At 43.1% G+C, this 69,061-nt stretch overlaps 6 protein-coding genes across 12 annotated transcripts; 1 reads left to right on the top strand and 5 right to left on the bottom strand.

Moving 5' to 3' along the window:
• Nucleotides 1-9,488: 9,488 nt before the first annotated feature.
• Nucleotides 9,489-19,163, bottom strand: LOC308108321 (uncharacterized protein). Its single transcript, XM_080461152.1, has 8 exons — nucleotides 18,923-19,163; nucleotides 16,799-17,771; nucleotides 16,215-16,304; nucleotides 14,106-14,493; nucleotides 13,789-13,855; nucleotides 10,823-11,750; nucleotides 10,579-10,668; nucleotides 9,489-9,949 (listed from the first exon to the last, which is right to left on the bottom strand). The coding sequence occupies exons 2-8, from the start codon at nucleotides 17,726-17,728 to the stop codon at nucleotides 9,623-9,625; spliced, it is 2,820 nt and encodes a 939-aa protein (XP_080317278.1). The 5' UTR covers nucleotides 17,729-17,771; nucleotides 18,923-19,163; the 3' UTR covers nucleotides 9,489-9,622.
• Nucleotides 19,164-25,688: 6,525 nt separating this feature from the next.
• tusc2a (tumor suppressor 2, mitochondrial calcium regulator a) lies at nucleotides 25,689-30,137 on the bottom strand. Its single transcript, XM_080461098.1, has 4 exons — nucleotides 30,027-30,137; nucleotides 28,605-28,845; nucleotides 26,526-26,646; nucleotides 25,689-26,443 (listed from the first exon to the last, which is right to left on the bottom strand). Exons 2-4 carry the CDS (start codon nucleotides 28,751-28,753, stop codon nucleotides 26,378-26,380), a joined length of 336 nt encoding a protein of 111 aa, XP_080317224.1. The 5' UTR covers nucleotides 28,754-28,845; nucleotides 30,027-30,137; the 3' UTR covers nucleotides 25,689-26,377.
• A 459-nt stretch (nucleotides 30,138-30,596) lies between these two features.
• LOC308108269 (ras association domain-containing protein 1-like) lies at nucleotides 30,597-42,687 on the bottom strand. Of its 5 annotated transcripts, none has more exons than XM_080461093.1 (7): nucleotides 42,213-42,687; nucleotides 40,926-41,278; nucleotides 40,036-40,160; nucleotides 32,384-32,488; nucleotides 32,009-32,291; nucleotides 31,800-31,915; nucleotides 30,597-31,705 (listed from the first exon to the last, which is right to left on the bottom strand). In XM_080461093.1, exons 2-7 carry the CDS (start codon nucleotides 41,242-41,244, stop codon nucleotides 31,559-31,561), a joined length of 1,095 nt encoding a protein of 364 aa, XP_080317219.1. In that variant the 5' UTR covers nucleotides 41,245-41,278; nucleotides 42,213-42,687; the 3' UTR covers nucleotides 30,597-31,558. The 5 variants fall into 5 exon arrangements, with proteins under 5 accessions (XP_080317219.1, XP_080317222.1, XP_080317220.1 ...); XM_080461096.1 differs by having other exon boundaries at nucleotides 40,934-41,278; nucleotides 42,217-42,512; XM_080461094.1 differs by having other exon boundaries at nucleotides 42,217-42,502.
• A 5,055-nt stretch (nucleotides 42,688-47,742) lies between these two features.
• nprl2 (NPR2 like, GATOR1 complex subunit) lies at nucleotides 47,743-53,725 on the bottom strand. Its single transcript, XM_080462494.1, has 11 exons — nucleotides 53,355-53,725; nucleotides 52,226-52,317; nucleotides 51,935-52,103; nucleotides 51,729-51,837; nucleotides 51,452-51,588; nucleotides 50,418-50,515; nucleotides 50,162-50,198; nucleotides 49,414-49,507; nucleotides 49,199-49,316; nucleotides 48,969-49,111; nucleotides 47,743-48,261 (listed from the first exon to the last, which is right to left on the bottom strand). The coding sequence occupies exons 1-11, from the start codon at nucleotides 53,433-53,435 to the stop codon at nucleotides 48,194-48,196; spliced, it is 1,146 nt and encodes a 381-aa protein (XP_080318620.1). The 5' UTR covers nucleotides 53,436-53,725; the 3' UTR covers nucleotides 47,743-48,193.
• Nucleotides 53,726-53,946: 221 nt separating this feature from the next.
• On the top strand, nucleotides 53,947-62,299 carry hemk1 (HemK methyltransferase family member 1). Of its 2 annotated transcripts, none has more exons than XM_080461867.1 (11): nucleotides 53,947-54,221; nucleotides 56,356-56,529; nucleotides 56,614-56,705; nucleotides 56,784-56,877; nucleotides 57,537-57,677; nucleotides 59,196-59,260; nucleotides 59,361-59,410; nucleotides 59,487-59,592; nucleotides 60,872-60,967; nucleotides 61,240-61,350; nucleotides 61,491-62,299. In XM_080461867.1, exons 1-11 carry the CDS (start codon nucleotides 54,156-54,158, stop codon nucleotides 61,552-61,554), a joined length of 1,059 nt encoding a protein of 352 aa, XP_080317993.1. In that variant the 5' UTR covers nucleotides 53,947-54,155; the 3' UTR covers nucleotides 61,555-62,299. The 2 variants fall into 2 exon arrangements, with proteins under 2 accessions (XP_080317993.1, XP_080317992.1); XM_080461866.1 differs by having other exon boundaries at nucleotides 54,018-54,221; nucleotides 61,240-61,359; nucleotides 61,491-61,647.
• On the bottom strand, nucleotides 62,196-64,596 carry cisha (cytokine inducible SH2-containing protein a). 2 transcript variants are annotated; one of them, XM_080461869.1, is made up of 4 exons: nucleotides 64,264-64,579; nucleotides 63,870-64,093; nucleotides 63,294-63,457; nucleotides 62,196-63,173 (listed from the first exon to the last, which is right to left on the bottom strand). In XM_080461869.1, exons 2-4 carry the CDS (start codon nucleotides 63,887-63,889, stop codon nucleotides 62,647-62,649), a joined length of 711 nt encoding a protein of 236 aa, XP_080317995.1. In that variant the 5' UTR covers nucleotides 63,890-64,093; nucleotides 64,264-64,579; the 3' UTR covers nucleotides 62,196-62,646. The 2 variants fall into 2 exon arrangements, with proteins under 2 accessions (XP_080317995.1, XP_080317994.1); XM_080461868.1 differs by having other exon boundaries at nucleotides 63,870-64,596.
• Nucleotides 64,597-69,061: the final 4,465 nt, after the last annotated feature.

The following is a 69,061-nucleotide window of genomic DNA, read 5'->3' as shown; positions in this document are numbered from 1 at the left end:
AGGAATACTCACTTATTAGGGCAACACCTTTTTTGAAAGTAACCAGACGGAGTGAAAGATCATATAAAGAGCGTATACACCGCAGCCAAGGGTCAATATTCAGAGATAGCTGAATGAATATATGTGATTCAAAACTATTATCTCTCTCGCCTCGATTCAAACAAACCCTGATTCCATTGCTTTGTTCGTGTGGTTTGTGTGAAAGATGTCATCCAAACATCGGCTCGCACTGAATAAAGGGAGAAATTCTGTTTGGAAATCAGCTCTTGGCCCGTTTCCATGCAAACCTCCGAGGTGGTTCAATTTTGGTCTCAAATGATGCGATATAAACACAGGCCTGGAGAACGCAGGTGGGCGATCCCGTTTCAACTCCTGATGACTGTGTGTTCACAATTATATGTTGGATGCGATAAATAACACGCGTTCGCTGCCGTTGGAGGTTTTAGCAGAATAGCACGCCGGTGACAGTGTCGGGCGGTCGAGTGATCGTCACAGTGGGCTGTTGAGTCACGGGTCTGAGCTCTGCTGCCTGGATTCACATCGCCAGGTCGCATCTTTAAGCAACACACCTTAACGTACTTGCCCGTAACGTTGTTGAGTGGTGTGTCTTCTTTAAGCTTCCTGATGGTATGCCAACATGGTTTCTGGTCTGTACCCTGCTGATGGATGGACGGACGACAGATGCAGTCCTTGCATTAGTCAGATTCGTGGCAAGAAATGTGCCCGATTCAAATCCAAAGACTCCTGCCAGCATCGCTGTCTTGCAGCCTAGTTTTCCCACAGACATAATATGCGATAACAACAACAAATGTTATGAATGCATAATAATAATAGCAGCTAAAGTAGATTTGGTGATTCATTTGGCCGGTGTCGGAGTTGTATATAGAGCTTATATAAATGCTTTATATGTTCTTATAGACAGTTTTCCTGTTTAGTTTGAGCCCTATATGTTGAGCCACGTGATTCAAAAGCTACAGGATTCAGTGGACTGGTTTGTAACAAAGGGCCTGTGACACTGGCAAGGTCATAATCTGGACCAATGTTTAAATGGTAAGACATAGTATGGATTTTCTTTTTAGGATTAGCCACATTGATGAGGCTCTGAAGATTACAAACTGCACCTCCCTTCGTCATGATAACTGGGCTTCATAAACTTTGATCAGAGAGGGCCGGGATTCATGGATTATCAATTCAGAAGACAGATTCATTCGTGCTTTACACAGACTTTAAACCATCATTAGACTCTTCACAAAGCAACCCACAAACATAATGGAGGTCGTTGTCAGTAAACAAAAGGAGGAACGAATGCACCCTCTCAAATGATTTAGAACGATGTCATTAATTGAATGGTCTAGTAAAGAAACACGCCGCGGCTGCTTTGGTACCTCGGCTGTTATCACTGGCAGGTTTATACAGGAAGCCTCGTGTCACACATACACAACAGTGCAGTGATCATTCTTCTCTAATTCGGTATCGCGTCAGCTCACTGGGAACCTCAGCAACTTTCCCCCAATACGACCCCACGATATGCGGCAGAGTGGAGTCAGTGCCGCGAGGTGCAGAGGAAGCATAACAAACACTTAGTCTTGTTATAATTTGATGTTAAATGTCTGCAGTGTGTTTGGGTTTCACCTGGCTGCGAGACAAATCCCCCCTCAGAAACAATAAGTTGAAGTTAGAAGTAGGTCACAGTGATAACGGAGCGTGCCTGTGATATGAATTAATTATATTTGCAATGCTTGCTGAGTAAACTTTACTCTTCTTTACTCTTTGTAGTTATTATCATTGTGACATAGAAGCGACTCAAGATGGAAGAAAGCATCCCTGCAGCTTCCTTTTCTTTTCTTTTTTTTTTTTAAATGAAGCATGCTTTATGTAATGTAGATCTCCATTTGTCTATCCAAGCTGACATCAAGGACGTCCCCCGATCTCTCTGGTTAAAGCAAGGAGCTTGGCAATGTCACTTTCATAACTCATGACCCGCAGTGACAGATACACATGTCAGCACTTCTACAAACAGATCTGCATTTAATAACATCAACAACATCCATCTTCTTTTCCCATCAGCCTCCTTCATGTCCTATCCTCCCACCATTTAAGACCCCCCCCCCATCAAAAATAAAAAAAAGAGCAGCTGCGACATGTCAAATGGATTCTTTTCCCTTTTCTGTGTCACATTTCTTTGTATCCTTCATCGTCTCCTCCCGTACGTAGAATGACCCAGCGCCTATTCTCCAGCCACAGCTGATTAATTAAGGCCGTGGAGATGCAGATAGAGGGGGACGGGTCAGATCCTTGAAACTTTGCGGCGCGCCGTAGTGCTGGTGTCGCTGAACGGCGGAGGCAAGATCGCCGGCGGGCACGACTCGGATGGGGACCTTTCAAATCCAATCGCATCGCGTTGGTCCCCGTCCCAGCCCGGCTATGCTATCAGAGCAGATAACGTGCTCCAGTAAAGGTTACGACTCACCATGACATTTCTGTGGAGACCCAACAACAATCCCTGATTCCTGCGCTCTAATCTTGAATTCATGTGCATGTTTGTGTGGGCACTTCCCCGCTGCGAGAGTGTGCGCACGGGCTCCACACTCTGTAGTTTATAATAAAAAGGTTACGGAATAAAGGGGAAACCGTTGGTAAATCAAAACAGAAAGAGCAGACAGCCAATTAAGATAGAGGAAAAAAAATCAAATCCCACGAATCACATATAATCTCACTTTATATCGCCCGGGTGTGGAGATCATGGAGGGAGCAGAACCGTCTACAGACCGCTCAGTTGACCTTATTCTGTAGCATATATACAACAGAGAGGTGAAATCCTTATGAAAACAAACATCAGATGAGTTTTTCCTGCTTCCTATAAGGTAGTTTTCCCTGAACATGCATGAGATGTGAACTTTTCCAACAGGAAAGAACATAATAGGAAAACAAGTATATTACTAACTCAAAAGAAGTGAGATTATGGTTTACAATATGTTTACTGGACAATAACAATCAAACGTGTAACTTAAAATCCATCGAGAAACTATACCACTTAGGGTTAATCATGTCTTTTAAAATTTTGAGACATTTAATAACCAAACACACGTTTCTGGAGTGGAAAAAAACAAACATTCCCAAATGTCTCTACAAATCACAACCTCCCAGTGAAGAGGAGGCTTGAGGATGAGGAGGAAACAAACCAGGAGCTACTGTACCGCTGTTTGTGTTGTTCACTCATGACACAGCACAATTATTTTTCCTGTCAGTTTTCCGTGTTTAGGAAGAAAAGAGAGAACCTGAATAAGTACCGACAGGGAAAGGAAGAGTGAGGACAACAAAGACAGCAGCAAAAAAATAGTCAGCACTTTTTCACGTTTTTTTTTTTTCCAAAATAAAACTTTAAAGCCGTTTTAGATGAAAGTGCAAGAGTTCATTCATTAATTCTGAAAATCCAAGGTTTTTGTTTTTGTTTAAATGAAATTGAAGACTGTCGGCAAGTGGCTCAATGAATAGAGCCTTTATTTAGGGTGGCAGGTAATGCTGACATTAACCACTTATCAGCACGCCATTGTTTTGATTAAGATGCTCCAAGTGGCAGAAATCAGATATATCTTGTTTGTTCTAAAGGTCAGCGGTTGCATATCAGGAGGGAAGCAAAATGCAGCCTGAGCTGTCGTGGGTTAAGAGGTTTGCACAGAAGAAGTCACACCAGACATAAGCTGCTCATGTTTGCTCAACAATCTATCTAAAAGTCGAAAATCTAAAAGCAGATTTTCATCCGAGAGTATATGGCACAGCAAAGTCCCTCAACTTTAACTGAATAATTCACTGTAAAAACAAACTCAGAATGCACATTTGGAAAGTGATTAGTGGGAAAACGTCAAGAGTTGGAACGTGTCGCTCCTAAATATCAATAAATAGGTTGTAGCCCTTTAACCCGTTTGTTTATTTGATTGAATTTAAGCCATTTAACTGAGCTTAATGCAAATACAATACATGCTACAAAACAACTGAGAGCTAAAAGTATTCTCTTTAAGGGGGAAACAAAAAGAGCCCGTCACTTCAGGCCCTCAAACTTTGCTCAAAATAAATGACAGATCATTGGAGGTATTCTACATCAGATTGAATCTCATATCCAATCAGTAATTTCCCTGCTGAGCTGACCAGTGTGACACTTCTTTGTACCACAGCAGCCTCCACTCTCATAACAAAAGCATTTCTCTTCTAAGATCCACTTCATTACTCAGACTAATATGGAGCAAAATGTTTATTCAAATGAGCCAAGATCAAATCCTACAAAATGAATGAGAAATGGCTGAAATGGATTATATGCTTGCAGGAGAGAAAAAAAAAAAATCGCATTTGAATTAATTACAAACCGAAAGGGCATCATGGTTGAAAAAATGCTTGTTCTCCCTCTATTTCCTCGGTTATTTTCCTATTATCTTACATTTATTTAGTGTCGCCACTCTTCACTGGCCAGCATTATCAGTATGGGGCCATAAAAACAGAGAATAATTACATTTTATCAGGATCAACAAGACAGCGACAAGCATTGTGGGCAGCCTATTGGCTGTTGTTTTGAGGAGAAGGCACATTGTGAGATTTTGATTGGCCTCCACCAGAGGAAAGACTTTCCATTAGCGATTGATTGGGTGGTGTAATTTTCCACCTGAGTGCCTCCCAAACACGTGCGGTCATTGTGCGACTTTGGCAGGAACCACCTTTGTATGGTAAAGTGTGTGATTGTGACTTTCCTCCGGCTCTTAAGTGATATTCTCTGAGCCCTGATGGGGTCTTGTGGGGCGCCGGCCGGGGTTGAGAGCAGAGATATCTGTCGCACGATAAGTCACATGTGACAGTCTGTCAGGTCACCTCTCATCAGGAGGCATACAGCGAAGAAAGCAAATCCTTAACGGCAATAACACACAAACACACACACACACACGCACACACACACACACACACACAAAACACGCCGACCCAAAACAGGCGGCCATCGGCCGGTGCTGTTTATCCTTTGTGGGTTTGGTTTTCTCCCCTTATTCAACTAATTCATGTGCAAATGCTTTGCTCACCATCTTCTCCCCTGCAACCAGCCGTGAGACACGCCTCTGCAGGATGGCTGCTACTGATTCTCCCAGCCGACAAGCAGCCTCTAAGTGAAGACGTATCAGAGCTCCATCTCCTCGAAATAGGACACCGTGACCTCCCCACCACTCAGCCTTTTTTTTTTTTTAAGGCGCCTTTTCATTTCAAGTCTCCGAATCACTGCTCTGATTTCATTTACTTACACAGAGATGCAGTCAGGGGTGATTCAAAGGCCACTTTTCTATTAGTTTTTTTTTTACAGCCCCACTTGCCAAATGTGTACATGACAAAATGCACTGCATATTGATTTGGTATGATATGTATATATGATATTAACCTGAAAGTGTTTCTAATAGGTTCAAGGTAGAAGTATAGACTCAGAACACATTAACATGTCACACGTGTGATAAGCATTACACAGTTGGTCATAAGTAATTCCTGCAAGACAACATACTTTCTTTATGGTTTGATATAAAAACATTGGACTTCCAACACTGCATTGATATCAGTGTGGCTGGGTAAATATGTCTATATTGCTGACTATCATCAATTTCAAAATGTAAAGCCTTGTTGACCCATCCATCCAACCCAACCTCCTCCTTCTGAACACACGAGCAACTGGGGGGCTTCAGCTCATCTCTGTATGTGTTGGACATCCCCACTCCGTTTCTATCAGTATATGATGTTACAAAGTTCAGCTGCTTATTTTTTCAGAAAGTACAATATATTCTTACTTCATTTTAGTGTTCAAATTCCAATAGGTTGCTTTATGGTCCCAGATTACACTGTTTTTGGGTGTGTTTTTTTTTTTTAGCAATATCACAGTTTGTCAGAGGTCCAGCAACATTTTATTTAAAGTGTATTACCCCAAAGCAAGCCTTGATCCTAAGTTACAGCCAGTCTAAAAGTCCCTCCTGTGATAACCCTAACCCTAACTGAGAACAGGCTGTTTCTGTGTCTGTACCTTTAAATGCTAATGAGCCCTGTCTGTCCACGCCTACTTCATGTCTGTTTTTCAGCGTTTGGAAGGAGAAAAAAATGGCACCAGCTCGAAACCCCTCCAACTTTGCTAGGGTCAAAGTGAGTATCCACCACCAGAGGGTGTGGTTATTTCCCCAGGTGATGTCATGAAGGGAACCTTTCAGATTTTCCTGCGTGAGCATGCATTCACAAAAAATACTGTTAGGAAATGTTCATAAAGTGAATTTTGCATAATATGAGACCTTTAAAGACCTAAAACAACAGTATTTCTTTCCTACTAATGCTGACAGGATTTTGCATCATGAGTACTCGTTATAACATTTTGTTCTGTTTAAGACTGATTGACCTTCAAAAACTACCAGAAAGCAGAGAAAAGTAACTACCAAGATGTGCCAATATAATAATCATGACAGACGTGCCCAATATCTCCTTAACAAGACCATCAAATCACAGACAAGCTCCACCTTTGTGTCACCCATTTATGACATGAGATTCTCCGTATACAACAAAAAACACTGTATGATTGAAAAGGCTTACTTAGGATATTGAAAGTTATCTAAGAAAAAGTGTCAGAAGCATTCACTCATTGCACATTATTTAACTGATCAACAACCAAAGAAGCTAAATTAATCCAGTAAATCTTGGAGGGTTAATACAAAATAGAATTCTTCGGGTTTCTCAACATTTTAAGTGGAGGGAATAAATCAGACAATCATGGCCTCTGTGGTAACAAGCTCCAACGCTGAGGGTGAAAATCTGTTTCTAACATTACTGGTTTTAACTACAAGTACTTTCCTCACACTTAATCACATTTATCTTGTTCGGCTTGGTCTGGTGAGGCATACATCAGGATAGAGTTCAATACACGGTCATAGAGACTTTCACTGAAGTGATCCACAAAGGTGTAAATGTGTGCAGATTATTCAAAATGCTGACCTGTTCCTTTACATGAAGACACTTAGAAAGTGTCAAAACACACACACACACACACACACACACACACACACATGAATCATGTAAATAGCCGCGCATCAGATCTATAAGCAACCTGATCAGAGAGTGGAGACCTCTGAAGGACACAGAGACAGAGCGTGACAAAACAGTTATTAAACCGAGAGCGAGGCGAGACGATCTGCAGACTGAGCAGCAGGGGAAGAGGAGACGTGACCATGGAGGGGTGACAGAGCGAGACGCCAAAATGAAGAAATGTGGATGAGAGGATAGAGAAATAGAGGGCTTGCCAGACCTGACAGAGGGTGGAGGAAGAGGAGACGACCACTCCAGGCAGATAAACTGATCAGAAGGACTTCTGTTGCGTCTGAAATGAAATGAAACTGTGCTTCAGTGCTTAAAGTTGAACAAGAGTAGAATATCTCTTGGAATATGGTTTATGTAATGTAAACAAACCTCCTCAAAACTAAAACTGGAGTATTAGGCAATTTCTTCTGACTGCAGAAAATAGTCAAGCGGTGCTGAATGTCAATCATTATGAAAGCCCTGATGTGTTTTTGTCCTGCATTCACAATGTGAACGCAATTTCAAGATATATATATATATATAAATCTTTAAATTGAGCTATTTGGAAAAACACTCGTGTCCGGACAAACGGACACACAAAGACCAAATCTGTTTTTCAAAAAGCACAGGCTGCAGAGATGTCACTGAGCGTCTATCTCCTCCTCATTTCCTCGCCATCAGTGGGTTGTGATAAAGCCGGAAGCGGCAAACTGGAGGGCCTGGTGGGAGTCTGTTCCTCCTCTGGCCTCGCCGAGCCTCCGGGGGGGGAAAGACGAGGGAAATTACTATCAATGACGGCAGTTTGGAGCAGCGGTGGCAATCAGATAAGACAGAGCTGTACATGCCACTTGTAAATCAATCAAGGTCACCTTACATTCCCTCTGGTTTCACTTTAATACAGCCTGGATGCTGCTCACGCGGTGCTGCGGTTTAAACTTATCTGAATCTGACACACTCAGGAAAATATGACTTTACTTCTGCAGGTATTTGACTCTTTCCGCGATTACCAGCATTCAGAGCTCTGACCTTGAGGGCCAATGCCTCTCTGCTAGTTAACTGTCATGCAGCACCACCTGCTGGTCACAAACATATAGGCCAATTTAAAGAAAACATTTTTAACTGAGCATGAAAAAAATGGAAAAGAAAAGAAAAAGAACTCCCAAAGTCCTTTCAGGTCTCTCACATCTCTGTGTTATGTAACTGTGCTATATATTTTGTAAAGGAACACATTGATTGACTTTATTATTCCCTTTTTATTGCAATATAATCACATACAATTCCATAGAAATGCCATAAACCTTGTTCTTGTTGATTAGAAACTCTGTCAACAATCCTCCACACAAACAAAACAGATTTACATCCACATTCACACAATTACCAGATTTGTGTCATTGTTTTGTTATTTATCAACCTCTGTTTTTTTTTTAAAAGGAACATCTAACATCTTTCGCTTAACAATTGTATGAGTTGTCAAAGAAAAAAAGGAATTTTGTTTAAAGAAAATTCTTCTACATAAATCCGACACTCACAGGTCAATGTAGACCCTGATAACCTGACGACCATTTCAATCGGCTGTGTTGAAGTAGGAAAACATCTTAAACATGCAGGGCATCTGAAATCCAAACCCTGGAGCGAGGAACACTTTCTGTTGGAGCCACGACAGGCCTTCAAATCATGTTGAATGAACGCGCTAAGGTCAGGTTAAAGGTGGCACACACACGCACACACGCACACACACACACGTAACGCAGAGTCACAATTAATCATAAATACTGACTATGATAATATTATAATAATAAAGACTGTTATGGGAGAATATAGCAACGCACACGCAGGACGAACATAGAAACTCCACACAGAAAGGCTCCTAGAAGAAGACGACCTCCAGGCAGCCCGAGTATTGTTATATGTAGTATGTGTATAGTATATGTAGTAACCTGCAATTCAACTTTAGAAAAAGAAAAAGAAAACATGAAACAATGCACATAAAACTAGTGGGACTTTTCAGGAAGTCATATTTAAGGTACTTTTTGTCCACAATGGAACATGTTGGAAAAAAAATAAAGGGATTTCGCTTTGTAACAGTAGTCGCAAATAACTTTACATATAGTGGGACAGCAGCTTTTTTTAACAGCTTGTAGATACTCTTTTGCAGAAGTTCAGTGTGAATTTTGTTTGTTTTAAACAGTTTTTTTGTCAAGGAATTGAGAAATATGTTGCTCCTCGACGTATTCTATCGCGTGTAAAAGGAGGCCAAGTGTTAATCTACACTGACTTCAAAGGATTAAAATATTCCAAACTACCACTCTGGATGGATGTATTTCAATGTAACGTCCCTTAAAGGGTCGGGATTTCTGCAGCTTACTGTGTAACTGATTTTGCAATAAAACAGCACATTTGTCATTTATTTCAGCATAAGACTGTCAAATAGAAATGTCTCCATGTGTTGTGAATTGATGACAGACTTTTAAAGATTAGTAGTAAAGACTATTTCAGCCCTTCAAGTCGTTAAACCTTACAGCCACGCTTGAAACCTGCTTTGATGGAAGCCTTAAGTGTGAGTCGGCTCGGAGCAGCTCGTTCCGCCCCACCCAGGGAAACACTTGCACTGAAACTCAGACTTCATGAGCTGCACTTCCTGCGTCTGCATCCGTCCCAGAACCACGTAGTTCCTCCTCCCTCCCGGTCGCCTCTCAGACACCACCTTCCACTGGGCGGGGCGGAGGTGGAGGTAGGCCCCGGAGCTCAGGTCCCTCCTCTGGCACCGTCCCCGAGAGGAACACAAGGTCTGACTGCAGAGGACGGCGGCTGACGTCACGTTGACCAGGTAGGGACCCAGAGTGTCGTCGATGTACGACTTCACCGCTTCACACGTGGCCTGAGGACGGAGGAAGCAAACGCGGGTGCTTTACTGGAGATCGCTGAATTAAAAAAAAACAACTGAAGCATAACATGAAAAAGAGGATTTCCGCAAATGCTCCTCTGCAATTTTTGCATGTCGTTATCGTTGCAGTTCCTCCGTTCACTTGTCTGACTCACTGCAAACCACAAACTCATTACTGAGTGAATTACTGGGTCTTAAAAACCCAAACCATACACTTACTTTAAATGAACACCAATGATGCAGTTTTAGGGGGGAAAAAAAAACCTAGATGCACACAAACTTCTTTATTCTATTTCTAACACGCTGATAAAACACACTGAGGCTTTCTGCTGACATATGCAGGATTCTATTCAATAGTAGCTGAGATAGAGAAGACATAATTCATTGTGTTATGAGTGAATTTATTTACTCTATAGATTCCGAGATATGGGTAAGTAATGCAGAAACTGTTTATAATTGTGTATATATTGTATGTACTAGTGTAAAAAATAAAGATTTACCTGTCATCTTCACACAACCTAACTAGCCGGACAGATTGCTGATGCTGGATGCACTGGTGTCGATGGACAGACGGATGGTGTGTGTTTGTGTGTGATTTATCTAAAAAAAGCCTGAAGTTGTACCTTGGATTTTGAAAAGCTGCCGTCGCCCCACAGCACCACACCTGCTGACCCTAAGGCTGCGCTCTCTCCGATGGTGTCGACCAGGTGCTCCTGCAGGACACAAGCACTCAACCGTTCAGCCAAATCCACCGCCGAGAAGACAGAACATGAAGATTCACTAATTTACAAAAGGCCGCTTAGATAGAGTAACTAAACAAAAGTATCACGATGACTGAATGTTCCAGGACAGAAATCCTCGACTTGCCTGAGAGAGGAAATCTAAGGTGTAGGTGTAGACGATGCGGCTGTAAGGGTACACGAGCGGCGCCGAGGGGGCGACCTGGGCCGCGGCTCTCATGGCCTCCAGGATGCGGTAGTGAGTGTAAAGCAGCACCTCTCTGTGGAGGCCTCGCTGCCCCAGGCTGAGGTAGATGGTGGGGTAGAGAGCAGACGAGACGTTCCACAGCCACAGCAGCTCGTCGTTCCTCTTCATCTCCGCGGCCGGACACTCTCCCGTGTAGTTGGTGCCATCGTAGTTGTTGCAGGGTGGGAATCCATAGAAACCCCAGAGACCGTCGGGCCTCTCCTCCCGGCCCAGCTTCACAGTCTCCTCCATGAATTTCCTGGCAGCTTCCTCAAAGTCCTGTCGAGCTGCAGCTTCCACCTGCGCGGGGCTCCAGTCCGGATGCTTGGACCTCACAAGCGATCGTGACGCCTCCCGGTAAACCTGCTTACTGTCCCAGTTTCTCTCCCACACAGGCCACCAGCTCTCCCAGTCCACCACCACCAGGCCCTGGAAGTTCCTGTCTGGGATATAGGTGCGGACGTCTCCTCGGGCCGCCCGGAGGTGCTCATCCAGACTGCTGTTCTGAGGCACCCCGCCGTTCACCACCTCCCCCTGGCTGGTGTAACTCGGATACAGGCCGAGCTTCTCGGAATAAAAGATGGTAATGTTGTCACCCATGAAGGTCTGGTTCTGGTTCTGGACGATGCTGAACGTCCCCAGGTCGAGGTCCACGTCAAAGAGAGAGAGGCACCTGGCTGTGGGAGCGTTCCACATGGTGAGGAAAGGGACCTGGGAAAAGGATGAGGACTGGCGTCCGGAGACGAGGCCGACCGGGACGAAGAGCAGCAGCAGCAGCAGCAGACGCTCCGGAGTGAAGGACCTCATCTCTGCTAGAGAGAGAAGCACACTGCACAATGTGAAACTTTAGAGCATATTGCACAATGGTGTTGTGTCCATTCAGATTGTATACAGACGTGTTGCACGAGACTGAATGTGGTCTGACAATTTCATATTGGTGGAAACTTGTGGCTTGTCAGGCCTCAGGTCTGCAGTAAACTTCAACCAGCTCATCCTCACAGTACAGATTTGATCCCAACGTACTAGAAAGAGGTTTGCTGCCTTACAACGATGGCAGTTCAGATTTAGATCTCCTTGTTGTGTTCAGTCTGATTCATCTCGGCACAAACCTTCATTACACTTTATGTCATCCTCTTAAATTTTACACTTCATATCATCGTCCAGGAGGGACGGGGAAAAAAAAGATTTTATTGAAGCTTCTTTCAGGTTATGATTTTGTATTTATTGATTTCTCATTGATTTCTCACTTTTTTCTATTTAATTTTATTATTATTGTTTCGAGACGCTTGTTGTAGGACCCCCTCACAAACTAGATGTTACACCTCAGGGGGTTATCCTGTTAAAAAACAAATAAATAAATGTTTGTGTCCTCATTATACACACACTAACAGCATGATAGTACAGCTTTACAGTTCAAGCAGTAAAAACCACATTTCCTGCTTAAAGTGAATGTAGTTTTTTTTGAGTGAACACTTTTTTAAAAAACAGATTCAAGGGAGGAAACTATAATTTCCTTGATGCAAACGTTCATCCTCTTCTGATCTCGTCTTTGGTGCAGAGGAAGAGCTCAGATCAAACTCATAAAACATTTGTTTGAAAGAACTCCGCTGCAACAAGTTACATAATGTGCCAGTATTCAATAGTAAGACTGAAACATTCAAATCAAACTTTTACCAGCAGTTGCATCTTTTAAGGCAACCTGATTTCAAACTTATCACATAAATCATGTGAAAAGAAGCAAAAAAAAACAACAACTACCTACTGTGACATTTAGTGTGAAGCAAACTGACAAACACTAACTTACCTAGTCTAAAACTGGAGACGTTCTCTGGCCTGCGGTCTAGTTGTGCAAACCAAATGCCTCGTGATCTGAATGATTCATTCAGGAAAAAAGGGGGCAGGAACAAATAAATGGAACCAATCCGAGGTGTGCAAGAGGATTCCTGCCGACCAATAAAAGCATGCATGTCGAACCCTCTCGCAGTGCAGAAAGATTTAAAGTCACAGGCAAGTTAAAACACCATCTCACAAGTCTTTCTACCTCAAAAGGTTAAGTAGAGAAAAAAAAAGAAAAGTAAATGGGGTTTAAAAAACAGAGTTCCACTAACTCTCCTCCAAGATTAAAGCCATAATGGACTCTCCCAACTCCAAACTTAAATGTATGCTTCGCTCCACTCTTTAAAAGCAGTAAAAAATAGCTCTCGGTTAACAAAACCCTACAATTACATGGGGAAGGGGTATGAGGCTGCAGTCTGCAAAACGTGTCCCTCCATGAGAACCAGCTGGAGTCGACTCCCCCCTGGTCACTGGTGAGCCGCCGAGGCGTCCCCGTGAACTTCACTTTTTATTGACTGCAGACAACAGAAAGGCTACCTGTTACTGGCCAAAACCACATTTCAACCTCACTGCTTCAATGGAGACGGTTGTCCTGAAAGAGACACACTCTTTCCACCGCTATAAATCCTACAAGAAAACACAAAACACAAAAGATCTCCACAAAAGGTTTATTTACTCCAACAAATGAGAACCTTTTTACATGTTCGCTTATAGGACACATTCATGTCAGACTAGAAGACCTGAACATTTCAGTCAAAACTGGAGAAATGTAGTGTTTAAAGAGAGAAAACTAGTAGTCATATCGGACATGGAATTAAGAAAATGTCATATAAAACGCATTCAAATACATTCAAATAAATAGCAATACTGTATTTGCCTCTATAAAAACATCAAATGTCAGAGAGAGAGAGATCAGGCACTTGAAATGTGTTGTGCTGGTTTTTTTTGTGTTTTTCCCCAGATGTAAGTGCATCACCTACACCGTCACTACGCAGCTCGGACATACGTCAACTCATTCATCACATCTTTACCACAGAAGCCTCCTCTTGGTGAGAAACGGGGAATCCGACACCTTGGGAAACAGTGAATGAGAGGAAACTGAGGGCAAAAAACGTAAACAAGGTCGTTTCCAGCAAGTCCTTTCACCGCTTAAAAAAAAGAAAAAGAAAAAAGTTCAATGTGATAAACAGACATTGCTTTGCAATTTCCACAGTGTTTCTATTAAAACTTCACTTTGTGTCATCCACGTTTTACATCAACAACCAAACAGAAAACGCCAGTCCTCTCTTGTCGTCCTGTGTGCGGCGGCGGCGGCGCCGTCTCTACCGAGAGCTTTGCTCTTATGAACAGAGGAGCAGAAACACAATCGGCAGGATCACGTACTGCAGCGCCGAGGCCGCGGCTCGACCCGCCGCCCCTCTCTGGTGCATGGGGTCCGTCTGATCGCAGCCGCCCCCCTGAAAGCCGCTGTAGCACTGGCACTGAAAGCCCGCCCGAAAACCCGCCCCGTCCGCCTCGCCGAGCTCGCCGGTGACGGACGGCTTCCCGCCGTGACTGACGACCTTGAAGGTGAGCGGGTTCAGGTGCAGGTAAACATCGCTGTCCGGGTTCCTGCGCAGGCAGCGGCCGTGAGAAGCACACAGGGTCTGGCTGCACAGCTCCGCTGCCGTGGAGACGTTGAGGAGGTATTGACTCAGCGTGCCGCGCAAATATGCATCCAGGTCGGAGCAGCTGGCCTGGAGAAAGAGTGTGGGGGGGGGGGGATGTGTTGACTGACTGTTTAACATGAACAATGTCACCGTTGAGGACTTTTCACAGGATGGCAGTTCAGATTGTGTTCATCAGAGGTAGTTAAAGGAAACCACAAGAACTTTATGGGTCGCGGTTTAAGAAAAATGCACAATTTAGATTATTAATTAAAAAGCAGATTCCACATAAAAAAAGCTCCAAGGCAACAGAGCAACCCACTACACCAATGTGCTGCCATGCTTATTTCTACTTTTTCTTTCATGAAGTCAAATATCTTTGATTGTAACAGCAGTTTATTTTTTTTTACAATATCTGAAGAATTTTTGCACAAATGAGCCTTAAAACCTGAAGTAAGTTATCAACTGAATATGTTTTTTTTTAAATAAATGAGATCCAGAGATTGTCCCATTACCCGAAGAGTAACTGAATTCCACGCTGAGGACTTTTTAGAACTGTTTATGCATACAGTGAAAAGTGGGATGCTGTTTAGTGGTTAAGATTAGACGTCAAAGAAAAACTAGATTAAGAAACTTTCACAGGCTCCGTGTTTTTGTTCCAGCAAACTTCTCCTGAGATTTATCACTCCGTGGTATTTTTCAGGTCACAGTGAATTGAGAGGCTTTTGTGCAAAAGAAGGGAAAGAAGTAAGAAAATCAAACATCAAACAGCAGATGAGTTTGACCACTAAATTAGAGGCATCGATTCATTCATGAGGAACTGAGATGGATCAGATTCACTTAACCAGCTCCAGGAAAAACACTGAACCCACGCAGCAAGTAAAAGACTTTAACTGTGGAACAGAACACAAGTGGTCTCCTCTGATATTCGATGTGTTCATGTTTTCTGCACCGGACCTGCATAAATCTACATTCCTCTTTGCTTTCGTCTTCAGACACATAACTTCAGAGGGAAGAGAGGGAATTCTACTTGTCTCTCTTTTTTTGCAACTGTTGTTATTGTTGCAGGATTAAAAACTAAAATGGGAAACATGATGCCAGTTGAGCAAAGTCATCGGATCTGTTGAAATGTGAACTACTTGAAATCTGGAAAAAAAACTGGCATGAGAGAAATGTATAACTTTATACACACATCGGACTTTAATATTTCTGCCATTTCAACACTTACTGTTGTTACTCTTTAAAGCCAGTTTAAATATAAATGTTTTAAGGTTTCAAGGTCATAAATGTTTCGAGTCTGGATGCATCGAGTACATGTCATGACTTCATAAACTCTAAACCCCTTATACAAGCAAACCAATGTTTAACATAACTATTTAATACTGTATTACATGAATTCCAAAATATCACCACTGTCCGTTTAGAAGTTACAGAACAATTTTAACTTCCCTGGTGAACGGTAGAAGAGAACACCAAGTCTTCTTCCTGCAGAAATGATGCCTTTTCACAACAAAAACAAACTGTTCTTGGGTGATTGGAACATTTAATTCCGGGCCCAAGTTCAGATCAAAGTGCCTTGATAATGCCATCAAAGTCCTTCGGACTAATGTCGCCGCCGAATCGGACGACCATGTGACTTCAGTCGCTCCGTTTGCCGGAGCCCCGAGGAGCTCCAGCATCAAATGACTGCACACATGACAGACGAGAGCCGCGGCTCCAAACCTGATCTGGTAACATTTGTGGTGAGTGTTTGTGAGTTACACCAAAGTAATTCATGTGGGGGGTTTGATGCGTCGTGTGTTGATGCTCACCCTGCTGCTTGCGTACCCGGCCTCCCCCCACAGGATAATCCCAGCTGCTCCCAAGGCCACGCTCTCCCCGATGGTGGAAACTAGATCAGTCTGTAAAAGATGAGACAGCACTTTGCATTTCTGAGAGGACGGGTCAAACACACCGGCGAGCAACCGTGCAACAGGGCCAGGCTGTTAGTGGGCCACAGGCCGGAGGATGTGAAGCGGCGCTCTTATCTGTTAATGCTCCCATAAGGAAGCGGTCTATCGGGTGTTTAGCCAGATTTTTCTACTTGACCAACACCCATCCTGCGTCCCGCACACAAACGAAAGGTATTGGGGTGTCTGACTGTAAGCAGAACAGGAAAAGGACTGTGGGTTGACGATAAGAAAAAGTAGTGCGAGAAAGCTTTGTGAGGCATGCACTGATACCGAGGGCCACAGTGTGACCGAGGGTTAGGCTGAAAGATGGAAAAGACACAAGGCCACACTGGTCTGCGTGGTTTGACAGCAGATAGGAGGGACATTAGTCAGATCGCCGGAGCGAGAAAGAAAAGAGGAACCGGAGTCGGCACGGCCAAGAGCTTCTAAAGTTAGAGCGTCACCTCAGTCAGCTGTTCCGGGGAGTTGGCGTAGGTGGGTCGGGTGTACACAAAGACCGGGCGTGCCAGGCCGTCACCCGATGAGGCCAAACGCATCCCCTCCTTCACGCGGTTCCGCACAAACTGGCGTCCGGAGGCGGAGGAGCGCAGCACCGTGCTCATGTAGACGGAGGGGAAGAGGGCCGTGCTCTCCGTCCACAGCCACTTCAGCTGCTCGTTGCGGGCCACCTCCACGTCGGGGCAGCGGCCGGTGTAGCTGTCCAGGGTGTGCCGGTAGTCGTGGTTGTAGCAGTCCGGGAACAGGTAGAAGCCCCACAGCTGGTGGGGCCTGAGGTTCTTGGCCTGCCGCAGCGTCTCCAGCATGAACTTCCGAGCGGACATTTCAAACTCCTGCTGGGCCACTTTGCCCACCTGCTCCGGGGGCCAGGTGGGGTTTTTCTGGCGCACCAGCTCACGGGAGTGCCGTCGGTAGATGTCTTTGGTTTCCCAGTTCCGTATCCAGAGCGGACGCCACTCCTCCCAGTCAATAACTGCTAACCCCTCAGCCTTGGGCTCACGTATGTACTTCTGGACGCCTTCCGGCATTTTCTCCAGGTGTTGCATGAGGTTGGCCGCCTGTGGCAGCCCCCCGTTTACAGGTGTCTGGTCTGGCTCGTAATAGGGGTACAAGCCCAGGCGGTCCTTGTAGAAGATGGTCAGATTCTGCCTGACAAAGCCCTCATTGGGCGAGGCCACGATCTGGAACTGGTCCAGCTGAAAACGAATGCCGTGCCGCGGGGCGCAGTCCTCCGTTGGGGCATTCCAGGCAAGGAGCAGAGGCTTTTGGGAGTACAGCGGCCATCTCGTGGGCTTCAGTCCCAAAGCACAAAGGCCTTCCCACAGCAGAGCATTCAGCAGCAGCACTTTCCAGTGTGACGGGGTCCAGTACAACATGTCTTCAGATGTGGATTGACAGGATGGACTGTCGCTCTCTGCTCTACAATTCAGATTGACATTTAGGGTTTTTTTTTGTTTTTTTTTCTCAGTTCAGTTGGCAGATAAAAGGCATTTCCAGTACAGTCATTCATAAATTGAACACTTCAAAGCCCTCTGTTAAATTTAGCCCTTCTGTCCCACATGCATGACTTCAAGTTCAGATTTTTTTTTTATGATACTCAGACTTCAGCTTTACTATATATGTACAGTTAGAAAAGAAATGAACCCTTCAAAGAGCAGTAACTGAAATCAAATTAACATTTTTACAAGGGGTTGTTGAAGGATATTTCAATACTTTACAGTCAGTGTAAATATACACTTATTGCAATAATTATACCAAATCTTTTGCAAAGAGGCATAGCATTGACCACAATTGTGTGTTTCACTACTTATTCCTTGTTAAAACATTCTCTAAATGGGCATTGTTGTATTTAAAGATTATCTACAGATGATTGAGTATGACCATCCTACAGTATATTGTGATATTTAGACAGAAAAGTACAGCGATTATGACTCACTAGACTAACTAAGTGTACGTTTACAATAAATATTGTCACTTGTAGTGGTTTTCTGTGTAAAGTCCTGATGATCAAGTAATTTCTTCTCACATTCTCTCATATTTTTGGGACCAATATATCAATCAGATGCCTTAACTGAGAGCAAACAAAACTTAAATCACAAAAATAACATGTCTCAATAAGTAGTACAGATGTGTATTCCTATATTCTAGTATTTCAATCAACTTGACATTAGATTAGAAGTAAGCTTGTGATGAAATAAGGTCACTTGTGTGATGAAGTTTAAACATCCCAAACTGTGAAAAATGTAATGCATGAGTTTTTTATTTTTACTTTTCATAACTGACAACTGCTTTAATGCTCATGTATATGCATTTATAACAGAGTGCCCAACAGCAAATAGTGCACTTTTTAAAAAAGATTTTATCTGAGCACTGTTAAACACATTTAACTGTAATTAAAGTACTTCAATAGTTGATCACTTCCTTTCTGCAGATTATCTGCTAACAGAAAGCATCCCTCTCTCAGTCACATGCAGATTTCTGCTGTAGTGTTTCTAACTGACGGGAACTGTGGTTTTATAAGTGCCCTTGCAATGAATGAGGAAAGTTTCCAGTTTGCTGAACAAACTTACCTTCACATGCAGACTGAAGACGCATTCCCCCGCGAGCTGCAGCCCTCCAGCTCCCCGCGCTGCTTTCCCCCCCTGCAGCCTCTCAACGTGCCGGGTCAACTGGAAATCAATCAGTGTGAGCAATTAGAAACGTGTGCGTTTAAAACTACATGGGCAGGATGTTAGATGTGCCGCATGTAGTCCGTGCAGACCAGAGAAGTGAGCCAGCCCAGCAGCCCAGCAGCCCACCCCCTGCGAGGTTGTCAGTTAAGTTGCGCCCCGTTCACTGGAGGAGCCGGACCTCCTTCAGGACGGAACCATTCAGGCTGCGAGGGAGGGGGGAGGGGGGGAGGGGGGTGGGCGGAAAGGCAAACCGGACATCCATAATACTCTGTCAGCAAGTCGTATGTGCCAGTGCCGTATGTTTGTTCTCCTAATATCCTCACGCAACCCCCATCTGACAGAGATAAGGTCGGATTATTTTGTGCTTATTGTGTAAAATGCTCGTCCTGCGCCCCCGTACAGTGCTTTATGGGTCAGTCCAAGAAGTGAAATTCACACACGGTGTGGCTGCTGTCACATAAAGTTATTAATCATAAGACTTTGTTAAATAAGAGTTTAAAACACACACGTTCAGTGGACAAATTGAAGCCCTCAAATAATAACAAGCACAAACGATGTATTTTCTAGTTTCAACTTTGAATAGAGCACTTTTGTTTAGACAAAAACACAGTATGACTCACTAGACTTACATGTTTATTTATTTTTTCTTTTTTTTTTTCTTTTAGGCTTACATGTTTAGAAATAGAGATCGTCACTTCCAGTGGTTTCATGTGTAAGGAGTTAAATAATATTACAAAAATAACATATAACAATAAGTAGCATATATATTTATTCCTATATCCCAGTAAATGCATGCAAGTAAACATAGATATGTATAAAAGTGCCCAGATAAAGGTACTCCTCTCAATAACTACTTATTGCTCAGCATAGCGTGCTCAATGGACATTTCAGTGTGCAAATGTTGATTTTTAATAAAAGAACATCTTTTTTTTCTGTTGAAATAATACATTTATTTGCTAAATCAGCAAACAAATGGTTTTAAAATCCATCTATATTGTGAGTGTAGTCTCAACTCATGATTTTAAAATTAACAAATCAGATCCAATGATACCAATAGACACATAAGAATCACTCTAAGATGTAAGTGAGTAGTTGCTAAAGAGATAAAGAAACACCTAACTATCGCAGCATTCATCATTTCGTGTCACAAAAGATGGCGAAAGGGCATGCGAAGGCAACAAAGTCATGTAAACAGCAAATATAGAGAAGAGATGCAAAAAAAAAATATATAAAATCTTGAACTTTCATCAACATCTAGAGCCTTTTGCAGACTTGTCTCTCTTCATTTTCCACCTTCACGAAGAACAGTCATACATTTATGTGTCTCGGACAGAATCAAACAGAAGTAAATAAAGGCAGGAAAAGCTCATTAAAATTCATTTGGAATGTTCTAAGACATTTATTCCACAGCACGTCACTGATAAATGTCTATTTTTAGTTACCTGCTGCATTTAGGATACAACAACTTTATGCTCACATTGTAATTCCAAATTTCAGACTTTTAACAGAGAAAATGAAAAAGCTGTTAAACGATTACACGACTGAAGTGAAATGAAGCTTACACATTTGGTAAACATAGTGAAAATACGAAGATGAATAAAGGACATTGATTGCTCCCAAAATATAAGTAACAGATGAAATCACATATAGTAAAGAAACATCCCGCAGATATGAACTCTGAATATAACACAGGAAGAGCGAACGTTCTCACGATCTTCTGATCGTTCCTTTTTCCATGTGTTAAATAAAGTAACCCGGGTGCTTTGCTGTCGCTGAAGTGATTTTATTTTGCTGTCTTGCCACTAGCGTAAAGGGTTGGTTTTTTTTTTTTTTTCCCACTAATACTTTATATACACACTTCAGACAGTGGGCACAAGGCATCTGGCATGCAGATGTCACTGCTGCCTGGGGCCATGTGATGACAGCCGCTGGCAATGGCTTCATGATGAAACCAAGTACCACCACATGTCCTGTTTCCAAGTGCTGCAGATAGGGAGGCGCGCGGAGGAAGCTCGAGGCCACGCTCACACGTAATTAAAGGATTTATAAACTGTCTTGATTAGGAGGGGTAGGAAGTGTTACTCTCATCTCTAATAACCTGTTGCCTCGGCCCGACAGTGCATGTCTTAGTTTAAAAAAAATAAATAAATCTTTGTGAAGCTGGCCGACATCCTGGGCACGTGGTTGGTTTGAGGTCGAGGCCTGGAAGGACGATGTTTTCCTGTGTCCCAGTGCTTTCGGCTGTTTGTGCGCAGAGCTTTGCTGACTCACTTCACTGTGTCATCAGTCCCCCCCCCCTTCTCTGTGCTCTTTCTATGCAGAGTGTTTGAGGAAAATTTGGAGCAGCATGAGCGGCCCACGAGAACGTAGATGGAGGGAAAGGGAACAAATAAATGCCTCCTCTTCCTTTCTCCACCGAGCTTCCCTTTGACCTCCGAGCATTACGTCAGCGGGAGTCCAGGACTGTCAGGAAGTGGAAACAATGGCAGGGGAACTGGATACACACCCTGTCACCTAAACTTTGTGTCCCATACACTTTCATGAATTGCTCTGCGGTTGGTTGTCCCTGCTGGATAGTAAACCTGGAATGGGAGAACAGTCCAAAACTCAAAAAAATACTAAAAGAAACACGAGTGCTATGAAACCCTTAAATACACACATCAATCCCATTTGACACTGTGTGTTTTTCAGTCACAGCCCAGGGTGATTCTTACTAATGAAGTATGAGTGAAGCAGTGTTTCAGTCCATTAAAAACACATTTATTGACTTCCTTTGCACAAATTAGATCAACATGGTAATCCAAATGACCGCAGCAGCTTTTCCAGGTCACTTACGTGATAATATTTGCAAATGTTTGTTGGAATTTAAGTCTTCAACTTGTGAAATAATGTTGACAAACCTGGTGAACACGGATGTGGTTTGTGATTTCAGTGTACACTGGATCCATAGTATTATAAGTGAAAGGCTTGAAGCGTACTTCACATGCAGCACTCATTAGAGCCAGAGATCTCAGCGTTAGTGATTCCCAACCTGTGGTCCAGCCCACCAGAGAGCAACAAAAAATCATCTTTGCACGTGCTGAAGAAAACCATTAAAACTGACTCTATGGACTAAATGCTTTCATTTGGAAAATCCTTCTTTTGTACGAAGGAGGTGGTTTGAGCCTCAGGGTCCTGAAGACCTAATTCTGTGGAATCTTAAGTCTCTAGACGGTCCCTGTGGAAGACTTGCAGGTCTCAGAGAGGAGTGAGGTCCGTCCTGTGTTACCCACCGTCACCACGATGTATTGATCAACAGCAAAACTCTAGTCCTCTTGGCGTTTACCTTCCCCCTGATCACTGCTGGTACAGCAGGAAAGCCGTCTCCTCGGCCTGGATCTACAGACCATTCTTCCAAGTGGTCTTGTCAGAACCGGCGGGTGCTCCGCTAAAATGATCGAATCCTGCTCGCTGTCATGTCCGGGAAGCGGCTTCGCCATCGGCGTTTCTCCCCTTCGCCATCTCCCCCGGTTTGCCTTCTTTAGTTACGGTATTGTTATTTAGTTATTTGGCATAAGCTGGGACTTAGTTGGCTTTTGTAGAGCAGAGTTTCCCCGTGTCTACATGGTTGCCACCGGAAGTCCTTACAGACGATTCTTCCAAGAGACTCTATTTATGGCTTATGTTTGTACATGTAGGACTGTTGGAGGAAAATTTGCTTGGACAAATCAGGGACCACAGGGATTCTGCAGTCCTTCTCAAAAGGTAACTGGGGGATTCTGTGGAAAACGACTGGGGACCAGTGCAAGAACAGTTGTGCGAGCAACCAAAAGAGAAGAGTACTGTCCATGTCTTATCGCTGTTATCCGAACACGCTTCATTCACATACGGTTAATCAGTTTGGCCATGTGAAAGTGTTGTACTTGTCCTGAGGCGCTCTGGAAGTTCAACATGTTCAGATATCTGTTTACAGCAGGGGAGGACATACCAGGATCCAACACACCATGACTCTGTACATGACTCTGCTTATCTCCAGCGTCTCGTCCTCTGAATGAAGCGAACATTCAGAGAACATTCAGAGTGGCCTCTTTTTTTCTATTGCTTAGCAATCCTGAGAGTGAATTCTCTTGGTACCACCCTGTCTGGTGTGTAGATTAACTGAAAGACCAGCTCTTCTAAAAAAAAAAAAAACTAAAAAAAACCTCACTATGAGGTCACTTTGACCTTTTTTCATCACACAGAAGAAAATTTCCAAAGTTTCAACATTCATAGGAATTAAAATATCCCTTTTGTTCGGGTTTGTAGGATTTATTTTTGGGATACTTTAGTAGACGCTACAATAATCATGATATATCCGAGCAACTATCCACCCATAAATCCACTTTACTTAAGTTATTGTAGCGAAGTGCTGGAGTATATTGGAGCAGACAAACACTTTCATTCCCACCTACAGGAAAATTTGAATAATCTGAGTCCATTTGAGTTGAGATCTTAAAGTTGGGTGATAGTTACAATTGATGAGCACTTTCATTTTCCTCAGTGTTAATTGTGATTTTTCAGGCCGGAGCTATATGGTAGGACATAAGATTAATTTGTAACACAAAAAAAATGAAACCCAATCCACCTGTGAATCCCAGTAATAAATATTTAAAGCTATTACAGTTTGTCAAATGGCTGCAAGTCAGCATTAATTATTCTCTTCTGCTTAAAATCAAAGCATGTTTCAGTTCTTTTTCTAATCGTTTCTAATCACTGCCTCTGTCCACACGGCAGGAATTTTCTTGTGAAAAGACATTGGAGAGCTGCGCTCGACTCATATTCACGAAGCATGTACGTTTTTATGATTTTACAAGAAAGGCTCATCCTTTCACCACCGGCTGGACTCTGAGCGCAACATGAAAGAGCAGTGGGGAGGAAACACATCAAAGCAACTGACCTCTGGCCTAAAAAAACGCACCCAAACCACATTCCTCACAATTACAGACACTAGAGAGTGCCTGCAGAGGAAGGCCCTGCCCATTTATTGTGGGGATTTGTCATCTGCACACAAGAAAATATGTTTACATAGCTATTAAAGTTTGATCCTGTGCCAGCTGCCTTCAGCAGCCTCAGCGGCTCACGGTCTTTCAGATTTCAGCCTCAGAGAACATTGAATTTAATCTTCAGCACTTGAGGGACTGTGCTGAATTATCCACGAGAGGAAAGAAGTGGACATGTACACTAATTTGAAGAGCCAAATAAATAAATAAGGGGAAGTACAAAGTGACATCATTAAAGTCAGTGCAGGAACAGCTTTTTACCGCCACCTAGAGGGAGAAAACCTCACGAACGGGAAAAGCTGTTAAACTGAATCTCTGCATTTTTCTGTCTCTGCACAACCAGGAGAAGCAAGGCAAAGAAAAATATGGGTTTAACAGCTATTTGATTTTAACCCAGACAATGAGGAAAAGTTCAAAATAGGAAATAATCTGAAGACGTCAGGGTTACGGTTCCAGCAAACACAGAGATGGATGAGCTCATGAGTCACATAAAGCCTCTACTTGTGTTTGACGCTAAATAATTGGCTATAAATCAAGCTCATTTAATATACATGTGCAAATTTGGAAAAATTAACATTGTTAGAATATTTGAGGAATAGTTGTTGAGTGTAATTCATATTGTAACACAGATATATTCAAAGATTGTATATTAGGTTTTGTTCCCCCCAAAAAATATTAAAATGTAATATATGTTTTACAACAACTTCTGCACAAAAACAATATAAGTTGATTTGGGGAATAAATGCGAAGGTCCATATAACTTGGCATGAAGGCTGGAAATGAAATCCGCAGCGCTCCATCTAAAGGTAATAAAATACAGCGGTGAAATGTTTGACAGTTATTGTACTTGACACAAGATATTTCCTTCTTCAAGTCCATTGTCGGACTTCAAGTTTCCACATCACTCTCACGTATCCCGTGTATGGGATCATGTTTGGCTTCCAGACAAGTTAAGTCACTAAATCCTACTTGAAGATCCACCTCTTAGACCCAGATTTAAAAGGAGAGCAGATAAACCCCTCTGCTTCATCCGTCTAGTGTCAAGCACTGCAAACATATCGGTCGACACTGGGAGGCAGGGCTGGGTGAAAAAATGCTGGGATGGATTATTAGAAGGATTCCCCCCCCCCCCCGGGGGCTCAGACTTACATGAAACGGTCTCTTACAATGACATGAGGGGAAACATACAGTTTAGTTGTTTGTGAAAAGCAGAAGCTGAGTGAACTGATCAGTCAACAATGTGCACATCAGGACAAAGTGAGAAGGAATCATAATAGAACGGGAAACTGCATCTCTTCAGCTCTGATAACGAGACACAGGGCGACACTGATGCAGCATCCAAACAGAGAAATAAACAAAACCCATTATTCAGGAGAGGTTAGAGTTAGAAAAATGTATGAATAAATTACATTGATTTTCTCTCTAATAATGTGATTGGATAGAAAGAAGGCGAATATAGAAAACACTCTGAATTCTATTTAAAACCGTCACGTTGAATGGATTTCTATTTTTGAAAGAGAGAAAATAAGTCTTGGCCTATTATCAATATGAGATTTCTCTTTTATGAACTTCGTCTTTATTATTGATAACTGTTAATCAGCTGTTATATATAAAAGAGAAAAGTAATCAACACATTAACAAAGTGTGGACTCATAATTCAGGTCAGTGAAGCATTTATTCAAGTATTTCCAACTAAGAAATCTGCAATTATTTACAGTACAATATGTTCACTAGTGCAGGTCTGAGCTCCCGTAACTGAGACAGACTCCGACATGACGATACAGAACATGACCGTTATGTACAGGACGTTTCACAATCCTTCAGCTCACCCACCCCGTCACTGCGTCGCGCTTTCACACACTCACCCAAACACAACTAACACAAATACACAGACGACGACACACACAAGAGTCTAACGCTCTACGACTCACAGAAGGCATGAACCATTAAAGCCTTTTCACGTCAAAGATGTTTTGTTGTTTTTTGTTTTTTTTTTCTTCCCTGCAAAAGACTCACAAGAGAAAAATACGACTTGGTCTGATGTACTCTCAAAGACTGGGGAGTGGAGACACAACCTGGGCCGTCACCGCTCTTCGTGAACGTCAAAATATGGATTGAAGTGAACAGGACACTCTCTGAGTGAACCTGAAGTTTATCAAGTTGGACTGACCGCTCGAGTCTTCATCTTTTTTTTTTTCTCCTTTCTCTCTGGTCAGACTCCAGGTCCAGGCTCCACCGCAGCATTTTGCGCTGGAACAGAGTCACTGCTCCCTGAAGAGCGCTCGTAGTTCTTCTTTCTTTCTTCTTTTCTAGTGCATGAGTCCTGTGCAACTTTTCACACCTCACAGAGGACGATGGGGAAATCTACATGAATACAAGGGTGGTCCAGTTTCACGATGCCCTGAAAACACAAGGAGGAAGGAACCATGTTGGGTTCGACTCACAAGTTTGATACAAACACTCCCGGTGCTGCTCGGGCTCACCTGTGGTATCAGATTCTTCTGGATTCTCTTTAACTTGGACTTTTTTCTGCCGTTTTTCGTCACCACCGTCTCTTCATAGAACTCATGAGCAAGATCTCCATCCTCGTCGTAGTACAAGGAGCTGTCGAGACAGCAGGCGGGCAAACATTTCAGACTGGAGGTCAGGAAGTCGACTTTTCCAGAACATGTTCTCATTTACGTCCAGAATACCGGGTTAAAGTACCGGTCAACATCTTTACACATTATTATCTTTTTAAAGGGGTCATATTATGCAAAATTCAACTTTTAATGGTTTTCTAACATTAATATGTGTTACCATACCTGGAATGACGCCGCAGAAGTGAAGATAATCTGTCCTCTATCTCCCTGGCTTGATTCAATTTTTTTAAATTGTGTTGCTCCAACCAGCCAATCAGAAATCAAACCCGACATGGTGTCATCGGGGGTTTAGCCAATCCCAATCAAGGTAGGCCTTCCCTTTGACTCCTCCCACAATTAGGCAGCTCTGCTCTGGCACATGGTGATATGAGAGCAATAACTTCCTCCTCTTCCCAAGATGGGCATATGTGGGCGGAGCCACTCCAGCTCACACAGACACAGCAGATTCTGAATGCAGCTCCTATGATCCAATATTCAAATAGGTGATAATCTAAGAAAAACTGGACTAGGAGCAAATAAATTTGAATACAATGTTTTTGAACCAACAAAACCCATGTGAAAATATTGAAAAGCTGTATAGTAGGACCCCTTTAAGGCAACTTTCACAAGGAACAAAATGTAAATTTGACACATTGTAGTAAATACAGTTTACATTCAAACCTACTTCCGGTGTCCTAGACCACATGATCTTAAAGAATGTCATGTTTCACTTTAATATTTTACATGGCCACGACCTAAAAAAAACAACAACAAAGCTTTCAAGAAAAACTGGGGGGGGGGTTGATGGTGCTGGTCTCTATGTTCTATATTGTTTATGTGTTTCACTAAATGCAAAAGGTGGAGTTCTTCTATCAAGGGCAGCTGCGGTTTTACAAAAATATGTTGATGCACAGAGGACAGCGAAACCGTCCCCTCTGAAATATTAGAACAACTGACAACTGTCAACTGACAAACGTCAAGGTAGGTTGAGGCATAGCCTGATGGGCTACAGGAGACTTTCTGGCTCCAGATACTCGAGGCAGCTTCCACACCAGAGTGTAACTGGATATTTTGAAGTGCAAAGTGTAAGAGTCATGGTCACACCTACCACACAGCAGTCCACCAGGTCACAACCTGCAAACTTTACGTGTGAAAGGTCCCGGCCATTCATAATAAGTGCATTGTTTATCATGTCATGCATGTTTTGCCTCACTTTGCTTGAGTGGAGCTACTGGGTTCACCTGATCTGCTTCTGAAGTTCAGGATAATCTGATCACTTCGACATGAATATTTCCATTTCCTCAGCAGGAGTTTACAAAAATGAAATGACACAGAGAGGACAGCAGCAAAGACGGTAGTCTGTGAAAGCCCAATACTCTTTGGTCTCCAGGTCAAAATAAGTTCTATTATTACACATTTTTCAATCCTGTCACTATGAAATGGGATTGCTCGAAGTTACAGAATGACTGTTGAATATTAAATCTTGGGTTTATTTGAGAGTGCGAGTGGATCCAGCGGCCGTCAGAACACAAACACACGGTGAAGTAAGTGGTCCAATTATTTTCAAGGAATAATAGAAAATAACAATAGACTGCCCTCGCCCACATTAAATTGGGATTGGATACAACGCCCCGTGACCCTGCACTGGATTAAATGGTATAGACAATGGATGGATGGATGAATATCATGCTTCAAATTTCTTCACGAGACTGTTACTCAAAAAACAACGCATTAGTAGTGTGTATTTAAAGGCTCGTAGTCATAGAGTGCATCTACTTGTGAATGTATGAGAAACTTTATTTTTCTCCCACTGGAGCACATTCTTTTCCACAGCAATTCATTAAATTGTGACTGCTGCATTGTCGTGTGCAATCTGCCATCAGGTTCTTATCAAAACATGGGCGAAAAAAACTTGTTTAAGTAGAGTCATGTTGTAATTACCTCCTCCTGGTAAAAACAAATGGTGTTGCATTCCTGGAACCCTTGAGACGAGCCAAAGACTGCCCGTTCCCTTCGCTTCCCGAATCGCTTCCGCCACCGCCGCCTGAGAAAGGCCAGACACCTTTGGCTTTGGATCCGCTTCCTCCCATTCTCCTCAGAGATAAGGCATCGTCTCTAATTGGAGCGTTTGGTCTGTCTGCTTGGGGGCCAGATGCTCTCAATCGCTTAGTGAGGCCAAGTCCTAAAAGTGAAAGCGTACAAAGAATGAACACTGGCTGGAGGTGGTTTGGTTTCTTTTTACCGCAAACTGTAAAGAAATATTTGTTAATTGTACGACTTCTCTTCATCCAAGAAGTCGGTCTGAAATAAAAAACTTTCCCTTGAAGGTTTTTTTCTTCAGTTCCAATTGATCATTTCAAGATTTATTTCAAGTCGACTAACTGCTGTATCTTTTTCTACAGAATTTTATGGATGGCCTCGGTAATTCAGCTTGGTTTGTTCCTTTTTCTATTCCATCTGTGCGAATAGTTATTTTCAAAAAGTAACTAAATGGACACAAACTGACAAAGTATACCCAAAATACATAAATTGGAGGAAAAATAACAACATAAGTGTGTAAAATCTGGACACAACATGTGGATAGAATAGAATAGAATAATTAATCCCTGAGGGAAATTGGTGAAACAATTTTGTCAACATGAAGAGATGAGCAGAATATAAAATGCCTGACATGGAAGTTTACTCTAGTTACAACATGTCCAAGCTCACTTTACTACACTCTTAAGCTACAACTGTAAAGCTGTACATCTAAGAGTAAACAGCTCGGCAAAGCTCTGCAAACCAATATCAGATCTGAGTTTACCTGCAAACCTCTCAGGCACAGCTGACCTGCAGGACCTCTTATTAACAGAGAGTATGATGTAGTAACTTTAGATCTATGACCACAGCTGGCATGTCATGAGGATGCACAGGTCTGTCAACTGCCAACACCAAGATCTTGAATCGATTCAGAGACGTTGAGCTCGAATGACTGGAGCCACTGCATCGCGTTTGACATTGTTATGATAAACTGTGCTAGCTGCACGTCGGGCTAAACCGACTGGGCCACACACATAAACAAACTGTGTCCGCGGGCAGTCCGACTCACAACGCGGGCTCCATCTCGGCGGTCTTCCCCGAACACGGCCGCGGTTTTAAATTCGCCACGTCTCGCTTTAAATGAGCCTTAAAGGTGAATGCTAACCTGCATGTGGCTAACGATCACCGGGCTAACGGAACCTGCTCGAGGTGAGTTAGCTTGTTAGCTTCGCCACACTGACGCAGGAACGAGTCGAGAGTTTAGTGCAAAACACGCGCAAACAAACTTCTCCCCAACACAGTCCGGAGGTCTGACGCGACTGGAGGGTCGGTTCGGTCTCCTACCTGATCACCATCTGCGGTTAAATCGACACCACGAAACATAACTTTGCGGCTAGCAGCAGCTGCAGTTAGCGGAGCGCGAGCTGTTTCGGCGCTCGTGATGCGGCGGCGATCAGCTGATCACACACGTCCGAGTGTAAATACGTCAAAATTTAAATATCTAATCTTATCAAAATCGGTGACAGACACATTGAAGTGCATGGAATTCAGTTAAAGAATTCTGAAACGTGAACTCGGGACAATCACAGTAGAAAAACTCTCAAAGCAGCAATTAATCAATCATTATCTTCGATTAATCTTATTTTCAGAGGAAATAACTTGATTCTAAAATGTGAATATTTCCTAATTCTTGTAAGGACATTACCAGACTAAACGTGTTTGTTGTGGACTGGCCATCATAAAACAAGTTTCGGGTGCATCGTGACACTAATTACCATTTTTCGAGTTTAACAAACCAACAAAATGAATTGGGGGGGAAAAAAAACAAACAATGCGTACATTTTGTTATAGTTTTAAAATACATGCAGAGACTGTCTGATCTATAGGGAATATATGTTTAAAAACAACACTCGATAGGCTTGAAAAACCCTTTACTGAACAGTGCACAATTGCCACTTGGATTGTTACAACATGTAAATTTGTGCAAAGACAGACAAGATAAAAGTGAAACGTAAAAAACAAAGACGTTTTGTTCAAGGACAAAAGAGCACACAGATATAAAGGAATGACATGTAGCTTCCATTGAAACACATGTATAATCGATATTCATTCACAATTTCAGTCAACCAGAGTGACTTTGACATTCATTACCGCAAATGTCCATACATCAGTCATACTCACAAATTGACAGTGAAATAAAAGAGTTGCACCCGTCAGGGGTGTGCAGAGAAGAGAGGACATGGCAGATTCCTGAGCTCGGGTTAAATTGTGATTCAAATACCTTTCAGCTGGGAAACAAATGTGATTCTAAAGAGGGTGGCCGAGTTTAAAACTGAACGGTAACAGTTGGACTGGATGTAAAGTGAATCCATGAATCGTTTCATATGTTCTCAATTTTGTTGCTGGAAATATAACGGGAATGTAACTTTAATATGATCATCTGCTCGATTTTCTTGCTTCACTGGGTTTTGTTTTGTAAATTTGACCATGTGGAAAAAGCCCCCAACCTTCATCGGTTTAGTCAAAGTTCCACAGCTGAGGTACAGGAGAACCACATTGCAGGTTACAACCACCGTCTCATCTGCCAGTCTCTCATTCTCTCAACTCATTCTCGCAGGCACATCAGACTCTCCAGGTGTAAGGCACTTCTCATCTCTCACATCATCTCACACGCACATTCGCGCTGGTTCTCGCTCGCTCTCTCTCTCGCTCGCTCTCTCTCATTGTCTTTCGCCCAGTCTCACTCTCTCGTTCACCGAAGAGATCTTTTGGGAGTTAAAATCTCTGGGATCTTAAGATGCAGCCATGGCTGGTCGTCTCCGTGGCGACCGTCCAGCCAAGTGGTGCACGTTGGAACCCCCGAGCGCGGAGTCCCATCAGCCGGGGGTGGAGCCAGCCAGAGCCTCTTGCATCTTAGTGCGGGCCAAGGTGTAGCGCTGCACTATCTGCTTGACGTGCTCCTCTTCCTCGCGCTGCAGAATGCGCAGGAAGTTCTTCAGCTCGGGCATGGAGAAGGCGTGCCACTGCAGGGGAAGAAAGGAGGACACCATCACTGATGTATGCAACGTATGGACATGAGCCTGTTGGTGAGGCGAGCCTTGGATCTGATGCACTTACATTGACTTCACCAGTCTCGTTCTCTTTCAGCACAAAACTGAGGACTTTCTCGTTGGGTCCAGCACTGAGGCGCAGACGGAGGGGACGCTCGCTGTCGGACAGCTTGCGAACATAAACTAAGAGAAGCAGCAAGAAAAATTTATTTAAAAAAAATTGTATACAGCAAGAATGTAAATATAGTTTAGGATTATTTAAAACTGAAGTAATACCTTGGTCATGACGCTCGCTGCGCTCAAACAGTGCAAACTTTCCAGGATTGTCCACAACGGTGAACTTCTTCAATAAAGCCTCGATGACCTCCCGAGCGGAAGTGCGGGAACTTATGTGCAAATGCTTGGACGCGTCCTTTGGGAGGTAGAAGGAGGTGCGACGCTTGACTCCGCTGGCTTTCCTGGCTCCTGCGTCGGAGCCTTTCTTTGGCGTGGGCACAGACACGGGTCGCGCCAACTTGAACTGCACTTTTATGAAGCCAGTGTAGGACGCGTCCTTGTTCTGTGGGGCGAAACACGAGGACACGGCACGTCAGTGTGATTTCCATCCCACGTAAGGTCGCCGATTCGCTTCGACTTCCTGAAAAGACTCACCATGTTCATGAACAGGTTGCTGTTGATCTGAGCGTTGTATTCCTTCACCTTCTGCTGAATGTCTGCAGGCGTCCACTCCTGCTTGCCCAATTCCACTTGTTCATCCTGGAGGGGGAAGCAAAGAGTTGCGGTGTTAAACCAGCAGGTGTCAGCACACCGCTGCAAACCGCAGCAGGACGGAGCGGAAGCCTCAGCTCAACAGGCTCACACGTCAGTATCAGTGGGAGCGGTCGATGTGGTCCGAGGTTGGAACATAAACTTTGGCCATTTAACACGAGACGAAAGTTTTTGGACATCTTACGTCAACCCAGCTTTTAAACTGCTTCCGATATCATATTTTAGTGGTGTGAGAAGACAGTGCTTCTTCAAACTGTTTCTCAGGAGCAGGTTTCCTTCTCAGTACAAACGTTTATGACATGCTCTCCAAAAATTGCAATTGCAAAATAAAATCTGAAATCATATCACATTACTTTGTTCTTCGAATTTGAATGTGTTTTATAAAAGGTATTTCACTTTGTTAAAAAAAAAGTGGGACTAGTTTACTTTACTAGGCCACATCCTGACTACAATCATGATTGTTTAAAAAAAAAAAACCATTTCAGAGTTTGATCTGGAAATGTCGATTTCATTGGTTGTATTTCTAATCATTTTCACAATCACCAAGCTTAGACCAAGTTTTATTTTTTTTTTTTTTAAACTTAAGACCTGTACTCCCATTTTCTGTATCAACAACTGTAATTAAACTGGAGGTTCCTCCTCAACTCATAACGGACTCTGTGATTGGTTCAGCGTCTTCCGGCCGGTTGCATCAGACTCAACTTCCTGACAACGCAGCAGAGTCGATGATGTCAGCTCTGTCCAATCCTCTCCTGTAAACTGATCCCTGGGTGTAGGAGGGCCCAAGGGAGGGGGGGGGGGGGGGGGGGGGGGGGGGGGGTTGGTCAACCTGCAGCTGTTTGCAATGAGCTCTTCCAACTGCCCGGCGCTGCATTCCACAGCTTGGTATTCATGTAAAAATAACCGGCCCTCTCAGCCTCCCTCACAAGTGGGAGAGACAATGCCCTCCCTTGTCGCTGAGGCACATCCTGTGAAGTCAGCTGCCTCATCAACCGCACAACCCCAGTCATGTTCCACTCATGGACTTTTGGCTTCCATCATGTACACGACCGTTAACTTCTTTTCTGTCTGTCAGTTCAGCTTCGAGGCAACACATTTTACTTTTCTGTAAGAAACAAACACAAGAGCTAATTCATAGTAGAGGCAAGGGACTTCCTGATGAGTATACCCAATACACTACTGCCAGCAAGACAGACGCATGAGCCTTATTAGTTATTCTTTTTGTCTTTCTCTCATTGAAAATCCAATTAACTGTTGAACCACGGGGTAACTAATAAATACCCTACAAGTATTAACACGGTCGGCAGCATATAAATCGATGTCAAGCAGCAGAGAATCAATAGTTGGGATCTGCTGGCTCAGTGAAGGGTGGAAAAGTTAACAAGCTGCCGTTAACTCAATAAATCAATACAATGGCCAAGTCGAGCTTTCCAATATGGTACGAAGGGAAAAAAAGCACATCAACTGTGCTTCTGCATGCCCACAAAAGGAGTGCCATGTAAACACAGTGTGGGATGAGCCAAGAGCATTGAACTAAACCGGTCCCCGGAGTGGAACAGAGGAAGGTGCGGGACACATATTTCAACAGCAAACCGCTTCTGTTTCAGGGTCAGGAAAGATGATACTTGAGTGGGCGTGTGTGACAAAAACAAAGGGAAGTGAAGAAATCCAAAAGCATGGCGTGATTCATGTGTGACAGAGAAAACAGTATGAAAAACCTGAGAGACGAGTGAATGAGTCGTGGGCGCCGGCATGGAAACCCGATATGCTGGCGTGCGTCACGAACAAGACTTTTGGGTCGATCTCTGCAGGGGTTCAAGATGTGGGTCTGTGCCTCTTGGCAACAAACCGAACGCACGAGAGGATCGCCGAGGAAGCCAAGCAGGCGTGAGCACAAGGCCCGAGAGGTCAGAGGTCGCAATAGGGACACGAAACAACCAGAAAGAGACATTAAAAAGAGAGAAAACATTGAAGAAGAGACGCCAGGTGAAAAACAGCTGGCAACCAAGTTCCACGATAAGACACAGCAAGATGAGTACCACGCAAAATGATAGGAAACAAAGAGATTATGAGAATGAGGTGCAATTATTCTTTATTCTGTTTTGTGCCGATGCTGCTGAAACTTTGAATTTCTCCATGGGGATGAATAAAGTATCTATCTATCTATATCTATCTTTTAAAAAGACACGTAAACACAAAACATGCAAAGAGATGAGGAAGGGGCCCAAAAAGAAAACTCAAAAGCGTGCAGAAATAAGGATGAAGACACATACAGAGTTGAGACAAAGACTTGTACAACAACCAGAACGACAAACAAACGACCAGAGAGAAGAAAACTGTTGGTGAATGTCAAGAGATGACAGAAACATTGTCTGTGTGCTGGTGTGGGAGGGTGGAGGAGGAGGTGGTGGCGGTGGTGGGTGGGGGTTATCTGTCAGTGCTCACAAACCTCTGGTCTCATGTCCGCCCATGTCTCCAGATCTGAGTGTTTACAGAGTTAACTTTCTTTCCACAGCCTGTACTTGACTTTATATAGAGTTTCCACCGCACAGGTCTTAAAATGTGTTTGCTGGAAACAGGAAGCAGCAGTTTCTCCACCCTGATCCTGCAAACAGCACATCTGCTGGGAAGCCTTGAGGGGGGAAACACAGCTCCCAGGAGCAGATACACGTCTGACTGTTCAGCAGAGACAAAACAACCAGCGAACACAGTTTTTACATAAAGTAAAAACAAAGTGACAGTAAGTGAAGCAGAAACGACCAAATAAGGCGATTAGAGGTTCTCTGGTTCCCCATTCAGTCTCACTTCCCTTTTTCACACTTCAGTTTGACACGAGATGCTTCCGGACATTCACGTTTTTAATTCCTTATTCTTATGTTTGTTTTCTTTCCCTTAACCCCTCACCTTCTTCACAGTCGGAGGAGCGGCGGCAGGTTTGCGGGTTTTGGGGAAGAAAGACGTCCGGGCCGTGAAGTACTGCTCGAACTCGGAGTCGGACTCCTCGTCGGTGCAGTAGCCGCTGCTGGTGGAGCTTCCCCAGGTCATCTCGAAGGAGGGAGTCTTGTCTTCCGTCATGGTTCCCGACGCCGACGAAAAAGAAATTAAAAAAAAACAACCTCGAATCTACTAAATAAACCGCGCTGATAAAAAAGCACCGACTGGGAGGAGTAAACGGTCAACTAACGTTAACTAGGAGTTTCTAAAAGGAAAAATAAAATGTCGCTGAAAGTTTCTCTACTCAGATTAAAGTCTGCCGGCCACGTTTCCACTGAACAGTGTGTGAAACAGGATGTGAGCCGGTCCCCGCCCCGGTGCCCCGGTGCCCCCCTCCTCCCCCCGCAGAGGCCCCGCCCATCGACACCCAGGACCGTTGGGTTTGGAAAATACACAAAAACCCCGAGTACCGCCTGCGATTGGACACCAGGAGGAAATACCACAGCCTGCACCCCCTCTTCCTCCTCCTCCTCCTCCTCCTCGGAACATGGGCAGAGTCACATGATGGCGGCCTCCAGGTCACACCCCAGTCAGCATGTGAAATTAATTATTTTCTCAACATGTCGTGTAACTTGTGTACACGTTTGTAGAAACCCCTCTAAGATCATCTAGTCTCTGGATCATCGTAGGGAGATTTCTTTCCTGAAGAGCCACATACAGCCCGGACTGATGAGCAAGTGGGCCCCGGCAGGAAAACGTAGAATAGAATAGAGGAAAATAAACAACTTGTGAATAAGTTCTCAGGATTTAAAGCATCCCGGAGAGCACTGCGGCAGTCGGAGGGAGGGTGAGAGGAGGGGCGGTGTTGCTCAAGGGCCCATTGCCGTAACCTGTCAGCTGTGGGAATCAAACCAGCGACACTCAGATTCCAAATCTACCGCATAAAACTATTAAAAAGAACAAACAACTCCAACTGTTTGCCTTGTACACACACACACACACACACACCCTTTGACCATATTGCTTTAAAAAGTAACTGCGACTTGGACTGCAGTAATGTAACATGTACTTGAGTATAAATTTCCGTCTTTCCAACTCTGCCGGATTCTTTCATTCCGTTTTCACATGAAAGAGGGAAGGTAGTCAAAGGAAGGAACTAAATACTTCCTTATTGAGCCTAAATAACTAACTCAAACATGTTTTTTTTTATAGACTTGCCCAGTGATTCTAGTTTAGAATCATGTTATTGAATTAAAACTTGAGGATTCAGGGAAGGAGGAGCCAATCCCAAGAGACTGTGGGGGAATAGAAAAGAGGACTCAGGCCCTCACAGGGATAATGACACAAGAAACAGACTCATTAAGAGTTTTTAAACATTATTATCTCACCTAACAAGCTTATGACTACAAGTAAAGAAAGAACATTCAAACTCCACACAGAAAGTCCCAGTTCTACTTTCCCAAAGCGAATGACACCACCTTGTGGACCATCTCCATTCACTGCATTTAATTCATTAGTATTTCTGCTCGTCTATCTGCTTTCATTTTGTTATTAATTTTGTTTTTCCCGTTTTACTTTTGAATTATGTCTTGTATTCATGTTGTAAACAAACACCCTTTTCCATTATCTATCTGTTATTTCATTAAATAGTGTTTGAGACTGCAGCTTCACGTTTTTATATTGTTTAGTAGAAGCAATTATCAAACATTATGTACTCTTATTTTTTTTAGAAATTTGTGCTGCATTTTGATAAGGAAATATATTCCTGTTAGAATCTGGGCGTTAAACAGGATGGAATGCTTTCAAATTCTATAAAATCCACATTGTATTCAAAAGATAAATATAGAAATACGGAATAGAATAAAAAGAAATAGAATAGAATAGAAATATGGCTCAGTGTATAAAAAAGAGTCTCAAAAACTTAACAAAGTTTAGTTTACAGACTTGTCATGAAAAATGAAAAAGTTCCACAATGTTCATTTTTCACAATGTGGCGCCGATTAAAACACTCGATAGTGTAAAAGTCCAATCCTGGAATTCTTTCAAGGGTGTTTCCAGGGTCACTTTTTATCTGAGTTTTGTTTTTTTAAAGGCATAAGAGTAGCACATTAACCTCTACTGACTATTTACCTGTGGAAAAACTGTAACATTTGTCAAAATTGCACATATTTTATAAGTAATACCTTAAAAGTGTGAATATTCTAACATAAATGAGGTCATCTTGTGTATTAACTGGAAGTGAGAATCGCAAAACTCATCCGTGTTTGTAAATATACGAGAGATTTAAAGCAGAAGTGTCCCGTTTTATCACATCGTGAAAATCACACTATTTTTAAAGCGTCACACAACTATTGAATCACAAGTTTGTCGTTAACTTTTCACTGTTAGATTTAGAAGAAACAAGGAAGTTACTCATTACAGTAACTTGTTCGATAAAAGATTGAACTCGATCTTGTCCTGGGTTTTTTTTTTTAGGCGTCACTCTCATCATGTTAGAATGACTTAATAAATGACATGTAATGTTACTGTCTTTATCTAATCACTATACTCCTTATTTGAAATGTGTTTCATTCTGTTGTATTTGTATTTATATATATATATATATATATATATATATATAAAGAAACTGAACTGAACGACTTTTAACTGAATCGACTGGGATCAGCTTCAGCGCTGCCAAAACTAATGAAGCATTACAGACGATGGATGAATGAAATTATTGATTTACAGTCGTACATCATGAGGACTATAAACGTCATAGTCTAAAAATGAATCTTATTTATCAAAACTATGAACACCTTCTGTCACCGTCCATCCTTCTTCTATCACTTTTATCCAACTCAGGGTCACACATGGTGGAACAGCATGCAGACGCCACACAGAGAAGGCCCGACTCCACCTCTACCGTTTTTGAGATAAACAATCATTCAGTCTGTTCGTCTGGAAACATCCCAGCTGTAATTTACTCCAGAAAACAACACCAATGTGTGAGAACAAATTGGCGACGTGCTGCTGAACATCTTTACATAGAGTATTACTGACTGAACCATAATTCACCTTGACTGCAAATACGTACCGTGGAGACATTTCAGTATTCAGAAATTCTCTACACAGTAAAGGCCCCTGCATACTCCCTTTTGAACCCATAAGAACAAGAAGAAAATTCGGCAGTGACGTCAGCCAGCAGCAGAAAAAAGCTTTCTCGGCAGGACTGTTCATACTCCGATAAGAAGCGGCCGAACTCGCAGGCCACACCCCCTCACAGCAGGCCACGCCCCCTCTCAGCAGGCACGAGTCTGTGAAGCGGCGTTTAAACTTTTCAACTGCACAGTTTATTTCTGGCCTCCAGTGCTTTCAGAAATACATTTCTCTGAACTTTTTCAGTTATATAAAAGTTTTTGTCCGAGCGCGATGTTAGTCCAGTTTTAACTCCAGGAGCTGACAGCTGTTCGTGATGCGTTCAGGTGCATCACGAACAGCCTACACTCCGACATTTTAACGAGCTGCGGCGCTCGTACAGTAGTGATGTTACAAGCTAAATATGATTAAAATATTATCGATAGTCATGAGCGGACTAGAACACGCATGCGTAGCACACGGCAGTGCAGAAATTTCGGCAGTGCGGCTCCCACATAGTTCGGCCAGGGTGGTTGGCACAGCCGAAACAAGTTTGTTCGGCCAGAAGGAGCTGGCCGAAGGAAATGACGTCATTTTGTTCGACAGGACCCCGCACTGCCGAACTTTCGTCTTGTTCTTATGGAGTATGAAGAGGCCTTTAATGAGGCGCTGGCACGGAGCTGTTTGAACACAGAGCAGAATAAATCCAGGTGTTGTGAATAACAGGCTTTATGGCTGCATTGTCGTCCAGCGAGACAAACTTTGGCTGCAGGTTGAGTCAGATGTGTTCTGACTCAACCCGACGTCGAAGCTCCGAGCACCAACAAGGCTTCGCTCTCTGCAGGCCGCCTTGCCATACGTGTACATTTTCACATTCTTGTCGTTCTTTGATAAGCAGCGGATCCTTGAGAGGGTGAATAATGCCAGCTCGGCGCCAAAAACCCCGCCGCAACTGATTACGGACGTGTTTTCTTCAACTTTATCTGAATGTGAAAACTGGATATTTTAACTATTACGTGACAAAACAAGAAGCGGGGGGGAAAAAAAAAAACTAATATACTTTGACATTTACAAAATGAAATATTACCATCGGTTTAGTTTTCTGTACTTGATCGACTGCGCTGGGATGTTTAGGATTGCTTTTGTCACATCAGATTTTATTTATTTTCTAATATAAAGACATATATACTGGCGCACACAAGCTGTTTTACACTTTGTAACCCAACAAGGTGAACGGGATCGAGGGTGGCACCTCGACAAAAGAAACTTCCCCTTTGAATCAATCTACTTCCCTCTACAAATGTGATGCGGCGAACCTCATGTGAACCTGCAAGGCATGACCGTTACCAACAAAGAAGTAGAAAACAAATAGTCCCTCGCTGCGACGCAACCTCGTGCGCAGGGAGCGAGACTCGCTTACTCAATCACAATGTTGGTCAAAGCGGCGTGAATAGAAGAAGAAAGGAAAAAAAAAATGTCTGTACCACATTCGTGTCGGTTTCGATCACATGTTCCACAACACAAGTGCCGTCGGCTGCAGAGCCTCGCTCCCAGCTGCAGTCCAGCCGAATCAGGGCCCGGCAGCGGTAGTGGCACGTGAACTTGCAATCTGTGAATTCAGAAAGTCGGAGGAGTTCAGACAGACGCCGCCAAACAGGAAAGCACGAAATCACCAAGCCACAAAGGAAGACGTCTTTATCTATGAAAGGAGTGTGACTGTACGATACAGTGGTGGTCGGGGAATCATTATCAGGCTGTGTCAGTGTTTCAGGATTATTTAATACCCCCCCCCCCAGCTATTTATTTAAAAAGTTAAAAGATTTTATGATGTCAGAGCGATTCTCAAAAAGAGACCTGCATGTTGTTGTGCAGCAAGAAACCACCAACAAAAACCCTCAATAATGCACACATGCTCGGGGAACTACTGAATCTGAAACCTGACGTAGTTTCAAACGACTATTTTTGTAATGTTTTTTTAGAAACGTGAGAAAAGGTCAAATGTTTTAGTAAATAAAGAAGTTCAACTTGTAAAAGTTTGTTTCAATGAACAGGCGGAGTTCAGGATTATCTGGGCGCGCAGCTCCACTGCTGCTACATCTTCCTCTGCAAAAAGCAAACTTCCTTTTGTCTCTCGGGGTTGCTCTCATTTCTGATCATGCATATGCACAGCAGCAGTAGCACACACACACACACACACACACACACACACACACACACACACACACACACACACACACACACACACACACACACACACACACACACACACACACACACACACACACACACACACACACACACACACACACACACACACACACACACACACACACACACACCCTGATGCAGAAACAACCTACGTAAGCTGACTCACTGACACACCGCAGGCTCTGCTTGTAGAGGCCCCAGATGAAATCTCCACACAGGTCGCACCATGTGGGCTGAGCATGGCTGCAGGGCAGGAAGTTGTGCCCCTCTCCTTTCTCCTCGTTCAGCAGGGGGTCCTGGGTGCTGCTCAGCACCCTGATGATGCCCACCCTGCTCAGCAGGTCGGGCACCTTTCCCGGGCTGATCCTCAGGGCGTTGGTCCTCTCCAGGCGTGGAGGCGAGCATGGCGAATGCGTGCCGGCCAGCTCGATCTGGTCTCTGCTCGACTTCAGATCGCGGAGCTCAATGAACTCCCCCCAAGACATGATGCGACTCAGAGCTGCTCGTCCTCCATCGTCACTGAGAGGCAGATGAAGCAGATCACTACATCAGCATCACTACATCTGTCCACCTTCTACACACACCTTAACCAACGTGATCTTAAAACAACAACTGATAGGCCACAACTCCCAAGAAAATACCTTTATACTGACGATGTTATGAGGCTCTGAGATGTTTTGACATGATGTGCTTATAACTATTTTACCTTTACGAATTTTGGACTCTTCACAAAATCATGAGAAATTTGCTTTTGCGCACAGATTGTGTGCTTTCCAATATCCTTTACTTTTAAAATAAGCAATATGAAAAGGTAAATGAAATCCTAACTATTACTTAAAAGGGTAGAATTCATAGCTTTCAGTTCAAGAAAAATACATCTACGTAATAAAGGTGCACCACGAGCAGTACATACTTTAAAAAATGATATTTCATGTGTTAAAAGTGTCACAAACTCCCAAGAATACTGGTGCTATTTTGTAAGCAAAGCACTTTCATTTAGTTATTTCCCAGAAATGAATTTGGTTTAAGTGGCTGATGGTCATTTCAAACCCATCTGAACCAGGTAACAAATGAAATAGAGCCAAATGACTGAAATGGGTCATTTCCATTATGTCAACTGACATAATTCTCATAAATCGAGTTTTCATCAGTTTTGTTTCAAATCTTTGACAATTTACAAGTTTTTATTTTGTCTACAGCCTCTTTCGATTTATTGAAAATGTAAAACCGATGAAAAGTAGTGTGTGTGTGTGTGTGTGTGTGTGTGTGTGTGGGGGGGGGGTGGGTGGGGGGGGGGGGGGGGGGGGATAAACACCCTTCAAGTTATACATGTAGAGTCTTAAATCGTGTCCAGTAACAACCGACGTGTCCATAAAAAGTTGGTTCAAAGTAAAGTTTTCTTCTATTATGGAACAAATATCCGATCAGTACAAGAAAGAAAAGTCCAACTGACCAACCGAGGAGAAAGAAGCTCCGCTGCAGCCGCTTTGTCTCAAACCTTCTTCCATCCGAGGAGCAAAACTTTCCGCTCAAACGTCTTGAAGAATCTTTCCAAGTACAGCGGAGGAGAGCGCCTCATCTCTGGGAGGGACCCGAGCTGAGCGGCGGCTGGACGGAGACACGAGAACCGGGAGGGGAGACGGGAGCCGAGAGGGGAGCGGAGAGCGGGGAGCGGGGAGCGGGGAGCCGGGCTCCAGCTGCTGCTGACGGTCACATCAGGCAGACACTCAAACATCAGTCAGGAGAGAGAGAGAGAGAGAGAGAGAGAGAGAGAGAGAGAGAGAGAGAGAGAGAGAGAGAGAGAGAGAGAGAGAGAGAGAGAGAGAGAGAGAGAGAGAGAGAGAGAGAGAGAGAGAGAGAGAGAGAGAGAGAGAGAGAGAGAGAGAGAGAGAGATGAGCTGCACATCCGGGATGTTCTCACGTAGGGGGAGCTTCTGAGTCTGCAGCTCTGCGGAGTGGGCGTGCAGCACCCCGAAACCCTGAAGAGCCCCGCCCCGAAACCCCGCAACCCCTAATCTCACCCCCAAACCCTGCAATAACCCCCCCCCCCCCGCCCCGAAACCCTGCAACCCCCAATCTCACCCTCAAACCCTGCAGCAACCCCCGCCCCGAAACCCTGCAACCCCCAATCTCACCCTCAAACCCTGCAGCAACCCACCCCCCGCCCCCCCGCCCCGAAACCCCGCAACCCCCAATCTCACCCCCTAACCCTGCAGCACCCCCCCCCCCCCAAACCCTAAAGAGCCCCGCCCCGAAACCCCGCAACCCCCAATCTCACCCCCAAACCCTGCAGCCGTTAGTGACGTCACTCTTAAAACGTCTTAGAATTCCTCAAATTGTTAAGATTTTTCTTAGAATTTTCCCTCACTAAGATAAAACGTAATTCACAGAGCGTCTTAAGCCCTAAGAGAGCTCCTCAGGAGGAAACCCGTCAAAGGGAGCGAGGAGAACTTTAAAGAATCCTACACAATCAATATATATACTATACACAAGTTTTATATATACAGTTTAAACATGCACATCAAACGTATAGACACATATACATGAATGTACATAATATTAACAATACAATTGAACAAGACCATTTACAAATAATAATTATCAATAATATACTATTTAAATGTCAATTACATTTTAAATAGAAAATATAGTGTGGCAATATTTAAATGAATAATATTCTAAATAAATTGCCTACGGGTAATTATTTTTAATTGATTAAAACAGACAAAATACTTTACATCCAGACAGCAAACATGGACCATTTAAATGAAAAAAAAAAGTGAAAAGTACAAGTGTACTACGCAGTGTGTGTACCCCTGGTGGTCTCACCAGCACACAGAGCACTTTCTTTCTTGTATGTTTGAGTCAACCTACATCAGACAAACAGACATGACTCAGTTATTTACTTCTCAGTTAAAGATGTGTGTTCAGTATCGTTCATTAGATGAAGTGAAGTTATATTATTTCCAATAATCTAAACATTGCATCTTAAGACAACAGCTTTGGTGTTCCCTACTAAAGCTCTTCCTGAGTATACATAAATCCAGTATACTGTAATTTACTGAGAATAACTACAGTACATACCTGTAGCCAAAACGTACTAAGATGTTTCATCACAGCTACGATGAAATCTCAAAATAGAGTCTCTAAAATTGTTCGAGTTCGACTTCAAATTCTGGCCTTTAAGGGTCTTTTTTAAGTTTCCAAGCTCCAAGAACAAATGGAATGCACTTTGACCTCTGGGCCCGACGATTCGGGCCGATTATTAGATTGAGTTCTGGTTATTTTTTTACAGCTTCATGTGTTTGATGTTAATGGCGGAGGCAGCCGTCACCACTTCCTGTTATCGGTGGAGCTCTTCTAAAAAGAGACTTGATTTGTCAGAATGATGAAAACAAGAAATGGAATGGAAACCAGTAAAACCAGTGAAACCAGTAAAACCAGTAACGACAGTAAAACCAGTGAAACCAGTAACGCCAGTAAAGCCAGTAAAACCAGTAAAGCCAGTAAAACCAGTTAAACCAGTAAAACCAGTCAAACCTGTGAAACCGGCAACGCCAGTAACGGCAGCAAAACCAGTAAAGCCAGTGAAGCCAGTAAAACCAGTAAAACCAGTAAAACCAGTAAAACCGGTAAAACCTGTGAAACCGGTAACGCCAGTAAAACCAGTAAAGCCAGTGAAACCAGTAAAACCAGTAAAACCAGTGAAGCCAGTAAAACCAGTGAAGCCAGTAAAACCAGTAAAGCCAGTGAAACCAGTAAAACCAGTGAAGCCAGTAAAACCAGTGAAGCCAGTAAAACCAGTAAAGCCAGTGAAACCAGTAAAACCAGTGAAGCCAGTAAAACCAGTGAAGCCAGTAAAACCAGTGAAGCCAGTAAAACCAGTAAAACCTGTGAAACCGGCAACACCAGTAAAACCAGTAAAGCCAGTGAAACCAGTAAAACCAGTAAAGCCTGTAAAACCAGTAAAGCCAGCGAAACCAGTAAAAACCAGTAAAGCCAGTGAAACCAGTAAAAACCAGTAAAACCAGTAAAGCCAGTGAAACCTGTAAAACCAGTAAAACCAGTAAAGCCAGTAAAAACCAGTAAAACCGGTAAAGCCGGTAAAACCGGTGAAACCGGTAAAACCGGTGAAACCGGTAAAACCAGTGAAACCAGTGAAACCAGTAAAGGAGCGATAAAACCCAACTGGGCAGAAGAGCCGTGCTGAAGGCTCCTCCCTCCCCCATGAGGTCCACCACAAACAGCGTGTCATTGACTCGTTAAACAAACGGAGGACACGTCTCCTTTCCCTCCGTCTGTCTTTCGGAGGGTCTCCGGTCTCCAGGTCTGGCAGCCGATCAGTCAACATGTCCGCCGCGGTGACGGTGAACGAGACGACGGGGATGAATTAACGGCGGCGTGGCGTGATTGGCAGGAGAAACAATCCGCGAGAGCGAGAGGACGCACAAGGCCCTCTGCTTATTTAATTAGTGCGGCAGGAAAAGGATGAGAATACCGATAATGGGAGGAAACGTCTTGGTCAAAACAAGCACTGGAAACTGAACCTGAAGCTCCAACCAGGGAGCAGATGAGATATGAGGACGGAGGACAATGACCTGGCAAGGCACGCTTCCTAAACCACAGCGTACAGCTAGTATCCCGCACACGGTTGATTTGTACGATTCAAGATCAGAACACACAGACTAGAAGTTTCACTTTTTTTTTGATTTTTGTTTCCTTTTAAATTGTTCAGTTGTATAGGGAGAAGCGTAAATCCGCAAAGCCTATATTGTATATGACATAAAGTAATTTAATTTAATTTAAAAACACACAAAAAAACACAAGTTATAGTTCAAAGTTTAAACAATTAAAAGAAAAAAATACAGAACAGCAGATACAGATAAAGCATCACGAGAAGCACCCAAATAATCATGATGATGTTAATAGTTTACATTTCTAATTGAATTGATCTGAATCGGGAAGAGAACGGTTGTTTTATTTTTTAAATCCAGGGTCACTGGGCGTCGGTACGAATCCTTAGTGAACTGACTCCCCACAACAGCCTCAGCCTTCTTGGGTCATAATGGAAACACTCACACCGACACAGTCACACAGTATTTCACTCAGTTTGCACCTTGAGCAGCTGATTCTTGTTGAAGCTGTTAAAGTCATGTTGTCTGTGGTCGTCTTCTCGACGAGGGGAGCCGGACTCCGCCTCCAACCACCGTCATCATCAGCCGGAGTCTTCCTCCATTTGCATTTTAATGTATTTTTGCACCTCGCCTAAAAAGAATCTCACAGATGAACAGGTTACTTTAAGCAAAAGACTGATTTTTGTTTTTGTTTTCACAGAAACATTGGAAGATGCAGTGAATGTGCTTTCCACAAAATGTCTTGAGCAGTTGGGGAAATGTAATGGGCATAATTAAATAAAAGTGAATCAGAGGGATGTTAAATGTGAAAGAAAAAAGTAAAAAGTGAAGCGTGAACGCGTGAGCACGGGCCGTGAGCATGTAGAAACAAACAAACAAACAAAGAGTCTTCCTGACTGCCTTCGTGAAGACGCTCCAGTAGTCAGAACTTTGTTTCATAAGATTAAATAAAAACTCAAAATTGTACAAACGTAGGCTCCAATGATTTAACGCGAGATGTAAACAACAGATGAACTTTAATGGGTGTGTGACACACAACAATATCAGCCTCCTCGATTGGTACGGAAAGAGGAAGCATAGAAAAAGGAACGATTAATTCTGTCTATCAAACAAGGTGATGCTCCAGGTAGAGCTTGGTCACTTGTCTTTACTTGTGTATTTACTGTTCGGGGGAAGCAACGGGATGCACTGAGACATTCACTGAGGGACTTTGTCCTCACATTCTGCCAGATGAGTGAATCACCAGATCTCAGTCTCATCAAGCTGAAGACTCCTGAGCAGTTACTGATTTTATTAGCTCCGACATTATTATACTTGTTCAATATTAATTACATTATGATCAAAGTGGTAAGTTTTGGTTGAATGCAGGACTTTGACAAGTTATTGTGGGTATAAATAACAGGCCTGTAACAAACATATTTCTATTTCTATTTCTATTTCTATCACTCGCAGCTTGAAGTTTTATGATTTTAACCACTCAAAACGAGCGCCGATGGACTGGAGCGGTTGCCACGGTGACTGGAAAAAAAAGCGACGCGCAGGATGCAGTTCGACTTTCCCGCCACGGAGGGGCGCCAGACTTCAACACTCTCCGCATTCAATCACTGCCCTTGTAAGAAGTTGCACTGCGTTGGCAAAATGCGGAAGTAAACATTACTTAAGCACTCGCAGTAGAAATATTACTTTTATTACCGAGTCTCTTTTTAAAATAACAACAGCGGCTGTTACCATCTGAAAAATATAGCAAAAATTAAAGGATTTCTGACTGAACAAGATTGAGAAAAAATTGTTCATGCATTTATTGTCAGTAGGCTGAATTGGTGTAAGAGTTAGGTAGTCCTCACCAACACACAGGGGGTGGATTACATAACACCTGAGCCTGAATCACTGCACTGGCTGCCTGTGTGTCAAAGCATCCTCTTCAACATCTTTCTCCCGGTCTATAAAGCTTTGAATGCTCTGAATCCTAAATACATCTTAGTAGTTGTACAGTGTGAATAACCCAGACCCCCGAGGTCGTCAGGAAGACTTTCAGAGTCAGAAGAAACAAGGTGAAGCAGCTTTTATTTCCTACGCTTCTCACCTGAGGAATCAACTTCCTGAACACCTGAGGACTGCTGACACGGTCTCTTCTTTTAAATCAGGACTTAAAATATTAATATTTGCTCAGGGTTTCCATTAAACAATAGATTTTACTTCAAGCTTTTACTTTATTCTACTTTTTCTGCTTTTCTTAATCGCAGTGTTTCAATGTTTTTAATAATCCTAATCACTTCAGATTAAGATCCATGTTCACTTCGTTTGATGTGTTTGTGGCTGAATGATCCAATAAAAACACAATTTTTTCTCACCTTAACTTGCTTTACTATAGTTTACTTGTTAAATTGATAGTTGATTAGTTTGCTATATGTGATCAAATCTTAGGAAAGCATATATTTTAACTTCTCTGAACACTCCGAGCTCCTCCTCGTCCCGAAGCAGCTTCTCCCCTCAATATTGTGCTGGAATAAGAATTATCGTCAGTTAAAAGGAGATAAAATACGAAAAGTGATCACAGACAAACCGGCACAATTATAATGAGGATTTTATTGTCTTCTGTTGGATTGCATTAAGAGTAACCTTCATCACTTCTATCAGATTTCAAGGATGAAGAGTCGGTCGTCATTTTAAAAAAGTAGTTAACAAAGGTACAAAAAGTTAGCACATTTTTATTAGTTGATTTAAGAAAACTCTACGACGTTCAAGGCATCTCTGGTTGAAGCATCTCTGCGTCTTTCAGTCAGATGGCTTTGTTCTCGCCTCACTTCCAGCAGACGACGATGTTGGGGTCGTTCTCCAGACGTTCGTCCAGCTCCTGGTAACTAATCCCTGTAACATCACAACATTGTTAGCACTCCATTTCTCAGGGATTAGATCGATCGGGGGTCTGAGGCCTTTAAAAGAGCTCTTTTTCCCCCCGGAGCCACAAAACACATTTAATCACGCGGCTTGTGCAGTTATTCGTGTAGTTTTGCTGAATGTACATTTATGACATTTAATAATTACAATTCAGGAATAATTTAGCCGTTGTTAACTTTTTTTTTTTAGCTGACTTTAACTGATTCAGCAAGTTTGGTTATTTTAGGCATTTTAACCATTTGACCTGTTTTTGCTTCATTCTTGGCAGTTTGAAATAGTTTGGCTATTTTATTTATTTTTAAATCTTCCAAACACTTATTTTTCCGGTTTTTAGCAATTTTATCAGTTTGTAGTCTTTTTCTTTAAATAGCTATTTCAGCCGTGTTAAAACTTTTTAACCATTTTAGCCGAGAGAATCACTTTGAAAATGAGCCAGGTCTGCAAATAAAATGTTAAAAGACTTAAAGGAGATTAACATTAAGATTTCTTCCATTTCCTTTAAAGCTTTAATGTATTTATTTAATTTCTTTGTAAAACTTTTCTGTGTTTCTTTAATTTCTTTGTCTTGCCTTAAAAAGATAATAACAGGATGAGAATTGTTCTACGAATCGTTTTCAGAAAGCTTCAGAGAGCCGATACAGAGCAGCTCCAGAGGCTGAGGAACGTGGAACACCCGCCTGTTTTGCAGCAGATCTCGTCATAACTATGACAGCCGGTGTAGAGTCGAGGCGGCCTGCTCCTCTCGTCGCGGATCACCTTCACGGGATACTTTTGCAGCCGCCGGATCAGAGACTTCATCAGCCCGAACTGAATGAGCCTCCTGAACACAAACACACGACGCGGCGGTGTCACTCCAACCTGACCCTCCCAGGAGCTTCCGGCAGCTGATAAGACGAGCGACACTGACCTCTCGTCGACTCTTTGAAGCTGCTGCGAGTAGCGAGAGCAAAGGTCTCGGACCGTGGTTCCCGGACTCAGGCCGCAGTAAAGCTGGAACACGTCGCGCAAGCTGGCACGTTTCTGACCTGATAGTACGAGGGACAACAGTGTAGTGAAGGCCAAGCGAAGGGAGGGAAAAACAACAACAAACGCCTGTTTTTTGCCGTTGCGACCTTAACTCACCCTGTTTGGTGACGTAACTGAGGCACTCCTCCTGAATGGACTTGTCATCGATCAGGCTCTGCACTCTGGGGGTGGTGCAGTAAACGTTGGAGTACTGGAGGGACGTCGAAAAGGCGGAAAACAATCATCCACTATAGGAAACCCGAAGTTAAAGTACAACCGCCTTCCCATGAAAGTTGTGACGATGTGTGAAACAAAAACAGGAAGCAATGGTTCCAAGTCCTCCTGAAACTAGAGTCTGACCGGTCCTTTCTACTGTTGGACTGAATCTCAGATGTAGAAAACAAAGCTGTTCGCTGTGCATCCCTAGTTGTTCAGAACGTTTGTGCAAAATAAATTAAAATGGTAAGACTCTTGATTTTTGCCAAATTTTGTTCAAAATATATGACAACATAGGCGACGCTGGACAAGATTATTTGTTGGACTAAAGAATGAAAGATTAAAGACATGTGAAATGTCAACATGTCGACTCTTTTTGTGACAAGTTATAAATGCAAGGGTAACTGTTGTTATCATGACATGTCACACAGAGATCTAAACATTTAAAAAAAGCTCCTCCAACTGTTTATTTTCTGTTTATTTAAAAAAAAACATTACATAAGTACAGATTTAAATACAAGGTTCTACCAATAATACAAGTCTACAAGGTTTTTATTCTTTCCACATAAAGAACGCCTTATTGATACACCGTCTCAACCCCATGACTCAGACGTTACGTCTAATGAATAATGTGAGCTTTGTTAAATACCTGGAAGATTGACACCAACGTCACAACACCATAATACCTGCGCCGGAGAGAGTGGGTTTAAGGTTTTGGTCTCGTTTGAATAGAAAAGTGTCACAGCAGCAGTGTCATAAAGCCTTGCACCTCTATCGGCTGGAAAATAAAAGTCAGAAATGGCTTCCGTCTGAAGGACTCGATGTGCGACGTCAATGAGAAACTGCAGTTTCTGGATTTGTTAAAATCAGGTATTGGGACGAGAAGTCAATTAGCAGGTACTTACAGGAGATTCTGCACAGCGATCCGAACAAGATTCAGCTCCACGTCGGCTTCGGCTGAAATCTTCTGTATGTGTCTGAAGCCGTCGATGTGACGAAGGATCTGGAGCAGACGACATAAAATGTTAATGACCCGATAGGCAAAGGTCAATGACCTGTACCAAGCCCAGGGCCGCGTTAAGTCATAATGGTGCTCTATGTAATAATGTAATAAATGTTCAACTCATTATGTAATAACGCCACATTTTGTAATAACTTGTTACATATTGCAACAGTTGTTTCAAAATAAGGGTGTTCCACTTTTTTTTTTTTTTTAAGAAAATGTTATAATTTGTTGCATTACGTTATAATTTCTGCCCTTTTATTTGCAGGCATGGGTCTATGTTTAATATCGAGAAAAACAGATTAAGATTATGTATCTTGTTCCGCCAACACAGCGACGGTAGAACGCAGGGCGCCAAATCAGGTTGAACTTTTTAGATCAGCTGCCGTTGGCGGCTGGTAGATTTTGAAAGTTACAAGACGATGAGTACTTCCACCAGACGTCTCCATTTTCTTAATGAAACTAAAGCAGATTGTAAAGTGGCACTGAGTGCATTTTCATTCAGCCCGCATTTTGTAATAACCGTTGCAATATGTAACACGTTATTACAAAAAGCGGCGTTATTACATAATGAGCTGAAAATGTATTACATTATTACATATTGCACCATTATTACACAATGTGGTGCTACAGACCTTAAAAATGGACGTTTTAAACACAAGAGTAGATCAATGGGTTTGTCCAAGAACACGGTAAACTGCTTTGTTTATTACCTCCATAACATTAATACTCCATAACACTGCACAGTACCAACTTCATCTGCACTAATACCACGTTATGGTTATAATTTAAATAAGAAAAGTGAATATCGCTTCTTGCCGGGCTGATAAAAATGTTTAACGACTACAGTTTTCTCAGTACTTCTAGGAACACGGTCGTAATGATGTCTCTTTTCGTCATAATTTCAGTTGTCCGGTGAGGACAGTGAGGACCAACCTGTTGAGTGGTGAGATCCCACTGAGATTTGATAAAGTGGTCTTTGCATTGTGTGAACACGGGCACGTCGTACTCCTGAACGATCGGGGGGTCCTTTCGTAGCTGGATGAGCTTGAGGTGAATCGTGTTGGACTCATCTAATCCAGAAAACAGGAAACAACGGAAGAGTGTTTTTTTAGTTTTTTTTAATCCCTCTAGACCAATTTCCGCATATATGAAACTTAGTTATTCTAAAGCAACGCTCCTAATATTATAGAATACAGGACAAGAATACCACCTATGGGTAAAGTGCAGGCTCCTGTGGCGTTGAGATCCTCAAGCAGCGTTGACATGATGGGTAAAAGTTTCTGCTTGCTCTCCTCATTAGATATAAAACCGCTTTCCAGCTGCAACACAAAAAAAGCAGAACCATGCAGTCAGGCAGCGAGACAGAAATCACAGGTCATGTAGGTACAGTAGATGTGGAAATGCACCGCTCGGTACCTCCAGAGTCGTGAGGTAGCCAGACAGCTTCTTCACAATGGGCTCCAGGGCACATGTGTTGGACTGGGCATCGCAAACCAGGCCGAGGTTGAACAGGAGGGCGTTCCGGCTGTACTTTTTGTGTTCGATGCACACAGGGCACCCGATTAACTTCTTCCCCATCGCAGTGCTATTTATGGATTAAATGAAAAACATGGGTGATGTTAAGTTTGTTAACCTTTGTGATGACATGAGAGAGAACACATTCGGAAAGTGGCTGTACGGAGGGAGAGGGAGTGTAAGATGACTTACACTGTGATTAATTTGTTTTGTAGTTCTGGCTTGGTGATGATATAAACTTGGACTGTGTCGAAAAGCTCCCGAGAAATGTATTCCTCTGGCACCTGAGAACAGAAAGACACGGCGATCAGTCCTGCGAGCAGGGAGGGGGTACTATAATCCACACGACAACAAACCAAGAGGTTTCACATTTTAACATTACTTACTTTCAACTAGGGCTGCACAATATTAATCAAACATGCAATAACTTTTTACGATCACAACACGACTCGTGATAAATAAAGAGGCACTCAAGTATATGGTGTTAATGTCTTTGTGCTTTTAGATTTGTACTTCCCAATACCAGTGCTGGTTTTCTGACCTACTTCCAACCAGACACATCTGTCCCATGTTTGTTTTTCTTGTCTTTCTTTTTTAGGTCACATACATCCGAGTTCCTATGAGCAGCATTACATAGGTCAAGCAGTTGTTGACCTTGTTGTTTTTAGTATTTGTTTTCACCTTTATGTTCCCCGGCTTGCGGCCTGGGGTTACGTAATGTTGTAATCAATGAGTGATTTATGACCCATATGGAAACATAGAATTGCGGCCCTACTTTCAACAGTCCTGGAAAAATATAATATTTGTCTTTCGGAAATACAGGAAGTGGAAAAACACACGGTTAGTCATATGACAGCTATTCGGTGTAGTAATAATACAAATTCTAAGCAGTACATAAAAGGTCAAACATATAGAAGGAGGCGATGCAGGTTGCTTCGGGTGGCTCAGTTGGTAGAGTGGATCGTCTCTCAATGGAAGGTTGCAGGTTCGATTCCCCCATCTCTCCCTGTCTACATGTGAAAGTGTCCTTGAGCAAGACAATGAAACCCCAAACTGCATCCTACTGGGTGAACTGATTACTCTGCATGCCAGCTGTTTCCATTGGCGTGTGAAATGCTCAAGTGGTGTTAAAGCACTATATAGATGAACTCTATTTACCCTTTAAAAGACAATTAAATTGTCATAAAAGGCAGCATCATTAAACCACATGCTGATTGGATCAAATACATAATAACTGATTTTAATAAAACAGTTTGGACTATTTTATGGCAGCTGGTAAAAATGAGGAAGCATAAAGGCTGACTTCCTTCTGAACACTTACCTGATATGTGATCTTTGGGCCCAGAGTTGGATGAAACTCACTGAAGAAGATGCACTCTATTCGGCTGCTCATGCCCATCATCCGCCCGCCTGTCAGGTGAACTTTCTGCTCTGTCTCTGGTTCTGACACTGACTGATGGTTCTGTTTACCTCCAGCTGCGGAATGGATAGCACAAGCTAACCTCCACTTTCAACGCTAAAATACCGGCGGGCGTCCTCCCCCGAAATGCGTCCTAGGACAACCTAAGGCTTGTCCGAGCACATGTGTTAATAAAATATTGAGTAAAAGTGTCTGTTGCGCTGATTTCCAACTGTTCACCAACTCGACACGTCCATGCAGACACGACAGAGAACAACAACACTGCTGCGTTCATGGGCGTCCAGGAACTTACACTTCCTCATAACGGTCGGCATGGTTAGACGAAAGCGTCTGAAGTAAACAAAGATCACATATTATTTGATTTCATCACCAGTTTTTCACGACTTCTGAAGCAAATCGACATTATCTCATTGCTTGTTTAAAATATGTCGTTTGTTTTAGCGCTAAGGGACATCTCGTGTTGTAATGCGCTGAAAATAGTAATTTATCCGACGGGACTTAAATGCATCAGAGTTCAGTCGCATCAGTGCTGCGCAGTCTGCGCCGCATGTTTTGCGTCAATTTACAAGCGACGCTTTTGTGCCGTGTGTTAAAGAAAACATGGCAGGCGTGGTGATCATTTAGTGCACAAGTACAAAGAAATGTTGTCTAGATTTCACACTGTGAGATAAGTGACTGAACGTTGATGCGTTTACTTCCGCCATGTGGAGCAGGGCGCTGAGCGCGAGCTGCTGCTGGTGGTCTGGGTGCGGGAGCATTGGACCAAAGGTGAGCGCTGCTGAAGGCTGATGTTGATCTAGTGTCCTCTGAGTGCTGCTAAATGTTTTGAGCACACAAGGACAAACGGACATCAGTGTCCGTGTTGACAGTACAACTCGTTTACCGATGCTCCCTTTTTTTGTGATTGAGCTGCTGCACGTGTCATCACAAATAACACTAAATCATCTATTGACACCCCACATTGAAAATAGAATGTAATAGTTCCCGATTCTGGTGTATTCATATTTTATACCCCGTGGCACATAAATGGCAAAGCAGATTATCAAACTGAAAATGTGTAACAGTTGGGACAAGATTTTAAAAAATAGAGATGCGCATGCGCAGTAAGAGCGCTCCATCGCCTCCGGCAGTCTCTGCAGGAGGGAACAGTGACCTTTAAAGAATTTTTCCACCTTGGGAGATACAGTGGATCCGCACACCGGTGTCGTGTAAATGGACCCCTCAAAAGTGAAGGAAGTTTTGCGGATACACTCGTATTCGTTGTCTTGCAGGGCCTTACAATATAGTACGACCATGGCGTGGGGAGAGTTTTGCACTGTTGTGCACAACTAATCACCCCGATATGAGGCGGAGCAAACATGCATTGGATATCAGCTCAAATAATAAATTAAATACTATTTTTTTATTGATTTAGTCATAATTCACCCCCCCTCCCAAAAAAAATCACAAATCTGCCATGTTCCTCAAAATATCTGACTTCATGTTGAGTTATCGGTATCGACAGCATCGATTTATCTTGGCCTGTTACATATGTGTGGGATTTTTTTGTAGCTCCCGGTAAAACGGGATTCTGAGGCTACAGTTTTTCAATTTTGCAGGTGGCGCCATTGAGCAAGTCACATGTGTAATTCCCCCAAATTATCAAAAAACCTGCAGAGTGTGCAAAGTTTCACAAAAAGTTATGTATGCGAAGTCCCTCAAAAACACGATTTAACTTTGCAAATAATCTGAGGAAATTCAATAAGGTCCAGATCTCGGACCCGAACTAATATGTACACGATTTACTTTGACAAATAGAAGCACAGAAGGGATGGAATAACAGAGAGTAAACATTGTTTACAGGGAGGAGTTATAGAGTCTTATGTCAACAGGAAGGAAGGATTTCCTGTAGTGTTCTATAGTCTGGAGCTGCTGTTTACCATGTGAGGGAAAGGTGAGCAGAAGTTCACCTGGTTGTGGCTATTTGCATCATAAACAAACAATTTCAGAGGAAAAAAAACATCTTTAAAAAATTTCAACAGCCTGAAGCTGCTTCCATCTGCAGTTTGGAATTATGAGAAATCATCTGGCACATACATCGTTCTCTACTGGTTAGCACTCAGAAATCACTGTGTTTGAGTTCACCATTGTTTTGTCACCCAAGTCCTAAAACTTGTGACGCAAAGAAGAAGCCATGTGTGAAATGCTTCTGTCGTCTCTGAGCCAAAGCTCATTAAAAATGGTCAGAGGCTAAATGGAAATCTGTTCTGTGGCCCGATGAACAACGTCACGGCCTGGAGTCCACACCTCCTACCAGCCCAAGAGATCTGGAGCGTCGTGAAACACTGAGATGTTCGAATCCTGCGTCCGATCTCCAAAACCTCCAAACCACCGGCCTCCTCACAACAGTTGTTAAAAGAAACATGGCTCCGTTTTTTTAAAAAATGTGTTACTTTCACCGTATTTTTTCCCTGAAATAATGAAAATTTCTGATGTGCAGTTTCTGTTTTATTCAAAGGAAAACTCAGGATTTTTAATCAAATCATTGTATTCTGATTTAATTTACACTGGAGGATTGTTGTACTTCTTTGAATCTACATGGCGTTCTTTGCATTGTGTCATTTAATCACATTTTAAATGTGCGGAGGATGATTTTTATTTTATTTTTAACCGTGTAGCTGTCCTTTAACTTCAAGTAAAGTTGTTTACACACCAGTCGTCAGAGGTTATGACAAACGTCTTGTTAACTGTAAGTCTGAGGTCATCAGCTCAGCCTTTAACAACGGAAGTAGATAAGCATATTTTAAGAAAAAAATTTTTTAAGCCCTTTGGGAAATTCGTTTTTCTGCATTGAAAGAGTGGCGGCGTTAATCCACTGAACGATGGAGGTTTGACTCACTTTGATTCTTTCCGATGACTGCAGGTGACGCGACGCCCTCGCTATGTGCGAGGATACAGCGCTCCAGCCGTACCTGCAGGCAGGATCACGGCACTCGAGGCGGTGGAGTTTTGGAAAAGGCTCTTCGAGGAGAGAGGAGTGTCGGAGCCTGATGAGTCGAGTCGGTACATCGTCGCTCATCTGCTCGGTGCTAAAACTGTGAGTTGAACTCTGCGGATTGTCTTCCTACCTGCCGTCTCGTCCACGGCGTCGCTTCCTGTTTTCACTCTTCGGTTTATCCAGATCGAAAGTCTGGAGCCACGAAAACTCTCAACGCTTCTCAGCCGAGAACAAACGGAGCAGGTGTGGAGGCTCTGCGCACGACGTCTCTCCAGGTGAAAAGAGTTTCCATGCGTATCGAGGTGTTTTTGTTTTTTCCACTGATTGTACTCACACATGCACATTTGGTGCAGAGTTCCGGTGCAGTATGTAATCGAGGAGTGGGACTTCAGAGATCTGACACTCAAGATGAAACCTCCTGTGTTCATACCAAGACCTGAGACCGAGGTGAGTGGGGAGGAAAACAAACGGTAAAGAACAAAATGTGATGACTGGCACATGAGCACCACTCTGTTAAAAAAACCCTACATTTTTAACAATATTTTTAAAACATAAATGAAACCCGTGAACACATGATTCAAACTTTCTGACGGTTTTTAACAGTAATATGAGGCCCCAGAAGTGAAGGAAGGCTGTCATCTCCTCTACCTGCTTGCGCCACTTTTTAGTGAACGTGTGCTCACACTGGCCGTTCAGAGATTTTCCCTTCATGACATCATGTGGGGAAACAACCACTCCCTCTCGTAGTGGATACGGGCTTCCACCCTCCACCCAAGATTACTGATATACCGAATAAATTCAGTATAATATGAAAACCCACAACAGAGTAGTAACTGTAACAACACATACGACCAAACTAAGTAATATTTTTTAAATAGCCATTCTGAAACTTTCGGCTGCAGCCGCGGAGCCTCATCTTCTCGAGGAGCCTCTCCTTCTCTGTCGGATTCTGCTTCAAACTGGTGCGGCGGTAAAACGGCGTTTCTACGAGCCGCAGCGACAAACCACGCGAAATCATTGAAAAACTGTCCAAAATGGAACCTTTAAGTTCGCTGCCTGCTGAAAATAAGTGTAATAATTGTGTTTATTCTGGTCTGGTGTCGCAGGAGTTGGTGGAGCTGGTGCTCGCTGACCTGCAGACAAGGCCCGGGGTCGGAGTGGAGGCAGACGCTCGCCTCACCAAGTGCTTAGAAGTGGGATGTGGGTCCGGCGCCATTTCTCTGAGTCTGCTGAAGAGTCTGCCGCAGGTGCGTTTGGTGTTCAGGAAGTCATATGTTTAGCCTCACGTCGACCGGCACAAGGGGGTTTAAACTCAGTGTGGCGCTGCGATGGGACCTCCTCGGTGGGGTTGCCGGAGGTTAAAGGTCGTCTCTGAAGGGGTCACAATTAGATTTGCAACTTGTCAAAGAAAATCATAATCCATTTTCTAGAATCCAGGGCTGTGATTGTAAGAGGAGCCGTCTCTCTCAAAGAAGCAGAGGAAAGACGTCAATTTATTATTATTTTTTTGTGTTGAATTACAAAACACTTCTTTGTCATACAGACACAGATGCGCAGAGGAGAACAGGAAAACTTACACCGATACCTCAACAGGCCAAAAACAGTGGAACTTCACATTGCTGTCATTTTGAAATGTCCTCGAATTGGGTTTGAAGTAGGGCGATATGGCCTTTTTTCCCCCCAATATCTCAATATTCTTAGGCCATATCATGATACATTATATATATCTCGATATTTTGCCTCTATTCAGCATGTATCACAGTAGTATGACAATAAATACTATGTCTGCATTAAAACCTGTATACCTGCGGCTAAAAGCTACTCGAATATTCACGATATAGTCATTTTCTATATATCGCACAGACATCAAGCTGCAATACATTAGGTATATTCGATTAATCGCCTCGCCCTAGTTTGAAGATTGAGAAGCGCTGACACACAGACTTCAATTCACCGCTGTTTTAATCCCAAAACGTCGTTCCAATAATCTTGTGGAAATCCCCCGTGTCAGAGGAACTTCAGGCTTTAATCTACTCAGTAACAGGTGCCGTTCATGCAGATGAACAGTGACAAACTGTAAATGTAAACTTTCTATCTGACAGCCGCCTCTACTTGTATTTAAAATGTGTCACGCTCGGTTGCCGTAGCTGGTGTGATTAAAAACGACGACGCTGCACTTTTCCCACGTCGCTTCACAAAAAAACTCAGTTCTGCATTAAAGGGAGGGGATTGGAACGACGTCGCCGGCCCTTTAAAAACAGAAGGACGTTGCCTGTTTGCAATTAAGAATGAAAACAACAAAGGGAAGGAGAAAAAAATTGTTGAATTGTTTGAATGTGTGTGGGGACTCATCCTCACCTCTGATGGTCGTTCAACTGACCCGTCGGTTTGATGGCTTGATCACCATCCCGTTTTCCTTTTTTGCATTGACTGATAATGCTTTTTTATCCTCGCCACTTCTGGAAGTACATGCCGTTCCCATGATTCCATTGCGATGTCTTATTTATAAACAAACAAAGTACATAGTGCTGTTACAATGCCGGCGTACAAATTCGAGAGCGTAAACCAAGTCGAAGTTGTGACTTCAGTTCCAGTGTTTTCTCCGCTGATTTCTTTCTTCTGTTAACAGTTAGAAAAAAGGGGAAAACTCTTCATTTTCTCATGTCGTCAAATAGGTGAAACCACAGAGAGTTGTTGTGCCTGAGGTGGGTTTTTTTTTTTTAATCCAAACACTTTTTATTTACTGTTTGTTTGTCTTTGTGCAGCTTCAGGCTGTCGCCCTGGATCAGAGTCAGAGCGCCGTGGATCTAACAAGAGAGAATGCTTTCAGGTTGTCACACCATCCAAAGTCTTATATACACATATATCTTTGTTAGTATCCATGTTTTTTTAATTAACCGATGAATGGCTATTTGTTTTGTTTAATTCAGGTTGGGACTCCAGGACAGGTTACAGATTCATCATTTAGATATCATGAAAGGTAGGTGAAATAACGTACGTAAACAGACCTGTGATTAAAGTTCATAATGGATAATCTTTTTTTAATTTAATTGTAGATGCTGAAGCCGTATTGAGCGCCTGTGGCCGGGTGTCAGCTGTGGTCAGTAACCCTCCGTACCTGTTTTCACAGGATCTGACGTCGCTGGAGCCTGAGATCATCAGGTAACTGAAACACATTCCTCCTAACGATGAGCGATCGCCGTCTATCAAGAGGTTAATGAATGCAAATTTGGAGATTTTCCAAAATTTGAATGCGATTTTTAAAAGTGGCACTTGACATATCTGCTTATAAAACATTCCAACGTGGATTGTGCAGTAATACACAACTCTTACTTGAAATAATCTGAAAAGGAATTTCGTGAAAATAATATTTCACAACGTTTAATGAATTTCGACAATAACGCTTCCTATAATACAATTTAATTTCATGAGGTACTGTCCTGCAACATAATGACTTACCTTCTGCGGGTTTGTCTTTTTCTACGCGATGGCATGAAGTGAGAAAGTGTTGACATTCCTGTCTATAATTATTATTCCATTCAGAAAATCCCACTGCTGCAGTGACAATAGCAAACACACATTCAATGAGACTGCGGTGTCGCTCGAGGCAAACTGTTTACCAACATTGTGCTCAACATGTAATTAGGAATATCAACAAATTGCATAGGGTGTTAGTACATGTCGGAGAATCGGCAGAGATAAGAAACCTGCTGAACAATTAGTCTGATTACATGAATTAGATCTAAAGGCCTTAAAGTCACTGTTCTCAACAGAATTGGAATTTCTGTAAAAAAAAATCTGATAAGAAGTCGGTTACATTGGAGATTTAGAGAAATTAAACATCCTGAATTAGATAACTGGATTATCGCACATCCCTCACAGGTATATTTACTTAAAAGTCATAATGTGTAAGAATAATTCAGACTAATTTGATTTAATAGAAGCTTGACCGCTGTAATCTATGTAATTGGAAGTATTCGGGACTGAAGTAGCAGATGAGATAATCTCCAGTGATAGAATATTAATACTATGTGAAAGTATTGTGGAACAGAAACTTCATCAGAATGTGAATCGGTGGATAAAAGTGTCAACTTGGTGTAATTACGGCGAGATTCCAAGTTTTGATTTCCCCCCATTTCATTTAGATAATTCCGCTAATTTGTAGTCGCTGCACGTTTCATATACTTCACCAGCCTCCGTCAATTAGAAGAAAATCTTTGTCTTTTCAGGAATAATTTGGAGTCACAATCAATGTGTGAAAATCTGCTGTCAGCCACTTTAGTGCCGATTAATATAGAAAGTCCTTTAGAGAAAGAAGTTTAAAAAGCAAAGGAGTGATTTTTAATCATTTTTTGCATCAAGTCAATTGTCCTGAAAATGAAAAATGAGACGACGGCAAGATTCAGTGGAGCGACTCTGTGTTGTTTACTGCTGCTTCCAGATTTGAAGACCGCGCCGCTTTAGATGGAGGTGAAGACGGCTTAATAGTCATCAAACAGATACTGACTCTCGCTCCGCAGATCCTGTTAAATCACGGGTGAGGAAGCCCCGCTGCTCACACACACACACACACACACACACACACACACAAACCCACCTGGGTTTAATTCCGAACGGCGGTGGCGACTTGTCGCTGGAACAGCATGTTCTGAAAAACACACGTATCGTGTTGCCTCTTTAATGAGTTGCGCTTCCTAAAAAGACTTCCAGTAAATACGGTTCCACACATTTGCCCCGGCGATAACGCCACTTTCTCTTGTTTTGTTTTGTTGTTTTTTTTTGTTTGTTTTTTTTGTGGTCGAGAAACAGACGTGTTTACTTGGAGGTGGACCCCAGACACCCCCCGCTCCTTCGCCGGTGGGTGGAGGTGAACGCAGAGGAGCTGCAGTACGTTGAGACGCGACGTGACATCACTGGCAGGTCTGCAGTGTGTGTTGGATTTTTTTTAATGCCCCTTATGATCATTATGGTTTTAGATTTAAACTCTGGGTACAAGTGCAAATTCATCTTCAGCATCTGTGACATTTTTTTTTTTTTTTTTCCCCTTCCCCCCCCACCAGGCCTCGATTCTGCATCCTTCAGAAAGAGGAGTCAAACAAGAGCGACAAACTAGATCTGGAGTGAGAAACTCAAGATCCTATTACGCTGGCTTTAGCCCAGCACCCCCCCCCCCCCCACACACACACACACACACACACACACACACACACACACACAGCTACCAGACACTACCGCTCACACTGATACGATTCACATTTTCACACAAGCTCGGATAATATCCCTATCGTCGTTGCACTTTTAATCAGATAACGCCCGGCGGTCACATCCTGCGCCACAATAAAAGCGTGTGCGGGGTTGGCATGGGCGCCGGCTCAAAGCTGAAGGTAATTACCGAGGCTTTTCTTAGAACCCTCCCTCTCAGAATCTCACCCTCCTCCCAGGAAGCATTCAGTAGTTCTGTGAATCCGCTGATGAAACGGTCCTCCCCTTCGCTTGTCCACTCGCTGACTCAGATGCAGGCGGTATGCATTGTTGAGCAAAAAGCGCGCGCACACACACACACACACACACCCACCCACACAATCTGCGTCTCATGCACGCACTTGAAGCTGAAAGGCCGTGGAGTTTGTGTCGTGATCGTAAAAGAGGGAATATTATTGAAAGGGGTTGTCAAGAAGAGCGGACGGCGGCGGCGGCGTTTCTCCTGTAGGTACCGCCGGCGACTTCAAGCAAAACGGAGCGACAAGCATACAAAGGACAGCAACTCCAGTTGGATATTTTAATAGAAAAGAAAATGTACACATGTAAAAGGTACAAAAAAAATGCTCTACTGATAAAAATAAAATGGCTTCAGAAGACGTCTCAATGGAATCGGTGTACTTCTTCGTGTACTTCCACAACTGATGAGGGTAAAGCCCACGTTCCTCATCGACCATAAAACGAGTGTGGATTACAGTACTGCTTTTTTTTTTTATGTTTCAGGGGTGCTTCACCTCCAAGTCCTCCATAGATTCTGTGCGGTACCAGACACGTCAGTACGAGCTGAATGTTTTTTTTCTGTCAGCAACAACACGATGACCCCGTGTCCAGTATTAAGGTGACTGGCCTCCAACTGCGAGAGCAGTGGCGTCCTCTACAGGCACCTCGTACCTGCATTAGAGTTCCGTTTTGTTTGTTTTTTTCCCTCCTCATTCAGGAGCGGCCGTTCCGGATCCCTCATACCTTGAAGGGATAGTCTCCCAGGTATCGCAGCAGGGGCCTCGGGAGTGGCAGCTGGTCGTGGCGGTCAGAGTGTCTGTTGATGACGAGGCGCGTGAGGTGCTGCAGCGACGGGAGGCTCTGGGGCTTGTACACCGCCCGCTTCAGTTTCAGTACCACCGACGTCTCCTGGACGGTCTGCTGGGAAGCTTTGGAAGGAGCCGCCTCCTCCTCCTCCTCCTCCTCCCCCGCCTTTTCCTCCACCTTGGGCTCCTCGGCTTTCCTCTCTGGTCCCATGTAGTGCTGCACCAGACTGGGCACGTTGGGGAAGGACGATATGCTGGGCCGGGCGGGGGAGCTGGAGTCCAGCAGGAACTGGGCGCCGCTGTACTGGATGCGAATGCTGGTGGGTCCCCGTGCCGTCCTGACCGAGAGGGTCAGCATGTACAGAGGGTGGCTGCTGTCCCGTACCAGGAAGGCTCCTTCAGGTGCCTCTTGTAGAGCGGCGTGGGCCTGGGCGGCGGTCACGGCGCCCCAGTACCATCCTACGCACACAGATTCCACAGTATTAGTCACTGTGAACAGTCGGCACTGTTCCCAACTTAACCAAATCCCCCGAGCCAACACAAGGAAACGCTCCTATTAGGTTGTTCTGAAGCCATTACCTGAATTTTCTAGAAAGCAGAAGTTGCTGGCGATGGCCCGCAGGTCCTTTGTGGGGTCCCATAATGGAGGGGCGCTCTGAAGGCAAGGTGAAGGTGCTGCAGTGCCTGCCCTCATGCCCCGAGGGGCTTCGGAGGAGGGAGCTGCAGGCAGAAGATTTCTAGGACTGCAAACAAAATGGAAGATGTCATTAAGATTTCCAGAGAACAAAAAACTACGGGCTTGACCTTCTCATATTTTACACAGATTTAGTGTTTTTCTGTTGGCTCGTGCCCTAGAGTGCGACTTTCATTCTTTATGTTCAGTTACACCTTCAACCATGTGTAAAAATAAAAATAAATCATAAACATTCAATAACTGTGAATGTAGGGAAATCTTTCTACTTTATTACGAGATACTTATTATCACATTAGATCAGCATTTTACTTGACAAGTCTACGTTTCGAGTTTAGTTTTTAAAGCCAAAATTCGACTTTACATTCAGTGTGATTAAAATAATGACAGATTTACTTATTGTTTCTGGATTCGGTTTTTAGAGGCAAGTTAATGAGAAAAGTGACGAAGTAAAGTCAACTTACCCGGGGACGCAGAGAATCATGCTATTGGCAAAATTAAAAAATTTAAAAAATATCCGGTCAAAGATCCTCTGAGAAGAAGAGAAACATAAAGAAGGACGGCTGCGGGTCTAAAGTAAAAACACTTCGTCTGGATAAACAAGTCGTGTCATCGGGTCGCAGCGGAGAGGCCGAGAGGGCACGGTGCGCGAGGGAGTCCGCCTCACGAGAGTCCGCGAGCTGCGGCGCTTTAATCCTCCGCAGATTATTAAAAAGAGAGAGAGACAGGAGGGAATAAATCAAAACGTGAATAAAGCTCGCGGCGCGGTTCGACAGCGGGCTTTGAGAGTGTTGTCGGCGGCGTAGGATCCCAGCGAGTGAAGGACAGAGTGTAAAAGGCTCGGCTTTTAAAATTTACCGTTTCCTAGAAGTCTATTCTGAGAACTGCTCAGCACCGGCGGCTCTGACGTCACGCCTCCCGCACCAACCGCCGCCGGCCGTCTCTCCTCCTCGCGCCTGCCTCTGCGGCTCACGACAGATTTTTTTTTTTTTTTTTTAATTCTTTTTAATATTCTTTCTTTTCTTTTTCGTTTATTTTATTTATCACTTTTCTTTTTCCCCACCGCACCGAGGCCGGGGCTCGGCTCTCCCGTAGCTCCGCCCGGCTGCTACTCTTGCCTTTCGCTGAAGCGGCCGCTCGCTCGCTCCCAGGAACCGCGCGCCCGCTTCTGCCTATCCGCTTTCCAGGAACACCGGCCGGGCCTGACTCCGCCCCGCCGGGCGGCCCCGGCTGAGCCTTCGTTCTGGGAACTCGCAGCCTCGACATTAAAGATAATAGGAATGCACGCAGGCTATTTCCAGTAATATAGATTTCCCTCGACGAGAGGCTTTCTCGGAGCTCCACAATAATTATACTCGCGAAAACAAGCTGTTATTTCTTTACTATCAAGTCAAATTGATGCGGTTTTATTTTGATAGCTTGTAGTGTGTGTTTGGGTTTGTTTTTTGTTTTTTTAAATTTGTTTCTAGAGGAGTCTCATCCTGGAGATTCCTCCCTCGGCCTGCTTCTTTTGTGTGTAAAGTAAACTTTAAACAAATGTTTTCTTTCTTAAACAAACAAGGTGGGTTTCTAACGTTTTAACACAAAATATAAATAAACTAGAGACACTTTTTTCTATTACCATGCATTTCTGAACCTCCATGTTTAAAGAAATGTCTTTTTCATTGCTTTAAATTCGATTTTCTGACATATTTTGTGTGATCGAGTGTTATTTCTGCCTGGAAATTATTACTTATTGTTTCCTCATGAAGTATAAATGCTTTATCTTAGTCCTCATGTTGCTTTGTGGGCCTGTTTTCACCACACAAGTCTGCAATGTGCAGTACAGAGGGAGACGCTGACTGCTTTTTTCAATTTAAATACGAGGAACATCCTGTACAGAGAGGGAAAGAAATAAAACATCTTCAAGATATTTCTTCCAACAAATAGTTTGAGCCATCTCCCCCTCACACAGGACTACGTGGTGTCATAATAATAGCCACTCCAGATACTGTTGGCTAAATATCAAGGTTTTCCAAGAAATCCTGAAATGAGCGTCTTTATTTTTTTTAACCCCAGAAAAACTTCTGGATATTCAATATTTGTTTCATGAAAATAAACCAATAATTAAAAAATGCTCCACTTGTTATATAACTGGAAAACCTGAAACAGATTTCGGTTATAAAACCAATAAACAGTCTACAAAACTCACTCCCTTGACACTTGACCTGACTGAAACACTTTCTTCGGGAAGCAGTTTGTGGATGTGATTTTCCAATAGTGAGACATTTGCTTTGTTTCACGGTTTCGCAGTAATTTGAAATGAATTGTGCATGTAAAGGGTCAACTTTGCCGACTGAAGAGTCTTTCATAAGCAAACAAGTTGATTTAGAACCATCTAAAAGTTAAAATGTGTCTAAAAATCAAATCTATGAACCACATGTGATGTGTTTCTTTCCCCCCTTTTATTCTTTTGCAGAAGATTAAAAATAAATATTGCACTGAAACCAAGTGGAAGGAACACTCTGTGCACAGTTTTCTGTGCAGTGATTATAATTTTGTTTTTCCAGCATCTTCAATCAAAGTGCTGTTTGTACTCTTATTGAAAACACTGTGCACTGCTTTAACTCATTCCCAAACAGAGTTTGGACCTTGGCTTTAAATCCTCTACAGGCTGGTTCACTGCTGCTCCAAATTACAAAATGACTTCCCCATTGTCTCGTGTCTGACCTTTGCTACATTGCGAAGGCCGGAGAGTGAAAAAGCAGAGTGCTTGAGTTTCTTTATTCATGAACTGGCTTGTTTTCCTTGTTTAAAAAAAAAGAGGAACTAAAATATACCTCAAGAGTCTAAAACGCAAACAAACGTCTCTTAATTACCTGTTTTGTCCAACTAATTCCAAAATATTCACATTATTTTCAGAGAAACAACACAAACATATTAATAAACAAATATATTCACATTTTGCCAATTGCATTGAGAACTTATATTCCTAAAACAGCTTAAATAAAGAAGGGATTCATCTTTATATTAGTGTGCTATTAATAAATGATTAAGCTTGAATGTCATCGCCTCAGTTGCGTTCTGTATTTCTCATGTGGATGAAGAAGCACGAACTTTAAAGAGTCTTATGTCGACGTCTCCTCAGCTATCATTTCTTGATCCAATGATTTCACGTTAAATCTGTTATGAAACATTTTATTATTCTCGTATGTGACCCTCCAGTGTGTGTGTGTGTGTGTGTGTGTGTGTGTGTGTGTGTGTGTGTGTGTGTGTGTGTGTGTGTGTGTGTGTGTGTGTGTGTGTGTGTGTGTGTGTGTATGTGTGTGTGTGTGTGTGTCTACTCAGACTCTCCCAATTAGAATTACTGCATTTATTTGCGTCAGCTTTAACATTTCGAACATGTGAGGCCTAAAATTGGACTTTGCTGACACAGTCGGGACATTTTCACCAGTGTCCTTTTCTAATCTGTGGTTGCAGTTCCTAAAAAATAAATAAATAAAAAGCCAAAGGTTTTTCTTTGTGTGTGGGTGTTTTCACCCTTTTAGAGTTCTCCAGGTTTCCAACCACTCCATTAAACCCTCGTGATGGTCTGACTTTTTCTTTTCATTTTTTTGGACTCAAACACACATGCTGAGGTCTTTTCTAACACCAAACAACAACAACAACAACAACAGTTTGCAATCAAACCTCAGCATTCCACCACAACTTTCCCCCCTGAAAAAAAGACTAATCATCCACTAACTCAGTATTACTGAGTGAACATCCTCGGTTATTCTAACAGAAACTTCTCGGCACGCTGAGCAAGTGTTTAAACAAAACGGACGCTCTTTACGACAGTTCTGCCCGTCAAATAAAACCTTCCTGGAAAGTGTTTTTTTTCCCGCTTTCCAGGAACTTCCCAAACGTGTCTCCCACCAACCATTGTGCACGGCTCTCTCTTAATCACTCCCAGCTGTGACTATCAGAACAATTTAGGCCAGTCAGCCTTCATCCCACAAATCCACCGACCACATACAGACCCGGCAAGATCGTCAAGCGACTTTAATTTTCCTGCACGAGCACACAACCTCGGAGCGCACTGAATTAGTGAGGGGAGGGATGTCTGGGACGCCATGAACGGTGGCGGAGAGAGTGAAGAGGGAGGGAGGGAGAGAGAGAGAGGGAGAGAGAGAGAGAGAGAGAGAGAGAGAGAGAGAGAAATGGGCGTTTCAACAAGATTCTTAGAAAAGCTCTCAGTGCCTGGAATCGGCAACATAAATTCCTCTGTTGTACGTTAGGAGACCCTGATTCATCGGCACAGCTCTTGTTCCCAGAGAACAGGCCTGGAGAAAACTGTGGCTTTTTAAATGAGGAACATGTTTGTTGATTTGTACAATTTGAGCTAATGGATTATTTCATCTGGTTTCAAACATCTGTGGAATGGTATTTTAGTGTTTTAATCTTATTGAGTCTTTTATTTCTATTTTTTTTCTCTTGTTAATGTCAGACTTTCCGGGGGGATGGACGTGGTCACGCAGGTGGTTTCAAATGTCAAGTGTGAAATTCTCCGAAAAATGAGGGCTTTTGATTCACGGTCCAACCAGATGACAGCGGCCAGTCGCTCTGGGTTCAGTCGGTTCGTTCACCACCTCGGGCTGAAACGTCTCCACAAGCATTCAATCTTTCCCACTGGATCTTCCGTGAGGCTGAGATTCGTTACGAGTGAGACAATCCGACAATGGACGGATTGACACGAAGTTCAAAACTTTCCACGTTCTTCTCGGGGGTGATTTGGTTATCTCATAAAAGATAAACACGGGCGCTTTAAAGCCCATTACGTCAGGTGAAGTGATTCACGCGAGACTTGTTTCCAGAGGCCCCGTCGCTCTCTAGAGTCGTCCGTCTTTCGCGGGACACGCAGGCTGATGAGACACACATGCTCCAGCCGTGTGGACGTGTTGCTGAGAGGTGTTTGCAAAAACGCCACAAGGAATAGTCTTTTCAAAGTGGTAGAGAAAATAAAGACCCATTACCTTGGAAAAAGACTAATTTCTGGGTTCTTTTTAAAAAAAGTCATCGGAATGAAGACGTGCAGATGCCGCTGCGTTGTGGCCGTGAGACACCCACGGGGCCGTCGGCACCGCCCGAGTCAGAGGTTCTCATTAAGTTCTGCTGAAGTCACGTCAGTTCGCTGGAAGTCAAGTTGTGGCGCAATCATGTTATTTTGGTCTGTTTGAGTGAATGATTTAAAGTTCTGTATTTTCACTTTCAAAAACTGCCGCGCCGATGAAGGTACCCTACAAGATCTACTGAAGGGGCGACTTTTAGCAGCATTCATTTCTGTGGCTCAAGTGTTCTTTGTCTAAAGGGAACTTAATACCTTTCCTGTCTCAGGATCTTCAGATATACATGTTCCCGGGAAAATAAAAATATCAGTGTCTCGTTTTTGAACAAATGCTTTTGACTGCAAAACTAGAAAAAGATATGGTTGTTCAGGCCTGGTGTTACATCAGAGTCAGGGTGGCAACACCTATCTATCTATCTATCTATCTATCTATCTATCTATCTATCTATCTATCTGCCTACCTACCTATCTATCTATCTATCTATCTATCTATCTATCTGCCTACCTACCTATCTATCTATCTATCTATCTATCTATCTATCTATCTATCTATCTATCTACCTACCTACC

This window comes from Lipophrys pholis (genome assembly GCF_963383615.2).
Source record: "Lipophrys pholis genome assembly, chromosome: 4".
NCBI classification, from domain to species: Eukaryota; Metazoa; Chordata; class Actinopteri; order Blenniiformes; family Blenniidae; genus Lipophrys; species Lipophrys pholis.
This window is presented reverse-complemented; position numbering and strand designations above follow the sequence as displayed.

What these genes read in the sequence shown, in the direction of transcription:
- LOC308108321 (XM_080461152.1), bottom strand. Translation starts at nt 17,728, where the DNA reads ATGTTGTACTGGACCCCGTCACACTGGAAAGTGCTGCTGCTGAATGCT. An exon ending in CCCCGGAACAGCTGACTGAG is followed by an intron (nt 16,305 to 16,798) that starts GTGACGCTCTAA and finishes CATCTTTTACAG; the next exon opens with ACTGATCTAGTTTCCACCAT. An exon ending in CCGGGTACGCAAGCAGCAGG is followed by an intron (nt 14,494 to 16,214) that starts GTGAGCATCAAC and finishes CTCTTTCTCCAG; the next exon opens with GCCAGCTGCTCCGACCTGGA.
- tusc2a (XM_080461098.1), bottom strand. Translation starts at nt 28,753, where the DNA reads ATGGGAGGAAGCGGATCCAAAGCCAAAGGTGTCTGGCCTTTCTCAGGC. An exon ending in TTTGTTTTTACCAGGAGGAG is followed by an intron (nt 26,647 to 28,604) that starts GTAATTACAACA and finishes CTGTCTCGACAG; the next exon opens with CTCCTTGTACTACGACGAGG. An exon ending in AGAAGAATCTGATACCACAG is followed by an intron (nt 26,444 to 26,525) that starts GTGAGCCCGAGC and finishes TTGTGTTTTCAG; the next exon opens with GGCATCGTGAAACTGGACCA.
- LOC308108269 (XM_080461093.1), bottom strand. Translation starts at nt 41,244, where the DNA reads ATGTCTTGGGGGGAGTTCATTGAGCTCCGCGATCTGAAGTCGAGCAGA. An exon ending in GCAACCTGTTCATGAACATG is followed by an intron (nt 32,292 to 32,383) that starts GTGAGTCTTTTC and finishes TTCGCCCCACAG; the next exon opens with AACAAGGACGCGTCCTACAC. An exon ending in CAGCGAGCGTCATGACCAAG is followed by an intron (nt 31,916 to 32,008) that starts GTATTACTTCAG and finishes TGCTTCTCTTAG; the next exon opens with TTTATGTTCGCAAGCTGTCC.
- nprl2 (XM_080462494.1), bottom strand. Translation starts at nt 53,435, where the DNA reads ATGATGGGCATGAGCAGCCGAATAGAGTGCATCTTCTTCAGTGAGTTT. An exon ending in AGCCTGCACTTTACCCATAG is followed by an intron (nt 51,589 to 51,728) that starts GTGGTATTCTTG and finishes TTTCTGGATTAG; the next exon opens with ATGAGTCCAACACGATTCAC. An exon ending in CGAGATCTGCTGCAAAACAG is followed by an intron (nt 48,262 to 48,968) that starts GCGGGTGTTCCA and finishes GTGATGTTACAG; the next exon opens with GGATTAGTTACCAGGAGCTG.
- hemk1 (XM_080461866.1), top strand. Translation starts at nt 54,156, where the DNA reads ATGTGGAGCAGGGCGCTGAGCGCGAGCTGCTGCTGGTGGTCTGGGTGC. An exon ending in TCATTTAGATATCATGAAAG is followed by an intron (nt 59,411 to 59,486) that starts GTAGGTGAAATA and finishes ATTTAATTGTAG; the next exon opens with ATGCTGAAGCCGTATTGAGC. An exon ending in ATCACTGGCAGGTCTGCAGT is followed by an intron (nt 61,360 to 61,490) that starts GTGTGTTGGATT and finishes CCCCCCCACCAG; the next exon opens with GCCTCGATTCTGCATCCTTC.
- cisha (XM_080461868.1), bottom strand. Translation starts at nt 63,889, where the DNA reads ATGATTCTCTGCGTCCCCGG. An exon ending in ATGATTCTCTGCGTCCCCGG is followed by an intron (nt 63,458 to 63,869) that starts GTAAGTTGACTT and finishes TTTTGTTTGCAG; the next exon opens with TCCTAGAAATCTTCTGCCTG. An exon ending in CTGCTTTCTAGAAAATTCAG is followed by an intron (nt 63,174 to 63,293) that starts GTAATGGCTTCA and finishes CTGTGTGCGTAG; the next exon opens with GATGGTACTGGGGCGCCGTG.